This window comes from Carcharhinus amblyrhynchos, chromosome 2, assembly GCF_965287045.1.
Source record: "Carcharhinus amblyrhynchos chromosome 2, sCarAmb.v2.hapA, whole genome shotgun sequence".
Classification (NCBI taxonomy): domain Eukaryota; kingdom Metazoa; phylum Chordata; class Chondrichthyes; order Carcharhiniformes; family Carcharhinidae; genus Carcharhinus; species Carcharhinus amblyrhynchos.
In genome coordinates this window covers 38,092,238-38,164,326 of record NC_137325.1, presented here as the reverse complement: position 1 = coordinate 38,164,326, position 72,089 = coordinate 38,092,238, and the positions used below count along the sequence as shown (strand labels likewise).

Here is a 72,089-nt window from a genome sequence, read left to right as displayed (position 1 = left end):
AAATTATCCAATAATTTGAGTTTTGATGATGGGTTATCAACTTGAAAAGTTTCCCTTACCATGGATGCTACCTGACCTGCTGAGTATTTCTAAATATTTTCTGTTTGTAGTTAAGATTTCCAGTTGCTGTGCTATTTTTCTCTTGTATTAGATAATATGTTTTTAGTTGCATTAGTTCAGGTTAAAATTTAAGTACGGTGCAGGAATCGAAATAGAATCCTAACTTCTTTGTAAGTTGAGTGAAAGTTCAATGTTTGTTAATTTGGAATCATACCATGGATAGATAGATCCACTAAAATACACTAGATAAGTTTTCAGAATGTAAGGCTAATTCCCAGCACAGAGATTATATCAAGACTCTAGTGCTCATCAAGTAGGTCATTTCCATTGGAGCAGAGAAACTTAAAAGAAGACTGACAAAAATTTGTACGGAAGATTTTGGGCCTCAATAGGTGTGAACACTTAGGAATTTAAAACTGGTGCACGAGCCATTCCAGCTCATCTCAGCGGCATAAAGGCAGTGGTTTTAATAAGTTCACGACCAGCATAGGACCAGCCAGCCGGAGTGAGATTTCAGCCAGAGTGAGGGTATTAGGAATTTAGAGCTGAGTGGGAAGTCAGTGCTGAGAGGAAAGAGGTGCTCATCTTCGGGAGAAGCGGAGAGGCAGACCTGCGAGGGAGACTTGAGAGCAAGTGGGATATAGAAAGAAATCAAACCATGACACTACAGCCGTCAGCTAAGTGTTTGGCTGGTGACTGGTAAGTAGTTTTTCTTTTCCTTTTCTCTTGGCATTGTAGTTGTTTTTGTAAGTTAACTTAAGGGTTAATTCATGGTAGGAAATCGCAGACTCATGTCATGCTCCTTTTGTGTGATTTGGGAATTCAGGGACCCTTCCAGTGTCCCTGGCTCCTTCACATGCAAGACGTGTGTCCAACTGCAGCTCCTGTTAGACCACTTGATGGCTCTGGAGCTATGGATGGATTCACTTTGGAGCATCCACGATGCTGAGGTAGTCATGGATAGCACATTCGGTGAGTTTGTTATACCACAGTTAAAAATCACTGAGGGAGATCGGGAATGGGTGACCACCAGGCAGAGGGAGAGTAGGAAGGCAGTGCAGGGCTCCTGCGGTCATCGCCCTCCAAAACAGATATACTATTTTAGATACTGTTGGAGGAGATGCCTCACCAGGGGACGGTGGCAGCAGCCAGATTCACGGCACTGTGGCTGGCTCTGCTGCGCAGGAGGGCAGGAGAAAGAGGGCAGAGCTATAGCGATAGGGACCTCAATTGTAAGAGGAATAGACATGCAAACAAGACTCAAGGATGATATGTTGCCTCCCTGGTGCAAGGATCAAGGATGTCTCGGAACGGATGTAGGACATTCTGGAGGGGGAGGGTAAACAGCCAAGTGTTGTGATCCATACAGGCACCAATGATATAGGTAGAAAATGGGATGAAGTCCTGCCAGCTGAATTTAGGGAGTTGAGATGAAACTAAAAAGTAGGACCTGAAAGGTAGTAATCTCAGGATTGCTACCAGTGCCACATGCTAGTCAGAGTAGGAACACCAGGATAGCTAAGATGAATGTGTAGCTTGATAGATGGTGCAAGAGGGAGGGGTTCAAATTCCTGGGACAGTGGAACCAGTTTTGGGGAGGTGGGACCAGTACAAACCAGTCTGCACCTGATCAGGACTGGAACCAATATCTTAGGGGAGTGTTTGCTACTGCTGGAGGGAGGGTTCAAACTAATGTGGCAGGGGGATGGGAACTGATGCAGGAGGTCAGAGGGAAGTAAAGCGAGGACAGAAACAAAAAGGCAGTTAGGGGAAATGTGAAACCAAAGTCAAAAATCAAAGAGGGCTACAGCACAGAGAACATAGGGAACTCAGTGAATGGATCCAATAAGTCTAGAAGAAATAAAACACACAGAGAATGTACAAGCCATGACTGGACAGATGGTCTGAGAAAGCAGGGCAGAGAGCAAGGGAAGTCCAGATTGAACTGCATTTATTTCAATGCATGAAGCCTGACGGGCAAGTCAGCTGAACTCAGGGCATAGATGGGTACATGTGGCTGGGATATTTTAGCTATTACTGAAACATGGTTAAGGGAGGGGCAAGACTGGCAAATGTCCCAGGGTATAGATGCTATAGGAAATATAGAACAGGAGGTAAAAGAATGGGGAGTTGCACTTTTGATTAGGGAGGACATCATGGCATTACTGAGATGGAATATAACCGAGGGTTCGCGCACTGAGTCTATATGGGTACAACTGAAAAATAAGGGAGAGATCACTTTTGTAGGATCGTACCATAGGCCCCCAAATAGTCAGGGACAGCCACAGCATTAGGGGCTTGGGTGGAGAGAAATTTGTTGCATGTATTCAGGAGGAATTTCTCATTCAGTATGTGAATGGCCCAACTAGAGTATGGGCAAAACTTGGCCTCCACTTGGGAAATAAGGAAAGGGAGGGGACAGAAATATTAGTGAGGGATCACTTTGGGACCAGTGACCATAATTCCATTAGTTTTAAGATAGCCATGGAGAATGATAGGTCTGGTCGAAAAGTTCAATTTCTAAATTGGGGCAAGGCAAATCAAAAGTTGTTTGGAGGAGTCTGTTGGTAGGCAAAGGGATGGCTGGTAAGTGGGAGGTTTTAAAAGTGTGTTAACCAGGATTCACAGTAAGCACATTACTTTTAGAGTGAAGGGTAAGGCTGGTAGAAGTAGAGAATCCTGGATGACTTGGGATATTGAGGTCCTGGTCAAAAAGAAGGAGGAGGCATATGACATGCATAGGCAACTGGGATTCCTTGAAGAGTATAGATGTTGTCAGAGTAGGGTTAAGAGAGAAATCAGGAGGGCAAAAAGGGGACAAGAGATTGCTTTGGCAGATAATGCAAAGGAGAACCAAAGAGTTTCTACAAATACATAAAGGGCAAAAGAATAAATAGGGAGAGAGTAGGGCCTCTTAAGGATGACAAGGTAATCTATATGCGGATCCATAAGAGATGGGTGAGATCTTAAATGAATATTTCTCATCGGTATTTACTATTGAGAAAGGCGTGGGTGTTAGGGAGCTTGGGGAAATAAATAGTTGTGCAGTGTACATATTACAGAGGCAGTAGTAGAGGCAGGTACAATTTTGTTTTTTTTAAAAGCATTTAGACAGTTACATGGGTAAGATGGGATATGGGGTATAGAGGGATATAGGCCAAACGCAGGCAATTGGGACTAGCTTAATAGCAAAATCTGGGCAGCATGGACAGGTTGGGCCGAAGGGCCTGTTTTTATGTTGTAAACCTCTATAACTCTATTTTAACGTAATGGATAGAGGAACTGTTTCCTGTGTTTGGGATTCAGTGTTGGAAGGTCATCAAGTTAAAATAATCACTAAAGTGCTTCATTTTTTGGCAGATCACCTAGAAAAAAATGTTATTCTGTCCTTTCAGCAGTTAAGCTCCAGGTTGGAAAATTCTTTTCATTTATCTTAGACACACTCGTCCATTGATTTAGCAATGTCCTTTATTCCAACAATTTTGCATAAGACATATTTCCTATAAATCATTGCTCACTATTTCCTAAAATTCTGGGTGTGTTTTGGATACGTTTTACAAGAGCACTGCTAACATGATTTACAGTGCTCAGGAGAATGAACTGATGTTTGGGTAATTATCCAAAGCCTATAAGGGACCATTGACTAATTGCTAGAGAGAGAGAGACAGAGAGGACAGTTGAGGGCATTGGGCAAAGCAAGGAGGCAGACTTCTGTGAACTTCTACAGCCGGCAGGCGAATTGAACCCACAGCTCACAATATTAATATCATTCTGCACCATGTTTGTGTCATCTGGCCAACTGATCTAATCACCCACCCTGGTGTTTAATCATTTATAGTTGAAAAACTATGTACAGAAAAGGACAGGCTACAGCCTTAAATGAATATTGGACAGAGAGAAATGGGCTGCAGCTCCAGGCTACAGAATAGACATGACATAGGCCAACCTGAAGACTATTGCCACTCCCTGGTCAAACAGACTTGTTTACCAGACAAAGGGGTGCCTTAACCCTTCAGTTGGGAGGGAAGTATATGTCCAACGTGCCTCCAGACTTGTTAAATCAAAGTCATTGAACTTGAACTTTAGTAAAGTTTCTGTAAGGTAACTTATATTGACTGTGTGGTTAATTAGCATTATATGTGTGTATGAATAAATATTACTGTATTAACAAGGAGTCGACTCACAGTTCTTTGTCCATCGCATAAGAGTTAAAACACACTGTGTGGCAGGCACAACAGAAGGAAGCCAGAGCAGTTGGAGGAAACCCAACTTATCAATGTTATCAAGGGACAATTTACTTTCTATTGATATTATAATGCTCAAAAATTCAATTTCAAACTTCCCCTAGATCAGAAGCTTTGGGCAGAACCTGGAGTGGTAGGGGCAGGGGTGAATTTGGAAAGGTTTGTGATCACTTGGTGCCCCAGTCCATTCCGCCCTGTGTTTTGACCGGAGATAGGTTAAAAGCAGGAGCAGACAAGAGGTTAGGTAGGCTAATTCACCGGCCCTTGTGGCACCTCGCACCTCAATTTGATGATCTCCCCTATCTGCTGGCTGCCAGGCTGTGGCCTTCACTGGCCTCCACAGGACTGGCCTAGGGGTCAAGTCACCTCTGCTCCCATCAAAAATAGCTTGCTTCTGAGTTCCGACCAGCTAGCTGGCGCACCACCTCTCTCCCTCTTGGCGTTTTTTTGCCAATTCGCTGCTGCCTCTCTCCTTCCTAGTCACTTCAACATCCACCAGAGTTTCCCACTGTAAGAGGATTTGACCAGAGTCTGATGTCTTTCCACATTGCCTGTTGGTAGCTCTGTATCATTCTCGCAGACATTGACCAGAATGGGCCCCCTCATTTGTTGACACCCTGTGCCTAGGCACAGTGTGTTTCATTGCAAGTCCACCTCTGCATGAAGCCAATTCTTGTAACTACAATGTATGATCTTCTCAAATGACAACAAAAAGACCCTTCATTGAAAAATAATACTGAGTACAGAGGAGTACTAGTGTGTCGGGGTACATTTTGACTTTATGCAATGGTGCAAATGGATGCTGGTGAGTCAGCGAACAATTTTACATCTCACCTGATCTTTATTTCCATTGTCTTCATTAGAATATAGTAATAGTAATATCTCCTTCTTTGGTTCACCATTCACTTTGCTTGATTGCAGTAAAGTGTGAAGCCCTTGGAACAGTTTTCTAAAGATGCTACATAGATACAAGGCAATATTGTTGTTTGTTGCAGTTGTGGAGCATTTGCAGGTTTCAGTGGAAGGATAAATTAGATGGGCCAAAATAGCTGCCACCTCTGTATTTATCCGTGCGATCTTATTTAATTGAATCATGTATTCATGTTGAAATGTATCAACTGGTCAAAAAATGAAGAAAGCAATTAATCATAGATTCACCAGGATACTACTTGATGTGAGAAGGGCTAAGAAGATATAAAACATTTAGATTTTCTTCATTACAAAAACACAGATTGTGGGGTTGGTTTGAAGGAAGTATTTAAATAGAAAAATGGGACAACAACAAGGGTAGTAATTTAATAATAACTTAAAATAACAAATTGGATGAATACTTCTAGTAGAAATCAGTGAAGGGCTATGGGAAAGAAGTGGGATATAGAACTAGTTGTTTAGGTCTTTCAAAGAAACGGCACATGCACAATAGGACCAAAACCCGCCTTCTGTGTTGCATTATCTGCAATTCTCTGAAATGTGATTTGAACTCATCACATGCATAGAGGGTAAACAGCAGCATTGAATGCTGAGATGAGTGGCCTGTTCCTTGCCGTATTTCTATAAAAAAAAATCATCAGTGATCATTGTTTGATTTTGTATTTAATAGTGTACGGTAGGCATTTAAAGCTGAAGAAAATGCATGTTTAGAAGAAAGCAAGAATATTTTAGTGAGACATGCCAGCAAACATGTCATTCATCAGTAGGTAACTGGCACCATCTACTGATCAGAAACCAAATGACACTAGTATGCACTAAAAGTTAACACTGTTCATTATTTTACACTTGCTGATCTGGAGATGCACTGAGTTGCTGCTGCTGTGAGTTATACTAGCATAGAACATAGAACATAGAACATAGAACATTACAGCGCAGAACAGGCCCTTCGGCCCACGATGTTGCGCCGACCAGTTACAAAAACAATGACCCACTAGCCTATACCAATCCCTTTTCGTCCATAAACCTATCCAGAGATCTCTTAAACGCCCCCAAACTAGACGCATTTACAACTGCAGCAGGCAGGGCATTCCAATCCCTCACCACCCGCTGGGTAAAGAACCTACCCCTGACATCCGTCCTGTAGCTACCCCCCCTTAATTTAAAGCCATGCCCCCTCGTGCTAGCTTTCTCCATCCGAGGAAAAAGGCTATCACTATCCACCCTATCTAAACCTCTAATCATCTTATATGTTTCAATAAGATCCCCTCTTAGCCGCCTTCTTTCCAACGAAAACAACCCTAAATCCCTCAGTCTCTCCTCATAGGACCTCCCCACCATACCAGGCACCATCCTAGTAAACCTCCTCTGCACCCTCTCCAACGCCTCCACATCCTTCTTGTAATGCGGGGACCAGAACTGCACACAGTACTCCAAGTGCGGCCGCACTAGAGTAGTGTACAGTTGCAACATTACACTGCGACTCCTAAATTCAATCCCCCTACCAATAAACGCCAAGACACCGTACGCCTTCTTAACAACCTTATCTACTTGATTCCCAACTTTCAGGGATCTATGTACACACACACCTAGATCCCTCTGTTCATCCACACTATTCAAAGTCCTCCCGTTAGCCCTATACTCGACACATCTGTTGCTCCTACCAAAGTGAATTACCTCACACTTCTCCGCATTAAATTCCATCCGCCACCTCTCGGCCCAGCTCTGCAACCTATCTAAGTCTCCCTGCAGACTATGACACCCTTCCTCACAATCTACCACACCTCCAATTTTGGTGTCATCAGCAAATTTACTAATCCACCCAACTATACCCTCATCCAGATCATTAATAAAAATTACAAACAACAGTGGCCCCAAAACAGATCCCTGAGGCACACCACTCGTAACTGTACTCCATGATGAATATTTACCATCCACCACCACCCTCTGTCTCCTATCTGATAGCCAATTCCTGATCCAACTTCCTAGATTACCCACAATCCCATACATCTGCATTTTCTGCAGAAGCCTACCATGGTGAACCTTATCGAACGCCTTACTAAAATCCATGTATACCACGTCAACTGCCTTGCCCCCATCCACCTCTTTGGTCACCTTCTCAAAAAACTCAATAAGGTTAGTAAGGCACGACCTACCCGCTACAAAACCATGCTGACTATTTCTAATCAATTCATTACACTCCAAATAACTATAAATCCTATCCCTAATAATTTTTTCTAAAACCTTGCCCACAACAGAAGTAAGACTCACCGGTCTATAATTCCCGGCAAAGTCTCTGTTCCCCTTCTTAAACAATGGGACAACATTCGCTATCCTCCAATCCTCCGGGACTACACCAGAGACCAATGACGACCTGAAGATCTGAGCCAGAGGCTCTGCAATCACCTCCCTAGCCTCCCAGAGAATCCTAGGGTAGATCCCATCCGGACCAGGGGACTTATCTATTTTCAGCCCCTCAAGAATTTCCAGCACATCCCCTTTATCAACCGTAATACTGTCTATTTTACACCCCTGCAACCCAAAGTCCTCCTCAGCTATATTCATGTCCCCCTGCGTGAACACCGAAGAGAAATATTGGTTCAATACTTCTCCAATCTCCTCCGGTTCCACACACAACTTCCCCCTGCTGTCTGTAACTGGCCCTAATCTTGCCCTGACCAACCTTCTGTTCTTGACATACCTATAGAACGCCTTAGGATTCTCCTTAATCCTATCAGCCAAAGTCTTCTCATGTCCTCTTTTAGCCCTTCTCAACTCACTCTTCAACTCCCTCCTAGCCAATCTAAAGCTTTCTAGTGCACTATCTGAGCCCTCCAATCTCATCCGAACATAAGCCTCCTTTTTCTTTTTAACCATCGACTCAACTCTTTTAGTGCACCACGGTTCCCTAGATCTACCAAATCCACCATGCCTGACAGGGACATACCTATCAAGGACTCGCAGTAGCTGCTCCTTGAAAAAACTCCACATTTCAGACGTTCCCAGTCCCTGTAATCCCCTAATCCAATCCATGCTTCCTAATTCACTCCTGATAGCCTCATAATCGCCCTTACCCCAGCTAAAATTGCTGACCCGAGGTTCATGCCTATCTCTTCCCATCACTAAGGTGAACGTAACCGAATTGTGGTCACTATCACCAAAATGCACACCAACTTCCAAGTCTAGCACCTGGTCAGGCTCATTTCCCAGCACCAAATCCAATATAGCCTCACCTCTAGTTGGCCTGTCTACATACTGAGACAAAAAACCTTCCTGCACGCTTTGTACAAACACTGACCCCTCTAGCGAGCTAGAACTATAGCAACTCCAATCAATATTCGTAAAGTTAAAGTTAAAGCATGGTGGGTCACAAAGCTGATTCTTGTAAGTATAATGTGTGATTTTCTCAAGTGACAACAAAATAAACCCCCATTGAAAAATAATGCACTATTGAGGAAGCAGAGCAGAAAAGGACCAGTTCCTAGGTGTACAATTTACTTTAAGCAATAGTGCAAATGGATGCTGACAAGTCAGCAAACAATTTTATATCTCGCCTGAGCTCTATTTCCATTGACTTCATTAGGATTAAGGAAAATCCGAAGGCATTTTATTCCTATATTAGGAGCAAGAGAGTAGTTAGAGGGAAAATTGGTCCTCTTAGGGACAAAAGTGGGGAGATATGTATTGAGTCGGAGGGAATGGGGGAGCTCCTGAATGAATACTTTGCGTCGGTATTCACGAAGGAGAGGGGTTCGGAATCGTGCGGTCTGTTAGAGGGAGCTGAGGATCAGCTGCAGGAAATATCTATTACGAGGGAGGAAGTGCTCGGGCTTTTAGGTAGCGTAAGGACGGATAAAGCTCCGGGGCCTGATGGTATTTATCCCAGGCTGCTTAGGGAGGTGAAAGATGAAATTGCTGGGCCTCTGGCGCAAATCTTTGTCTCTTCTTTGGACACAGGTGAGGTCCCAGAAGCCTGGAGGGTAGCAAATGTGGTACCGCTGTTTAAAAAAGGTAGCAGGGATAACCCTGGAAATTATAGGCCGGTGAGTTTGACATCGGTGGTAGGGAAATTAATGGAAAAAGTACTTAGGGGTAGGATGTATGAGCATTTGGAGCGTTGCGATCTGATTAGGGATACGCAACATGGCTTTGTTAGAGGGAGGTCTTGCCTTACGAATCTGGTGGAATTCTTTGAGGAGGTGACAAAAACGGTTGACGATGGGAGAGCCGTTGATGTCATCTATATGGATTTCGGTAAGGCGTTTGACAAAGTCCCTCATGGTAGGCTGGTAGAAAAGGTTAAGGCGCATGGGATACGAGGTCAGGTAGCTAGGTGGATTGAGAACTGGCTGGGTAATAGGAGACAGAGGGTAGTAGTGGAGGGGACTTTGTCGGGCTGGAGGCCAGTGACCAGTGGTGTGCCGCAGGGCTCAGTACTGGGACCTCTCCTCTTTGTAGTCTACATAAATGACTTGGAAGAGAGCGTAGGTGGTGTGATCAGCAAGTTTGCTGATGACACCAAGATGGCAGGGTTGGCGGGTACCGAAGTGGATTGTGAGGTGATACAACAGGATATAGATAGGTTGGTGCATTGGGCAGATAGGTGGCAGATGGAATTTAATCCTGACAAATGCGAGGTGATGCATTTTGGAAGGAATAATGTAGAGAGGAGCTATGTGATTAAAGGTAGACAAATTAGGAGTATAGAAACACAGAGGGACCTGGGAGTGCAGGTTCACAAATCCATGAAGGTTGCGACACAAGTGGTGAATGTTGTCAGGAAGGCTTATGGAATGCTAGCCTTTATAGGAAGGGGTATAGAGTTTAAAAGCTGCCGTCTAATGCTTCAGTTGTATAGAACATTGGTTAGACCGCATTTGGAGTACTGCGTCCAGTTCTGGTCACCTTACTGCCGGAAGGATGTGGAGGCTCTGGAAAGGGTGCAGAGGAGGTTTACCAGGATGTTGCCTGGCATGGAGGGGCTGGGTTACGAGGAAAGGTTGGAGAAACTGGGACTGTTCTCCTTGGAAAGACGGAGATTGAGGGGGGACATGATAGAGGTATATAAGATACTGAAGGGAATAGACAGAGTCAATAGTGAGAGACTGCTCCCTAGATTGGTTACAAATACAAGAAAACATGATTTAAGGGTGAGGGGGGAGAGGTATAATTTGGATATGAGAGGAAGGTTCTTTACGCAGAGAGTTGTGGGGGTATGGAACGCGCTACCGAGTAGGGTGGTGGAGGCGGGAACATTGGACTCGTTTAAGGTTCAGTTAGATAGGCACATGAGTGAAATGAGGATGGAGGGTTATGGTAGGGGTTATTAAATAAGGGTTAGAACCTCGGGAGACACCGGAAAGGCAGGCTTGTGACTAACGTTTTTGTCTTTTATTCCGCAGGTGGCGGTCCACCTCGTTGTCAAACGAGGGGCATGCACACGGTGGGTTGTGCGTGGGCTACTCTTGGAGGTTCCGGGAGTGGCCTAGTACTTCGTGTCGGTGTGTGTGCTTGATCCTGGACCGGTAGACGGGCGCCGCAACAGCTCGGTGACTAGCACTGCTAGCTGTGCAGATACGTGGATTTGGGCCTGTGTCTGTGGGAGTTTGTACATTCTCCCTGTGGATGCGTGGGTTTCCTCCGGGCGCTCCGGTTTCCTCCCACACCCCAAAGATGTGCTTTTAGGCTGATTGGTTTTACCAAATTGACACTATTCTCCCCTGAATCTGGCTAAGTCAGGGGCTCTATTCGTAGACACGCAGGGTAGAATAGGTGTAGGGTGATGCGGCAGCGCGGGCTCGTTGGGCCGAAGGGCCTGTTTCCCGTGCTGGGTTGTTCTTTGTTCTTTGTTCTATTAGAATACAAAGATCCTAATTTCTCCTTCTTTGATTCACCATTCACTTTGCCTGATTGCAGTAAAGCGTGAAGCCCTTGGGTCATTATCTGCTCGCAATCTAAATACAAGATCAAATAATGCACAGTGATGATTTGTTTATTTACAGAAATACATAGAAGATACAACAAGGAAACAGGCCACTTGTCTCAGCACTCCAAGCTGCCATTTACTCTCTGTGCACATCAAGAGTTCAAGCCACATTTCAAAAATTGCAGATAATGCAACACAGAAGAAGCCATTTGCTCTATCGTGTATGATGGAGTTCTTTGAAAGACTTATCCAATTAATTCCATTCCCCAATCAGGGTAGTCAAACCACACAAAGTGAAGAATGCAGATCGGGAACTAGGTCCGAAATCTAAACAAGGAAAGTATAAAATTGGCTAAGAAAGTTTGAGAAACTTCATTAAAGGCAATGGCTAATATTTAAGGAATGCATACACTGCAACAGCTATACATTCACAAGCAAAGTGACCCAACCATGGTTATAAAAGAGTGTATGAGAGAAAACTTGCAAATAACAAAAGCATCTTTAAATAGGTACAAAGATTAGTGAAGAGAAATGTAGGTCCCTTAGAGCCTAAATTTAAGGGAACAAGGAAATGACAGAGCAATTAAACAATTTTTAGCTTTGGCTACACAGAGGAAGAAAGAAATAACTTCCTAGAAATGCTAGGGAACCAAGCCTCATGATCTAAAAAGTAGTAGTAGTACCTGTCCTCCTATGTGGTGCAGAGATGTGGACTATGTACAGAAGGCAGATACTTGGACTATGTACAACAGACACTTCAAAACCCTGGAGTAGTTCACCAGCACTGTATCCACTGGCAAGATAATTGCACCAATACCAGTATTCTTGCTCAGGCCAACATCTCCACTATCAAAACATTGACCATACTGGCCACCCCCACCCCCCCCCCCCCCCCACAGGGTTAACTGTCACATTCCTCAGGTTCTCCTCTGATAAGCTACTCCTTTGTTCTGCCATTCACACATTCCAATCTCTTAAATCAACATTCTTAGCACCTTGCTCATCATCATTTACATTCCCTTTGTCCAATTACAGCTCCCCCCGTCCAAACCCCCGATAGTATAAATCTTGTCTGATTTTCTTTGTTTTTGGCTCTGATAAAGGATCATCCAGATGTGAAACATTGGCTCTATTCTCTCTCTCTGCAGGTGCTGTCAGACTGGCTGAGTTTTTCTGTTTACGTTCCAGATTCCAGCAGCCGCAGTATTTTGTTTTTGTTTCTTGTTCCCTCAAAATTTGAAGTTACTTAGTTAACTTGCAGTACTTAAGATGCATTGCACTTTATTTTCCCTCATCTGTCTCAAGACTTTCCTTCTGAACTACATCATCAAGACCAGATACTCCCATCTGCATAAGTCACCCTGACTCAGCTCAGCTCAGCTGCTGTTGAAACCCTGATCCAGGTCTTTGCTACCTCTATACTTAACCATTCCAATGCACTGCTCCTGGCCTCCTAACTCACCCTCCATAAACTAGAGCTTGTCCAAATTTCTGCACTTCATTAAATTCCTTTCACTCATCACTTTGTGTTTATGACCCATATTGGCTCCCAGCTCAGAAATGCCTCAATCTGAGATTGTCAACCATATTTTCGAATCCCACCATGGCCTTGCCCCTACTTATCTCTCAAGTTTATTTATTAGTCACAAGTAGGCTTACATTAACACTGCAATGAAGTTACTGTGAAAATCCCTTCGTCACCACTCTTCAGCACCTGTTTGGCTCACTGAAGAAGAATTCAGCATTGCTAATGCACCTACACAGCAAGTCTTTTGGACTGTGGGAGAAAACCCATGCAGACATGGGAAGTACGTGCAAACTCCACACAGACAGTGACCCTAGCCGAGAATTGAACCCAGGTTCCTGGCGTTATGAGGAAGCAGTGCTAACCACTGCTTGGGGTTTATGATTTTTTTTTGCTTTACTGGCTGGTTTTCAGATTTCTAGGAAGTAAGGTCTGGCATTTCTTTCCTAAATCCCTTTTCCTCACTACCTCTCTCATTAAGTCCCTCCTTAAAACCGACATCTTTTGACACTATCCGTGTGGTTTGATCTCAAATTTGTTTAATAAAATACTCATGAAGCATCTTGGAAATTGTACTATGCCAAAAGGTGCTATATAAATGCAGGTAAGGGTTGGTTCAGCTCAGTTGGCTTCTGATGTGGATGATGCCAACAGCACAGGTTTATTTCCCGTACTGGCTGAGATTATTCATGAAGGTCCACTTTCAAAACCTTGTCCCTCACCTGAAGTGTGGTGATCCTCAGGTTAAATCACCACGAGTCATCTCTCCCCCTCAGGAGGGCAGTCTATAGTCACCTGGAACTATAGCGACTTATAAACGAGGAGTGTTTTTCTCAAATTAGTTCTGAGACAGTTCCCATTCTCTACATTTTCATGTCAGGAAGTTATCAGCTATGGCTCAGTTGGTAGCAGTCTTGTGCAAGTTAGATCACTGTGGTTCATCCACTGCATAGGCCAGATCATAAAAATCTAGGCTGATGTCACAACAGTGTTGCAGGAATGTTACGAAGTTTCAGATGCAATGTTAGAATGAGGTCATGTCAGTTCTCACAAGTGAACATAAAAGATTATGTGACACTATTTTGAAGAATAGCAGGGGACATATTTCTGATGTCTATGCCAATATTTATCTCTCAATATTAAAAAAAGAGCAAAATAATACACATGCTGGAAAAGTTCAACAGGAACTTGCTGAGTATGTAGAGAGAGAAAAGAGTTATTTGGTTCTTTATCTGGACTGAAAGGCACTAGATCATTTCGTATGTCCATAAAATACTGAGAAATAATTGAATTTTACTTTCTTCCTCCATCGACATCTCACAGCTGCATTCAAAATCAGAGATTGTGTGCTGGTAACTCGTTGATAAGTAGGATTCAGAATAGGGATAAATTGAATGTAATCATACAAGCAAACAAGTGGTCTACTGTTCTCTAATGCAAAAACAACATATTGCAGATACTGGAAATGCTCAGCAGGTGCGGCAGCATCTATGGAGAGTGAAATTGAGTTAACATTTCAGGTCAATGAAAAGAGAGGAAAGTTCTGTTTTTCTCTCTGTAAGACCTACTGGAAACTATTCTCTTATGGAAGTGGTCCCTTTAAATCTTTTTGCATGGCCACACATCCATAGACTTGCATATTTTCCAGGCTGCTATATGATTGTGAAGTTGACTGTAACATTGGTGCAGCACAACTTTAATCATTTACATATACATGAACAACACCCATCCTGATTAACTTCACATTAAAGCTGAAAATTGAAGTAAGCCAAGTCAAAATAGTTCACTGCAAAACTTTATTCTCCAAGTAATTATGTACAATACAGGGCTGTACGTAAATAGGGAAATAAAAATGATTGCTTATAAAAGAAATTAAAAACTATAATTTACATTATTTACAGTTTTAATCATACAGTAATCAAACTCGATTCTAGAGTCCAATGCACCTGAAATCACTGGGGTGATGACAAAAGAGGTAAAATGCTAAGTGAATGTGCTACACATACATAACCATGTACTTGAAGCCAAAATTCTTTTGTTGGCAAAATATAAATGAGCCACTCCATTTTGCACTTTAAGGAACATGAAGAAACGGCAAACTTGTAGCAACTTCTGAGCATCTCCGACCTGACAAGAGTTCATTTTGAAGAGGCCAATAAACAAAAGGTGTAAAAGGATGCTTCTTTTCATTCAGACTAATCATGTTGGGTAATTCTCCACTGCAGCAAGCCATAATGTTGCCAACAAATGCATGTTGCACACAATATTTACACATGGACTGAAACGCTAACATTGAATTAGTTTAATTTAATCCCAACTAATGCAATTTTCCACCTATAAACAGTAACCAAACTTTTCTATTCCATTTAGATACTAGTAAACAAGAAACTAGATCTTGCCTTTCATTGACATTTACAGGTAAAGAGTGTAGAATAAAAGTTTCATTTAAATACCCAAAACTGATTACAAAAATTCTAATAACTGGACCTTTTTGGTTTCCTGGCCTCAAATTGTTCAATTAGCAATACATGTGAGCTTTCAGATTGAAGCCCCATTCAGTTCCAGGCACCCTTATTTAACTTCCTGCAAAGATTTTATACATCTTTTTTAAAATTGCCTTTGTAAAAACTTCAAGTGTATAATAAAAACACGTTGGGTACTAACAACATAGTTTGGCTCCCACAGTTGGGCAAAAATCAAGGAGATTCTAACACTAAACAGACCGTTGAAAACTTTCAAATGCAAGGCAACATTTTGAAATGTTCTGAAAGCCGCCTAATATTAGTGCAGATTTCTGATATTTGATTAAGAACCTCAAACTCAAAAACACTGCAGTTGTGAAAGGTTCCCAAGTGCTACACAAGATGGCTAACAATACAGCTTTTTTTTCATATTTAAAAGTATGTTTAAAGCAGGATTAGGTGAAGCAGTTCCATTCTGTTCAAAGTGAAATATAATTCTGACTGCAGGAAACAGCTGAACACTGGTGCAAAAAAGGAGGCAATCATCTCCTTCAGTTGGAGAATGCCATGTCACACTTGGGCAATGGCTAAACATTCATCCCTCTGGTAATTCACGCAATTAATTATTCTTCCTTTTAGTTACCAGAACCAGAAGTACTGGCTGACCTCACCCAGGCAAAGGCTTAATCATCCACTTTGGGGAATGCAGGAAAAATAAACTGAAAATATGACACCTTCAAACATTTGGTCCATTTGGTTATGGTCCACTTCCACTGCTGAATAGACACTAGTCTCTGAAGGGATTGCAATGCGAAAGTATTTGCAAGCAAGAAGCAGACTGTTGCCACTTCCCAGGACATGATAACAGTATAAGAGGGCATCAAGCCTGGGATGATTTTGATCATTATGGCACAAAGAAATTGGGCAGCCTCTTTTAAAAGAAAAACTCCAAATTACCTGGAATTCATGAGAAATAAGAATGAGAAAAGCTGCATCATCTTTCCACATTTTCCCACTCCTCCTAAAAGGGTACATAACTGAACTATGCTGAAAGATTACAACGTCTGAAAGTTACCTGATATTAGTACACATATCTGGTATTTGATGCAGAACTTTTTCAGGCTCACTTTTCTTTAAGATACCTGTATTATATATGTAACCAAATCTGACTGACTACAAAAATGTTCACATCGTTGTTCCCCATCACCCTCCTTGCCATGTATTCAGAAAGACAAATAACTGGAATGGCCACCCAATCCCTATATAAAAAGAGGAAGCAAGAGCTTTTTATCATCTATGTTAATAATTGGTGATCAGAGGCCTTGCAGATGACAAAATTAAGATGTATGGAGGTTACAAAGAAACATAAAAAAACTAAGCCAAATCAAAAATGACAGGAGTTCATTGTGGGCAATGAGTTCGTCTATTTTCATTAGGAGAAAGCAAATTGGTATATTTTCATGGGGAAAGGTTATGCTGTTGGAACAAAGGGACTCAGGTATCAACATGTACAAATGTTAGCGCAAAATATAATGAAGGATTGTGGGACGTCAGTCACCTGAGTCCCAAGATATTGCTGCGGAGTTTCACAGGGTGGTATCCCAGGTCTAACTAACTATCTTCAGCTGTTTCAACAATGACCTTTCCTCTAACAGAGGCTGGAACTGGGATGTTCTCTGATGATTGCATACTATTTATGACCATTTTCAACTCCTCAGATACTGAAGCAGTCTGTGCTCAAATGCAGCAAGACCTAGAGAACATTCAGGCTTGGGATGTTGTGTGGTGCAAATTCATTTGCCAAGTGCCAGGTGCTGATCATCCCCAAGAAAAAATCTAGCCCTCTCCCTTGATACCACCGTATTACCAACACTGTATCCCCCATCATCTGTATCTTGGGGTTGCAACTGACCTTTAACTGAAATAGCTATGTAAACACTGTGGCTAAAGTCAAGGAGTTCTACACTGATTAACTTGCTTTCTGACTCCTCAAAGTCTACCAACTACAATGCACAAGACAGGAGTATGATGGCATATTTTCTAATTGTCATCAACAACATTAAACAACATTCAAGGCAAATCAATCCACATGATCAGCACCAGAGCCTCCACTGACAAAACACAGTGACAGCAGTGTGTATGATCTACAAAAATGGTCCTCTGTAACGCATCAAGGCTCATTTGTAGCACTTTCTAAACCCACAGTTGCTACCACCTAGAAGCACAAGGGCAGCATGGAAAGACCAACACCTGCAAGGTCACACCCCATCCTGATTTCAAATTACATTGTATTTCCTCACTGATGCTGGGTCAAAATCCTGGAACTCCCTCCTTGAACAGAACTATGGGTGTATATCTTCTTACACTACATGGACTGCAGTGACAATAAGTACTGACCTTACCAGCAATACTCACATCCCAAGAAAGTGAAAAGTAAAAAAAACCCTCATTATGTGTTGTCCATTATCCCAAGATGACTGAAATTCACGTGTGAGGAATTTATGCCTTGGTTGTACAGAGCCTTGATTGGACCCCAAGCAGAGCACTACATTCAATTATGTGTACAACATTTCAAGGACAATTTATTGGCCTTGGATGGGGTATATTAGCAACTTTTGTTTTAAAAAAGGTAGCTTTATCACAATGGAGACATTTTTGGAATATATAAAAAACTGTCAGTTTGCATTATTTCTGTACAATTCTTATAACAGGTTATCTTCTTTTGCAGAGACCCTTTCCATGCACTTAACTAGCCAATCGCTCGACTGGAATCACTGCAGCTCAGTGTTTAGTTTTTGTTCCGTGGAAAAGGTTTTTAGGGAATTATTTAGCAATCAAGTTTCCTCCCCTCCCCAGATGTAATAAGAAAGCTTGGCAGAAAGAAAAACATTCCATGCAAGTCAACAAAAATAATATGCAATTGCATCAAATCACAAGTACTGATAATACCTGGCATTCAGAGCTTGTTGTTCATGCAGGTTAAACTTGCTTTGAATATATTTCAAGAATTAAATGTGGAACAATATAGACTTCGTGGGAGTATTCACAATTAACACTTGTAAAACAGCGATGCTTGATATTTTAAAGGCTAAAAACTAACTGAAGAATTGTCAGGAAGATGGAAATAGAATGAATTGACAATTTTCTTTAAATAGATATTTAAATAAAAAGTAAGGGTTCAGCACCTGTCTCATCCACATGCCTGCTGTGATTCCTACAGCTCATTTCACCATCTTTTCAGGTGACTAAGGGCAATGAAGTAACCAAACAAATGAAAAGTGATAATCATAACCAGTAAAATTTTTAACAAAAAAAGGGTAGAAAGAGGTAAATAATTAAGCATCAAAACAAAAATTCACGGCAAGTTTGTTAGCTTTAAAGAAAAGTTAATTAACATTTCAGATGCAATTCTTTATCAGAACCAAACATTCCTCCCACTTAGCTTGAGTTACCTTCCAGTTTTCATTCCTGGCAGAGCTTTAGACTTGAAATGTTGAGCTGCCTTTTTCCTTTGCAGCTATTGTATAGTTTATGTTTCTGATTTTCAGTAATTACAATTAAGAGACCTTAAATAATTCAGCATACTTTTCACAAAATTAAATCAAATCTTAAATAAAAATTGAAATGTGTGCAATGTAACAATTACCCCTTCACAGTGACCAAGATGTCTGATAATAAAAAGTTTATTGACTAGGTGTCCCTCCTAAGGATTCCAAAACAAAGGAAGAACATTAGACTGAAAAATCTAGTCAATGCAGGTATTAGATAGGCACATGGAGCACACCGTGATAGGGCGTGGGATAGCTTGATCTTGGTTTCGGACATAGCTCGGCACAACATCGAGGGCCAAAAGGGCCTGTACTGTGCTGTACTATTCCATGTTCTAATGCAGATTCTTTAAAATGAAGGACATACTGTCAGTGCAACAATCAGAACATCTAGGCCTTTTACACAGGTAAAATTCACCCCCCCCCCCACCCCAAGGTCAAGTAATGACATATAAAGACCTGCAACCCAATCTACTGCCAAAGATCCAATTTCTCATTGTGCAGTATCTCAAAGATGAGTTTGTTCAAACTAATGATGGTTATGGAGGCATTGTTAGGAAAATTAATGGTTCAGACAAAGGCTACTCAAATTCATGAACTCAAAACTTAGGGTGGCATGATGGCAGAATGATCAGCACTGATGACTCACAGCGCCAGGGACCTGGGTTTGATTCCCAGCTTAGGTCACCGTCTATGTAGAATCTGTACACTCTCCCAGGGTCTGTGTGGGTTTCTTCGGGTGCCCCAGTTTCCTTCCACAGTCTGAAAGACATGCTGATTAAGTGCAACGGCTATGCTAAATTCTCCTTCAGTGTACCCAAACAGGTGCTGGAGTATGGCAACTAGGGGATTTTCACAGCAACTTAATTGCAGTGTTATCGTAGGCCTACTTGTGACACTAACAAATAAACTAAATATTTAAACTGGAGGTCTTTGAAGGAGATCTGGGCCTAAGATCATCATAAGCCTTGACATATCATAAACTGTTCTGTGCAACTTTTTTTTTATACTTTATTCCAATCCAATCAAGTCAAATTAAAGCCCAGAGTCCCAATAAGTTGGGACATTCCTGATCCAAGCTGACAAGACAGGGCTCTCACCTCCTGTCTTGGGCTTGATCTACATGATCCAAGCTGATTGGAGCAGGTGTAGCTCCTCCTTGATCTTATTTGCATCTTAGCCAAAAGGCTGATATGCCACTTTAAAAAATTGCTTCAAATGAAGCTGAAATATAACCTAATGACTTCAACCAAGCGCAGCATATCGATACTACACTTGATCTTACACTAAACAGTAATCTGCTTGGCTCAGATCTACATTGATTCACCAGGGAAGCTCCAAGGCTGTCATTTGAAGAACAGCCTTGGTAAATTGGTTATAGCTTCATCACCAATGGTGTAGCTACGTTATCCAAACTGTACCAGTCTACAGTGGCAAAGGAGTGGTGGCTAATATTTGAGGGCAGCAAATTCCATTGATGCTATTCTACAATTTCCATTACGCATATTAATTCACATTTTAGTGTACAGTACACCGTGCTTAATACATCTTTCTACTTTTTTTTTCCTAATTTGAGATTCAAGACAGCTTAGAGCTGGTTTGAATTCAGCCTTTGTCATCCAAGTCTATATAGACAGCAGAAAAGATGTGAAACACACCCAAGTGTATTCAATAAACTTCTGCTTCATATTGGCAACAAATGCATGATATGTCGAAACCCAGCAACACCAAGAACCACCAATAAATTTACAGGAGCAACACTGCATCCTACTACCTAGCAAGAGAAAACAGCGCTGGACAAAAATAAAACCCAAACATTCAGGCATTTCATGAGATCCAAATAAATATTGATCTTGAAATATAAAAATAATGGTTACACTTTGTTCTGACAGATTAATTTTTGGATCAATAATAGAAGTAAAACATTCACAAGAAATTTAATAGTTGAAGGTGATGTTAATCAGGGCATTGATATTTATCTGTAGAACTCCACTTTGGAATTCTAGCAGACATCATTTGAGTACTCCTAGCATGAGAAGTGTCAAATAAAGTCAAAAGGAATGTGAAACGATGCTATATTGATATTTTAATCACTCATATCTATACAACTATTAAAGCCTAGATTTACCATGCGGGTGAATTCATATCAAATCCCAGAATTAAACAGCATTAATGGCAGTGCTTTGGAAGCAGATATATTTTGAAGAGGATCTAAAGGACGCTTTCATTTCATCCAAAGGTTCAATGGCTGTGGTAGGACATTAAGAAAGAAAATATGGAATTTCAGAGCCTGAGATTTTTGAGTCTACCTGAACACTGTCAAACTGTAGATGCTCATTGTTCATGGCAATAGTGAGATTAGAATATGTACAATGAAATGGAACTTACTGAAACATGATGTACAGAACAAAGGTATGGGCATCATCTCCATAGATGAATTTATGCTATATTTGCAATCAGGCACCACGATTTTTTTTTTAAATCCTAGTTCTCTCTCCAGAAAATATATTTCCAAACATGTGGAGAACACTAAACCAAGCATTTAAGGAAATGGGGTTGAAGAGAAGATTTAAAAAGTCCAGTCTAGCTTTCAGATGTTCCTTTGCCTTCTTAGTTCCTACTAATATTTTGTTCACAGTTTGAAGACAAGGTTGCCATTTCTAGATTTAATAAGAGGTTTACTTAGTGGCTGAGACCAAAAGGAGGACAAAACATAGGAGGCTAATTAACTCAATACAGTACATGCCTGTCACTTATTTCTGGTATTACATAGATATTTTTAACAGCATAGCTCTTTAACTACAAGGCATTCCCCTTATACAAGTGCATTCTCTAGGATGGTGCATGGAGGATAACCAGAAGTCAGTCATCTCTTTGTGATAAACCATTAGAATTGTTTCTACATCAGATGTGTCGGTCTGGTCTGTGGTTTCCATGAAAGCAAAGCATGACAGAGAGGGCAGATTACCATCAAATGCCAGAGATAAATTTTAAATCTTCCATTGTACACACTTCTTCAAATTGAAATCAATATTGATCCTCTTTGGAGGCAGCTTGAAATTGACTTGGTATAAATGCAGAACACCCATGAACATAATACTGAAACAGAAGTCGTGACCTTAAAAGCAGAACCACAATCTCTAGCAATGTAGACTTCAAGCTGTAGCCAAAGCTTAAAAATGGGTTACGAAAAGGAATTAACTAAATAAAAGAAAGTGAACAACTAGCAGCACATCAATGGGCAACATCCCAATGATCAGAAATTGCAAATGGATGTACAATTTTACAAATCTTTGGTTCCAGTCCTAGTTTCAATGTTACAAATCAATCAAAATGTCCAATACTTTGCACCATCAAAACACAGGAGAATCCTACGGGCTCCGAAACTCTCTCTCTAACAGAAAACTGCCCTGATATAATTTTACTATAGCCATGTAGTTGACAGTAGACATGCTTCAGTACACCAAGGTTCACATTGCCAGTATTTCCCACTTCCACTTAATGGTCAAGAGACAGTTGATCTATGTAATGCGATTGGGATAACTCGGAGGAGCATGCAAACCTAAAACCTTGAATGTAGTCTGCCTAGGAGAGCAGTTTGGAAACTACTGCACAGCAATTTTTGCCTGGAAGGCTGACTCTGTAAACTATTTCATAGCCATCTGAATTATCGAAAGAAAAAGCTCTGTAAGGCAAGGGTTGGGTTAGGAAGTTGTAGAAATTTTTGAATTTTACGATCAGAAATATTCAATCATATTTTCACTATAAATTGTAAACGGAGTGAATAATGGATCTTGAAGTTTTTGCTGCTGGCATGCACCTTGCTAAAAGCTAGCTTGTGCACAACCATATTGGCTAAAAGTGACATGCTCCATAAGCAATAGTGAGAATCCCAATCAAGTAATTTGTTTGAGTAGCAGGAGGCTTAATGTGCACTTTGAGGCTGCAGTAATGAACAAAACCAAGGTTGGTCATTAGGAAAGTTGAAACAGTAAAGCAGCACGTCATTGTATTTAAACCTATTCACCTTGGTGGGGCTTTTTGATCTGCACAATACAAACACAGTATTCTCGGGTTTACAGGAGAAAGGGAGGGGGATCAGGGAATACCATGTCCAATTGTTATAATGCTTGTACTTATTTACGTACAGGAGTAAACATCTCCCCAGAGTCCACTTTTTACCTGGATACCACAGTTCACATTTTCAAAATAATGTTTAAAAACTTCCAAGTTTGGCACATATAATACTGACACTCTCCCTGCAGTTTGTACTAGAGTGCATTTACAGTTGTGTGCATCAGTCACCACGAATGGTCAATATGACTGGTAACTACAAAATCCTTCGCTTTTGAGGCTTCGCCGACTCATTAGTCACCTTCATGCCCTCCTTTCTGGAAAAAGCACATATGGTGCTGTAGTGCAGAGATCCAAACAGCAGACTTACTTCCCCCAACTTGCCTGGAGATCACAAAACTTTGCATCTTTCACACAACTTCCTGACTTTGCAGGTTAGCATTCAATTCTGGTGTCTTTCAGCAGGTTTTTCCTCAAACTTTCATTTTCTTTCCCCATTTTAAGAGTTCCAACAGTACTTGTTCAGTTTGTTGAAATCTTCCCTCATAGGGTGGCTAGAATCCTTGAGAATGAGATGACAACTGTGAGCACTGTCTGTCCAGCACCAAATACCAATGCCTCAAGTGGAGCCATAGTCTTCCCTGCTACCCTGTACACACCAGCCACTGCTGCACCTACACAAAAACAGAAAGGACAATTACATAAGTAATAAATCAAATATTAAACAATTAATATTTTAATAAGTAAACTAAGCATTTTCTAGCAAAATAAATTATATATACACAGTTGCAAAAATAGTATCTGTATCAAAGTTGATAAAGTCACCAGATGGGATGCACCCCAGGGTGCAAATTGCAGAAGTACTGGCTATAATCTTCCAATTATCTTTAAATACAGGTTGATGCCAGATGACTGGGATAATGCAAGGGTAAACCCAGAAATTGCAGGCCAGTCAGTTTAACTATATTGGTGGGCAAGTTTGGGGCGGCACGGTAGCACAGTGGTTAGCACTGCTGCTTCACAGCTCCAGGGACCTCAGTTTGATTCCTGGCTTGGGTCACTGTGTGTGGAGTTTGCACATTCTCCTCGTGTCTGCGTGGGTTTCCTCCGGGTGCTCCAATTTCCTCCCACAGTCCAAAGATGTGCGGGTTAGGTTGATTGGTCATGCTAAAATTGCCCTTAGTGTCCTGAGATGTGTAGGTTAGAGGGATTAGTGGGTAAATATGTAGGGATATGGGGGTAGGGCCTGGGTGGGATTGTGGTCAGTGCAGAGTTGATGGGCCAAATGGCCTCTCTGTGTTCTGTGGGGTTTCTATGTTTTTTTTTACAAATGATAATCACGTACAAAATTAACAGTCACCTAGACAAGAGTGGATTCATTAAGGAAAGTCAGTACAGTCTGGTAAAGGCAAATTGTGTTTATCTAACTTGAGTGTTTTAATGCGCAAGAGGGTTGATGAGGTTAAAATTGGTTGATGTTGGGTGTCTGGATTTCCAAAAGACATTTGAAATACCACACGATAGCCTGGAAAAAAAATTGAGCAACAATCTAAAATACCAGTTAAGATTAATTGAATATGGTCAATGCAGATTTATTAAAGGAAGATTCTGCCTTACCAATTTGAATGAAATTTCTGAGGGGACAATGAGTTTGATGTAGTCTACATGGATTTCAGTCAGGCTTTTAACAAGACAAAAGGTAAACCACAAGGGAAGATGGCAACTTGGATTCACAATTGGCTCTGTGCAGGAAGCAAAGGATAATAGACAGCAAGTTTGTGTGACTGGCTGTCTGTTTCCAATGAATTCTACAGGTTTCAGTCTCAAGTCCCTTATTTTTTGTAGTATATATAACTCAGATTTAAACATTGAGGCAAGACTAAGAGGTCTGCCATACCTGGAGTACTGCGTACAGTTCTGGTCACCCTATTTATAAGAACATAAGAACATAAGAAATAGGAGCAGGAGTAGGCCATCTAGCCCTTCGAGCCTGCCCCGCCATTCAATAAGATCATGGCTGATCTGTTGTGGCTCAGTTCCACTTTCCCGCCCTCTCCCCATAACCCTTAATCCCCTCTCTTATCAAAAACCCATCAACCCGCTTCTTAAAAATATTTAGCGAGGCAGCCTCCACCACTTCAACGGGCAGAGAATTCCAGAGATTCACCACCCTTTGAGTGAAGAAGTTCCTCCTCAACTCCGTTCTAAACCACCTCCCCTTTATCTTGAGGCTGTGCCCCCTAGTCCTACTGTCTTTTTTGAGCGGGAAGAGTCTCTCCACCTCTATCCTATCCATCCCATTCATCATCTTATACGTCTCAATGAGATCTCCCCTCATTCTTCTAAACTCTAGCGAGTACAAGCCTAGTTTATTCAGCCTCTCCTCATAGCTCAACCCCCTCAACTCCGGTATCAGCCTAGTAAACCTCCTCTGCACTCCCTCCAGGGCCAAAATATCCTTGCACAGGTGCAAGGAAACGATATTATTATAGAACGATATTTTATAGAAACGATATTATTAAACTAGAAAGAGTGCAGAAGAGATTTACTAGGATGTTACCGGGACTTGATGGTTTGAGCTATAAAGAGGCCGGATAGACTGGCACTTTTTTCTCTGGAGCGTAGGAGGTCTATAAAATAATGAGGGGCATAGATCATTTGGATAGTCAACATCTTTTCCCAATGGTAGGGGAATCTAAAACTAGAGGTTTAAGGTGAGAAGGGAGAGATACAAAAAAGTCCAGAGGGGCAATTTTTTCACAGAGGGTGGTGAATGTTTAGAACAAGCTACAGAGGTAGTAGTAGAGGTGAATACAATTTTGTCTTTTAAAAAGCATTTAGACAGTTACATGGGTAAGATGGGTAAAGAGATATATGGGCCAAATGTGGACAGTTGGGATTAGCTTAATGGTAAAAACTGGGCAGCATGGACAAGTTGGGCCAAAGGGCTGTTTCCATGCTGTAAACCTCTGACTCAATATAGCAAAAAAATTGAGCATATGGAAAAATGTAGACTGCTGGAAGGTATTAGTTGTCATTGTACAGAAATGCAGCAATTCAATCTGGAGAAATGCATGGTAAGGTAATGCATTCAGGAAAGGGAAACAAAGCAAAAACATGCACAAAAAAAAAAGGCAAGATACAGAAATATGAAAGAACAGGGGGCTGTTGATGTGCATTTCCACAGGTCCCTGAAGGTAGGATAGGTAGACAAGATACTTAATATGGCATGTGCACATAGAATACAAGAGCTAGAATTATATAAAAACAACAGGCTGCAATTAAGTACTTTGTACAGGTCACCAGAGAAAGGATGTGATTGCATTAGAGAGGGTGTATATAGGAGATTTATGAGGATGTTGCTAGGATTGGAGAATTTGAGCTATGGGAAAGTTGGATAAGCTTTGGTCATTCTTTAGAGTGCAGGGGTCTAAAGGCAAATTTAAATGAGGTGTATAAAAGTAAAAGGGAACAAAAAAAAACAGTGGATAGGAAGGATCTATTTTCTTAGCAGAAAGGTCAATTACCAGGGGAATATACTTAAGGTAATTGCTGGAAGCATTAGAGGGGGGTTGAGGAGAAATGATTTCATCTAGGTGGTGGAGGAGTTATGGCACTCACTGTTTGAAAGGGTAGCAGTAGAAACCCTAACCAAATACGCAATTGGAAACACCGTCAGGCCAAGAGCTTATCTGGATTGTGCTGCATAACCATTTCTCATTCTACATGGAACATGAATGGCATCTTTCTAGGATTCACTCTTCCCAATGTTAAGGCTGTGCATCAATTATCATTACTCACATCTTGGCTGGTCCTCCTTCTAGTCCTTTAAGCAGCTCATCTTGTTCCAACCTCACGCCTCACATTTAAAATCTTTATTCTCTGTCACCTATCCATGTCCCATACCAGGTTGTCATTGAAATACCTTCACTCCTTTCCTTCCTCTGCACCAAGTGACTCTTAATGCTCGATATCTTGAACCTCCATCTCAACACATTAAACGCTCATTCCGAGTTATTATTCTTCCTTAATCTCTATACAAATTACCCTACCCATATTTTCTACCACTACCTTGACTTTTTCAGGGAAACAGACATTTCCATGTAGCCAGGGATGAGAGTCTCGAAGGCTGTGTTGTCTGCTTGGTGCAAGGGTTCGGGATATCTGCTCTGGCCTGCAGAGTAACCTGCAGTGGGAGGAGGGTCCCGCTGTTGTGGCTCACATAGGTAACGATGACATAGGTAGAACAAGGAAGGAGGTTCTGTGTAGTCAGTTTGAAGAGCTAGGCACTAAATTAAAGAACATAATCTCCAAGATTATAATCTGCGGTTACCTGAGCTGTGTGTAAATTGGTCTAGGGTACATAAAATTAGAGTCTGCACTGATAATAAATAGCTACCACTAAAATCAGGCAAATCCCACTTTTCAGTTATATTTCAAATGCTCATCCAAAAAGATTGCAAGATTTCCAGCCTCCACTACCTTTCCAGGCAGTGCATTCTTACCACCTTGTGATTTTTTCCCCCCTCTCAAATCCCCTCTGAATCTCCTGCCCCTCACTCTAAAACAATGCCCCCTCATGATTGACCCCTCAAACAAGGGGAACAGTTGTTTCCTATTCACCCTGTCCAAACCCCTCAATCATGTCCCCATCTCCATGTAAGGAGATATCCAGGCAGAAAGAGAAAGAAGCTAGATAGGTTAATTGAAAGTATTTAGGAAAGAAGGAAAATATAAAAACTGTTTTCATTAACAAAAAATATCATTTGATGTTAAGGCGTTAAGGAAAAGATTTTTAAAATATGCACAGTATTCTGGTAGCAGTCATGGTTTTGATTACAGTAGCAACAAATAATCTACTTGTTAAATTTTCCGGTATTGTTGTTCGTTGTTTTCTGGAAAATTATATACCAGATACCATTTATATTTCAATGTTTCAGTGGGGAGGGAGTGTAGTATATTGCAAGATCTGAACATTTTGTTCTTGGCCTCCCTCTGCTGGGAGGTGTAAGTAAATGTCTAACCAGCAATGCCCACAAAAGGATAAGTAAAAGGTTTTGCTGGTAGCTTCAAAATTATTAGTCTTCGTGTGACTATCATTTTGTAGTCTGAATTAATATGTTTTTAAGCATTTTCTGCTATAATTGATGGAAGCCGTATTAATCAAAACTAAACCAGAGTCATTGGAAACCAGTTAGATTAGTTTAGACATCTTTAATTGTAAGATAATTAAAGAATAAATAATTCATTAATAGATGTGTTATAAAGGCTGGAAATGTAATTTGGATTACAAATATTTATAACTTTTATAATTCTAAACATATTAACACTTGATTATTAATATAGACAGGGCTGTGGGAATAAAGATTACTGTGTATTTCTCAGTCCACAGAATAAAGAGATAACTTGAATGTTAACCTTGACGGAACAAGCCCTTCTCTAAGAGACCTCAATCCCAATGACAGATAGCTATGTTGACCAATTGTTGGTCGAGACCCCGTCTATATCAGGAGATTATAGTTTGAAAAGAAGCATTGTCTTAAAACTGACAGAACATGCGTAATTAGCTAAAAACCATTGGGCTAATTCTTATTTCATTAGATGTGTTATAGACCAAAAGGTTATTTTTCCAACTGTTGGCTAAGATGGGTTTCTACTATTTTAAAGTATAAAAAAAGGATCTCAAGTAGCTATTTTGTGGTAAGGATGGGCAGAGGCAGAGACAGAGACAGATGTGGACAGAGATAAAAAGAGAAAGATGTGGGTGGGGGGGGGGGAAGAGGAGCGCAAGATGTTGATGGGAGGCAGATGCAAAGAGAGATGGGAATCATCGAATCCCTACAGTACGGCCCATCGAGCCTGTATCAACAACAGGCCCCATTTCATAATCCCACGTATTTACCCTACTAATACCCCTGAGATCAAGGGGCAATTTAGCAGGGTGAATCCACTTAATCCACACATCTTTGGGAGGAAATTGGAACACTCGGAGGAAACCTATCCAAACACGGGGAGCACAGTCGCTCAAGACTGGATTTGAACCTGGGTCCCTTGAGCTGTGAGGCAGCAGTGTTAATCACTGTTTTGCCCTAAGAAAGTGATATTTATGGAGAGGTGGCGAGAGCCATTTTCGGTGTCACCTCATGACTTGGTCTGAGAAGAACGATGAAAAGTCTGTTCGATTGTCAAGTTAGGCTCTCTCCTCACTGTTGATTATTACTAACTGACACTACTTTTCATCTTTCTGGCTTGTTAGTTGGTTATTAAAGTTTCTGAATTCACCATTTCAAGTGTTCTTTCTTGCATTATGGTCAAGTCTCCATAACCCAACTGGGGGCAGGGTGCAACAGTTATGGCAAACAAGTGAATGAATGCCATTACTGTTACTCAAGATAAAAATTATAGGTTTTTTCCATTAATGATTGCTGGCTGAGAGTTTATAGGTTAATCGGCCCTCAGTACAATACACAACAGATCACAGGAAGCAGAAAGAAAACTTTACGGAAATTAATTGCATGTAAAAATCTGTATTTGTTAAACAGAACTTGCAAGGATGTGGTGGTGTTCTGAGTATTTCCGGAGTGTTTCCCTTTTACTAGAGCAAAGCCATTAGTCATACAGAATGGTTGAACAGCTTTGGACGTGCACCTCTTCGAATTGGCCATTTCCATCGCATTTTAGCGAAAATGCATTTTGCATATCACTATGCATAATATTTAAATTAAAAGTTCAAACTTTTCATCTATTGTGCTTATGCTAACTATATTTCATAAACAAAAAAATACAGTTATCTGCACGGCCATATTGCCTGGCTTCTAAGAATTAACAGATCACATCACTTCAAGTGTGAAATAAAATGCACTGAAAACACCAAGTAGGCATTTCCATAAGAGTAGCCAAAGTAGCACATGGGCACAATGATCCAAAATTTCTTTAATTCCACATGTGTATCCAAAAGGTAGAGAAGTTCTTCTGATGTCAAGCCAACATTTATCACTTAACTTTGCATTAAAGCAATGATGAGCCATCAGGACTCACCATCATTTCCAGCAAACTAATGAGTGATTCCATATGGAAATCACAGGATCATTCAAATACATAGAAGGGCTTGAAGTTGGGAGTCCTTGTTTGATAGGTACATATTAAAACATCAAAGCAAATTTTAAATAGTGACTTAATTATTCCTAAACAGCAAAGCTATTCCTCTCCCAATGTCCAGTGTTGTGGCAATACCACCCCCTCCCTACTCCCAACCCAATAGTGCACAGTAATGGGGCATTTTCCCAACCCAAGTATCAGAGACATTAGTGCATCCCTCCCAACAGAAGTATTGGGGTAAAGCCCCCTCCCAATCCAAGTACTGAGGTATTACCCCAACCCCTCCCACCCACAACCATGCAAGTATACAAATCATACCCCAACAACACCACACAAGCACCAGATTGCCTGGATCCATTATGGTTCACCTACAGCTACAACAAGTCCACATCTCCCTGGCCATACACTCAATTCTGGAACAGCTAGATAAAAAGATACGCACGTAGGACTCCTATTTATTGACTACAGCTCAGCCTTCAACATCATTATTCCTACAAAACTCATCTCCGAACTCTGTGGCTTGGGCCTCGGCACCTTCCTCTGCAACTCACAGACCACAAATCAATAAGGATAAGCAACAACACCTTCTCCACGATCTTTCTCAACACCAAAGCCCCACAAGGCTGTGTCCTCAGCCCCTTACACACCTTTGACTGCGTGGCCAAATTCCCCTCCAACTCGATTTTCATGTTTGCTGATGACACCTCTGTAATGGATCAGATCTCAAACAATAACGAGATGTAATATAGGAAAGCAATAGAGAATCTGGTGAGCTGGTGCGATGACAATAATCTGTCCTCCACTGTCAACAAAATGAAGGAAATAGTTATTGACTTCAGGAAGCATAGTGGAGGACATGCCTCCGTCTACATCCATTGGGACAAAGTAGAAATGGTCAAGAGCTTCAAGTTTTTAGGTGTCCAGATCACCAACAACCTGTCCTGGTCCCTCCATGCCAACGCTACAGTTAAGAAAGTCCACCAATGCCTCTACTTTCTCAGGAGACTTAGACAATTGGCATGTCTGCTATGACCCTCACCAACTTTTACAGGTGCACCAAAGAAAGCATTTTTTCCTGGTTGTATCACACTAACAGAGCTCCTGCTCTGTCCAAGAATGCAATAAACTACAAAGAGTCATAGACAAAGCTCAGTCCATCACTCAAGCCAGCCTCCCATCCATTGACACTGTCCACACTTCCTGCTGCCTCAGAAAAGCAGCCAGCATAATTAAGGACCCCTCACACCCCGGCCACGTTCTCTTTCACCTTCATCAGGAAAAAGATACAAAAGTCTGAGAACATGCACCAACTGACTCAACAACTACTCCCTCCCTGCTGCCATCAAACTTTTGAATGGACCTACCTTGCTTTAGGTTGATCTTTCTCTACACCCCGGCTACAACTTTAACACTACATTCTGCGTATCTACTTTCTATATATGGTATGCTTTTTCTGAATAGCACACAACAGCCAATACCTTTCACCATGTATCAATACATATGACAATAATAAATCAAATTTCTGAACTGTATGATACATGTAAAAGCTCACAGATTGTCAAGAAGCAAAAGCGCAAGTGCTGTGCAAACACAGCCTATATTCTACTAACTGTAAAATCTGAGCTAATATCTGGATATCTCTCTCATTACCTAGCGTTCATAGGATATTTTTGGCCATGACAAATTATTGTCATGCTTCCCTGTCTTACAACTTCAAAATGGATAGAAGATTGGCCAAGCATAAGGTCAGTAATTTTCCAGTTGGCAAAATATAACTAGTGGGGTGCCACACAGAAGTCAGTGCAGCAGCCTGTATACTAATGATTTGGAGGAAGCTACCATGCAGAAACAGGTTGCAATTAGGAAGGCAAATGGCAAGGAATAAGAATGCCTTGTTACAACTTGCAGGCATTGGTGAGATTGTTTCTAGCATACGGTGTACACTTTCTGAGAGGAGCAATATACTTAACAGGCTTTTCTTTTTCTTTACTTTTCTTAACAGAAAAGGTTTGCTTGGTTGATTAAGGGGGTATCTTATAAGGAGAGTATGAGCAGGCAGAGCCTGTACACGTTTCAAAATAAATGAGAGTTGATCTGTAACATTCTGAGGACGAAAGTCATGATTTGCTCATGACATTCCTTCCACATTTAATTGTTAGATGCACAGCGGTTTGGGCGTCATGGTAGCACAGTGGTTAACACTGCTGCTTCACAGCTCCAGGGTCCTGGGTTCGATTCCCGACTCGGGTCACTGTCTATGTATAGTTTGCACATTCTCCTCGTGTCTGCGTGGGTTTCCTCTGGGTACTCGGTTTCCTCCCACGTCCAAAGATGTGCAGGTTAGGTTGATTGGCCATGCTAAGAAATTGCCCCTTAGGTGTCTAGGGATGCGTAGGTTAGAGGGATTAGTGGGTATAATATGTAGGGATATGGGGGTAGGGCCTGGGTGGGATTGTGTTCGGTGCAGACTCGATGGGCCGAAGGGCCTCTTTCTGCACTGTAGGGTTCTATGATCTATGTTTTACTGATGCTACAAGATGAATCAGTGATCGGACAATAGAGCCTCCAGGCTTTGACCTCCATCAAAAGCAATGGTCTACAGAACAAAATAGAGTTGAGGACGACCCAGCATGTGACTGCAGTCACCCAGATCAGTCTTGAATACAACATACAAAAATTTTGTCAAAGGATTCACACAACTGCATAGTGGTGTAACACGGTTCCCTAATTTAGACTTGCAAAGCTGCAAGATATCACACACATCGATATAACAAAAAGGTAGATGCTGTGGGGATGTTTCACCTCATGGGGAAATCAATTTAAAAGTAAAGAGGTCTTCCACTTAAGACAGAGATGAAGAATTTATTCTCAGTGTTATTTGTCTTTGGAATTCTCTTACCCAGGTGGAGACTGGGTCATTTAATATAATTCAAGGCTGTGTTAGACAGATTTCTGATCTATAAAGGAGTTAATGATTATGGCAAGGCATACAGGAAAGTGGTGTTTGGGGCCAAAATCATTTTATCTATGATCTTGCTGTATGGCAGAACAGGCTCAAAGGGCTGAATGGCCTCCTCCTAGATCTTCTGCTTTTGAGCCATCTCTGATTAACCTGATAAGAATAAAGAAGGTGAGCAAAAGTATACTATAGATCTATACAGGCAGGGGCTGCCATTTTTATTAGATTCATAGAATTTAGTGGGAAATTTGATATCATACAGTAAAAGCAGCAAAGAAATACAACACAATGTAGCAATTGAGGGTTTTTTTTAAATATGTCATTTAGAAGTAACTGCTTTTATTTATAATTTTAGAGGATTCTATAATGGGAGCCATTTTAAGACAGACAATCCCTCAATACTAGTTAAAAAAAGACAATTTTAATTACATCAAGATGTGAAGTACCAGTAAAATTTCTAAATACAAGGTAGTTTAAAATTTTTATTCAGTTCTTTAGCTATAACCATTCTTATTCACTTCATAAGGCTATCCAAAATGAATTGCAAGTCACTGGCAAAAAAATTGAACTGAATCTTCCAAAAGCAGCAAGGCTGAGCATAAAGATTACTCCAAGCTGACACCACTGCACATTTCTTCTGGAATCTTTTGATCCCAACTGTCATAGAAACACATAGCGTTGCATCATACAGGAAACTCCATCAGAAAAGATTAGAGTTGGGGACAAGAGATAATGCACTCCTTTTGTATAGCATTAGCTGGCATATTTGTATTCTTATTTAAAGATCCAGTCTTTTTGTGGTACAGCATGAGTGAAACTGAATCTGCGAGTGGCAGGTGGTGTGTTGGTTTGGTTTAAAGCTGTTAGACCAGGTTTTAAATAGTAATATTTCCTGGGTTGTTATCAAGGGAAGTCTTGCAAGTCCCAAAAAAGAATTTGATGTATTTATTGAAGACAATGTGTGAATAAACTTGGAATCTCCTAAAATACCAAAAAGGTGTTGAAAACAGCATGTCATAAATCTGCTTCAATGCAAGGAGTGTAACGGTCAAAACAGATGAACTTAGAGCCTTAACGCATGCATGGAACTTGGATGGGGTTGCAATGACAGAGACTTGGTTAAAAGGACAGGACTGGCAGCTGAATATTCCGGGGTATAGGTGTTTTAAACGAGACAGAGGAGAGGCTAGAAGAGGCGGGGGAAGTAGCAATACTGGTTAGGGAGCATATTACAGCGGTACAGAGGGTGGGCAATTTGGAACGATCATGTAATGAGACACTGTGGGTAGAGCTCAGAAACAGGAAGGGCACAGTCATTATGCTGGGGGCATAGTGCAGGCCTCCCAACAGCCTATGCGAAGTTGAGGAACGGATATGTAAGGAGATTCCGGACAGGTGTAAAAAAAAGTGTTGTTGTAGTGGGAGACTTTAATTTCCCTCGTATAGAGTGGAAATCCCTTAGGGCTGGGGATCGGGACAGGGAGGAATTTATAAAACGTGTCCAGGAAGGTTATTTGGAACAATATGTTGATAGTCCAACTCGAGAGGGGGCTATACTGGACCTAGTACTGGGGAATGAGCCGGTCAGGTCATCAAAGTTTCAGTAGGGGAACATATGGCAAACAGTGACCACAATTCTGTAAACTTTCAAATAGCTATGGAAAAGGATGAGTGTTGCCCTATGGGTAGGTGCTGAATTGTAGGAAGGCTAACTACAGCCGGATTAGGTGGCTGTTGATTGGGAGGGCCTGTTTGAGGGTAAATCCACATCTGGCATGTGGGAGTCTTTTAAGGAGCAGCTGATAGGAGTGCAGGACAGGCATGTGCTTATAAAAAAGGATAGGAAAGGTAGGATTCGAGAGCTGTGAATAACCAGGAAAATTGTGGGTCTAATCAAAAGGTCCAGACAGCTCAAAACAGATTAAGCAATGGAGGGATAGAGAGAGAGAGTAGAAAAGGACTCAAACAGGGAGTTAGAAAGGCAAAAAGGGTCACAAAATGTCCTTGGCAGACAGGATTAAAGAGAATCCCAAGGCATTTTATACCTCTCAAGAACAAAGGAGGGAAATTGTGCTTAGAACCCAAGGAAGTATGTGAGATTCTAAATGAATACTTTGTATCAGTATTCACAAAAGGAGGGACATGTTGATTGCTATTGTCTCAGAGGGATGTGTAGACCCATTAGAACAAATTGCAATTACAAGGGAGGAAGTGTTAGATGTTTTAGGAAGATTAAGGATAATGATTTGAAAAAGATGTAGCTGGTCTGATTATTAATTTTGCAGATGACACAAAGATTGCTGGAGAGGCAGATAGTGATGAACGTTGTCAGAGAATACAGTGGGATATCGATAGGCTGGAAAATTGGGTGGAGAAATGGCAGATGGAATTTAATCCAGATAAATGCGAAGTGATGCATTTTGGCAGGCCTAATGCAGGGGGAGCTACACAATAAACGGCAGAACCATATGAACATATACACAGAGGAATCTGGGTGTGCAAGTCCACAGATCCTTAAAAAGGTGGCAGCACAGGTGGAAAAGGTGGTGAAGAAGGCATATGGTATGCTTGCCTTTATTGGACAGGGCATAGAGTATAAAAGTTGGCATGTGATGTTGCAGTTATATAGAACGTTGGTTAGGCCACACCTGGAATACTGCGTCCAGTTGTGGTCGCCACACTACCGGAAGGACGTGGAGGCTTTGGAGAGAGTGCAGAAAAGGTTTACTAGGATGTTGCCTGGTATGAAGGGTATTAGCTACGAGGAGAGGTTGTTCTCCCTGGAAAGACGGAGGATGAGGGGCGACCTAATAGAAGTTTATAAAATTATGAAGGGCATAAATAGGGTGAATAGTTGGAAGCTTTTTCCCCAGGTCAAAAATGACAAACACAAGGGGTCACAAGTTCAAGGTAAGGAGGGCAAGGTTCAATACGGGTATGCAGGGGACGTATTTTACACGGAGGGTAGTGGGGGCCTGGAATGCACTACCAAGCAAGGTGGTTGAGGCAGACACGTTAGGATCATTTAAGACTTATTTAGATAGTCACATGAACAGACTGGGAATAGAGGGATACAAACGGATGGTCTAGGTTAGGAACACATGATCGGTGCAGGCTAGGAGGGCCGAAGGGCCTGTTCCTGTGCTGTATTGTTCGTTATAAATAGTTGGGTGGTGAACTGTCCATTTACACAAAGATGAAAAGAATTTGTGGTCAAGAGTAGCTCATCTGCATTTTTACTCATGAAATGTTAACATGTTTCATGTTGCCATGAGGAAAAGGGTAGAGAAAGCCAATTTTGGGAGCAGGTTACAGGCTTCCCTACAATTCAATAAATATCACAGAAAGCCAGTTTATGTGGTCAGCAGACAACAGGCAGGCGACGGTGCAGAGGGACCTCGGGGTCCTTGTGCATTAGTCGCAAAAACCCAGCTTGCAGGTGCAGCAGGTGGTCAGGAAGGCGAATGGGATGCTGGCCTTCATAGCGAGGGGGATTAAATATAAAAGTAGGGAGGTCTTGCTGCGGCTGTATAGGGCATTGGTGAGGCCGCAGCTGGAGTACTGTGTGCAGTTTTGGGCGCCGTACTTACGCAAGGATACTTTGGCCTTGGAGGGAGTGCAGAGAAGGTTTACTAGGCTGATGCCGGAGTTGAGGGGGTTGAGCTATGAGGAGGGGCTGAATAAACTAGGCTTGTACTCGTTAAAGTTTAGAAGAATGAGGGGAGATCTCATTGAGACGTATAAGATGACGAATGGGATGGATAGGATAGAGGTGGAGAGACTCTTCCCGCTCAGAAAGGACAGTAGGACTAGGGGACACAGCCTCAAGATAAAGGGGGGGGGGGGCGGTTTAGAACGGAGTTGAGGAAGAACTTCTTCACTCAAAGGGTGGTGAATCTCTGGAATTCTCTGCCCGTTGAAGTGGTGGAGGCTGCCTCGCTAAATATTTTTAAGATGCGGGTTGATGGGTTTTTGATAAGAGAGGGGATTAAGGGTTATGGGGAGAGGGCGGGAATGTGGAACTGAGCCACGACAAATCAGCCATGATCTTATTGAATGGCGGGGCAGGCTCGAAGGGCTAGATGGCCTACTCCTGCTCCTATTTCTTATGTTCTTATGTTCTTGGTTTTCTGTGCTGCCACAGCTAGATGGTGTCTAATCAAAGAGATGCAGCCTTCTGTAGAGTTCAGGAGATTTGTTTTTATGTAACCAGAGAGAAAAATCAACAGAACAAGTCATACTGCTGTTGGTGGATTTAAGAAACCCCAAAAACTGAGAAAAGTACCTGGGGATACCACTCGATGAACAGGGAATACAGGAACCCATAGAAAGCTGGGCTGTTTACCGCAAGGACCATAATTCCATGGAGATTGCAATATGCAATAAGTATAAAAAAGGAACATTTCCCCCTGTAGTTCAAAGTATAACTTTAGTATTTAAAGAAGTGTTCAGTCAATAGTGCCTTCAGTCATTTGCAACATTTGAAAGTTTGATTCTCTTTTTTAAAAGCATCATTCTTGACAAAGTCTGTAACACCATTCAGCCTCCCTTAGTTGACAATAATAATGATTCTCTCCCCTCAGGTTCTGTACTCCTTTTCTTAAAATCTGCTGTCATTACCTCTTCTAGAACAGAAACAACCACCTTTGATTCCTCTGACTATGCAAGCTATCTTCCCAACTCTAACCTTCACTTCTCCAGGTCCTCAAATATCTCGTTTTCTCTCAATTTTGTGCCCATCTTTCCTGGAAGTCCATGTCTGAATTTTTCCAATTAGGTTACAGCCCCAGCACCAGAACAATCTGCATCAAAATGACAAACAAAGAACATCTTGAGACAGTAACAAAGGTAAACTATCCCTCCCATCCTTCTCAACGTGCCTGCAACAAGACTGTATTCGGGCGATTCTATTCTTACCCATTTTGTTGCAGCCAGGAAATCACCCAAAATGGTTTCTCATCTGACTCTCATAAAGTCACCTCTCCACCACACCACCCCCACCCAAGGATCCATCGTTAGCACCTTATATTTCTCATCTACATGCTACCTCTCAACAACATCAACCACATGCACATTAGTTTATACATCTGTGCTGATGACACTCAGCTCTATCTCATCACCATCTCACTTGACCCCTTCACTTTATTTCTAAATTGTCATAATGAGCACATTTCTTCTGTTTAAATACTAAGATGATTAAATCCATTGTCTTCAGGCCTCACCACAAACTCTCTTGCCTCGTCACCAAGTCCGACTTTATCTGAGGCAACTGAGAGGCTGAGCCAGACTATTTGCAACATTGGTATCATTTTACCCAAAGATGAGCTTCTAGTTACATCTCTGCCACAATGTGATGAAACTGTGCTATTGATATATTTTAATTTTTTTGTAGAATGTTTAAAATTCAGCATTATTCTGCAGATAGTCAGTGTGTCAGGAGAACATTCAGCTCAAATGCTGGGAAAACAGGACAATTACTCATTTTAACCATAGGGAGGAATGTTCCTTTTTTATACTTACTGCACATTGCATTGTCCATGGAATTATGGTCCTTGTAGTAAATAGGCCAGCTTTCTATGGGTTCCCATACTCTTGCGGTTTTTAATTAAAGAAATGGAATGTGGGTTTTTGATTATGTTGATTGACAGGGCCAAGTGATAATGTGGTTAATGAGAGGAGCTAGGTTTGTATCAGCAAAACAGCTTTCAGTTCTGGTTGGGGTTTGTTTAAAAACAAAAGTCTGCAAGCTGCTCTGAAAGCTGTTAATTTACAGCAAGTATGCTGGATTTGCTAATGTTATTTGAAGTGGCATTTGAGTTAAGCTGCTTCACATTGTTAGAGTTATACTTAAAACTGTGTTATGAATAAAGCTTGTTCTGATAAAAAGATCCCTATTTTGTCAATGGAATTACTCCTGGAGTGAAACATCCTATCATCACATTTATGCCAAAATAGAAAAATTCTTGATGTCTAGTTTGGCTTCATAACATACTTTGGGGTTAGGGTCCCCGCCCCTAACAACAAAGGCCATCCATTTCCAACTTCATAACCCCACGCAATTCCTCTGCACCACAGCTCATCTGCTGTTGCAATCCTCATCCACGTCTTCTTTACTTCATTCTAATACATTCCTGGTTAGTCTTCTATCTACCCTCAGCAATCCAAAATTCTGCTTTCCCGTAATCCTGTCTGCTCACTGATCTTGTGGCTCCTGGTTAAGCAACATGGAGTTAAATTTTCACCCTAGCTTTCAAATCCTTACATAGCCTTCCCCTTGCCTAATCTCTTCCAGGTCCACAACCCACAAGTCTCTCTATTTCTTGCCTGTTGAGCATCCTTATGTTAGTCCACCACCCGGTGATTATTTAGGTCCTAAGCTCTGTAATTCCTTTCTTAAACTCCTCAGCCTCTCATTTCATCTTGCCTCTCACACCGCCAATCTTTTAGTCATCTGCTTACGTGGCAATCATTTAATATTTTGTTTTCCAAAATCCCTGGGAAGTGTGTTAAGACACTTCCATAAAAGTTGAACTTAAAAAATACTCTAAATGTTTGATGTGAACAACATTTGAAACATTCAGTGCCAAAACAGCCTGAGAATTATCAAAAGATCACCAATGTTTAAAAGCAACCCAATCGCCTTGACCTATATATTTTGTAGTGGGAAACCCAAAGAGAACTCCAATATTGCAATCACTACTTTAGATTTTGCTCAATTAATTACTGCTTAAAACATTTTCTAGTTGAAATAAACACATCCAAATGCAAGAAAAAGAACAAAATGAAATAGCACCTTTCACATCCTCAGAATAGCCCAAAGTACTGCACAGCAAACGTAAAAATGTCCTCACTGCATTGGTTAGCATAGGAGCCAATTGGGACAATAACTGACCAGATAGGTTAAATGATGTTGGTTTTTAATCATGTTGGTTGAGGGATAAATGTTACTCAGGATAGCAGAAGAACTCCTCTTTTTGAGAAGTGCCTTGGAATCATTTACATCCTCCCATGGGACAGAGACAGCCTTGGTTTAAACTCCCAGAAAGACAACACCTCAGCAGTGCACTCCATTGAAGTGTAAATGAAGTGGATCTTACATCCACAGGCTACTGATGAAAAGTCAAGAATTCCACCATTTAGTTAAGATCCACAGTGTAGTCTTTATGAGAGACCATGGCGAATGTCAAGCTAGACACAATCTATTGCAAGTGGCATTGCTCTTAGTGAGTCTGCACACTATTATCTAACAGGAGCTTTATAGCGTTATAGTAACGTAATAGAACAAACGCTGGAGCTAAAATGAATTTTCTTTGCCAGGGCTAACAGGCAATAATGAATACACCACCTGTGAAAATTTCTGCTTCATCCACTTTTGCCCATTTTAAAGTTGGAGTTTATTACTATGGATTTAGTGGAAGTTCCATAAAACTGTTCAAATTGCAAAACTAAGTACCCATTTAAAGTCAACTGATATAAATCCATTAGTGCAGCTCCTGCAATGGTTTTGTTCTATTACTTTTGATTCAATAGATTTTCCAGTCGCTTAATTGGCTGGCAGCTCCCAGCAGGTGGGACTTCCTTGATCCCAGGTAACAGACCCTAACAGGTTGTCAAGTGCTCTAGTGGTACAAGATGCAATGCAAGGTTCCTGCCAGCTTTCCAGCTGGAGCCAAGACAAGATCCCCATTGCCTCCACAAGATTCCATTCCACCTCAAGTCTACATGACTCAAATAGGCTCAAAATAAGGGGAAGCAGATTTAGGAGTTGAGGAGGATTGTGAATCTGTAGAATTCCCTTCCCAGTGAAACAGTCAAGGCTACCTCACTGAATGTTTTTAAGGCAAGGATAGATACATTTTTGAACAGTAAAGGAATTAAGGGTTATGGTGAGTAGCAGGTAAGTGGAGCTGAGTCCACAAAAAGATCAAGGAAGGATTAACGGGAGGAAAAAGTGGGGGCGGGGGGGGGTGCGGGTTGCTGCGCTGATTAAGGATAGTATCAGGGTGGTAGTAAGGGAAGATATAGGTGCCAAAGAGCAGAACGTGGAATCGTTGTGGGTGGAGATTAGGAACAGCAAGGGGAGGAAGACGCTGGTGGGTGTCATCTATAGGCCCCCAAATAATGACCTGGAGGTGGGGCAGGCTATAAACGCGCAAATAAATGCTGCATGCAGGAATGGAACGGCGATAATTATGGGGGATTTCAATCTACATATTGATTGGTCGACCCATGTTGGACGCGGTGGGCTTGAGGAAGAGTTCTTGGAATGATGCCGAGATAGTTTCCTTGAACAGTGTGTGTTGGAGCCAACGAGGGAGCGAGCTATCTTAGATCTGGTGTTATGTAATGAGGCAGGTAGAATTAGGGACCTTGTTGTGAAGGATCCTCTTGGGAAGAGTGATCATTGTATGGTGGAGTTTCTGATGCAGATGCAGGAGGAGAAAGTAGGATCCCAGACCTGTGTCCTTTGTTTGAACAGAGGGGAGTACGATAGGATGAGAGAGGAATTGGCGAATGTTGATTGGGGGAGCACATTGGAAGGTAGGTCTGCTGAGGAACAGTGGAGGATCTTTAAGGAGATCTTTCTAGGTGCTCAGAAGAAATTTATTCCGATGGTAAAGAAGGATCATAGGGGAAGAGATAATCAGCCGTGGATAACGAAGGAGATAAAAAGGAGAGTATTAAATTAAAAGCTGAGGCGTTTAGAGTGGCTAAGGGTAGTGGACGAGAAGAGGATTGGGAGAGGTTTAAATATCAACAAAGAATGACGAAGAAGTTGATAAAGAAAGGAAAGATACACTATGAATCGAGGCTAGCGCTAAATATAAAAAAGGATAGTAAGAGTTTTTATGAATATATAAAAAAGGAGGCTGGCTAGGCTGAATGTTGGACCCTTAGAGGATGAGGGGGGATTTAGTGGTGGGGGATGAGGAAATGGCTGAGGCCTTGAATAAGTTTTTTGCTTCGGTCTTCACAGAGGAGGACGTGAATAGTTTGCCGGGTTTAACGATGGAAAGATGGTAGGAGTGGAGGGTCTGAATGAGATCATTGTTACTAGAGAGGCAGTGCTCGACAGACTAGCAGGACTGATGGTGGACAAGTCCCCAGAACCGGATGGAATGCATCCTAGGGTTCTGAAGGAAATGGCTGAGGTGATAGTGGATGCCTTGGTGACTGTTTTCCAAACCTCGCTGGATTCCGGAGAAGTTCTGGAAGATTGGAAAACGGCTAATGTTACGCCACTGTTTAAAAAGGGTAGCAGGCAAAAGGCAGGGAATTATAGGCCGGTTAGTTTAACGTTTGTTGTAGGAAAAATGCTTGAATCCATAATCAAAGAGAAAATAGCAAGGCATCTTGAGAAGAATTGTTTAATAGAGCAGATGCAGCACGGATTCGTTAAGGGGAAGTCGTGTCTGACGAATTTATTGGAATTCTATGAGGATGTGTCTAGTGCGGTGGATAGAGGGGAACCGGTGGATGTGGTGTTTCTCGATTTTCAGAAGGCATTTGATAAGGTGCCGCACAAAAGGTTGTTACAGAAGGTTAGGGGGCATGGAGTTGGGGGTAAGGCGTTAGCATGGATAGGGGATTGGCTGTCAAATAGGAGGCAGAGAGTGGGTGTCAATGGGTGCTATTCAGATTGGCGGTTGGTGACTAGTGGTGCTGGGGCCTCAGCTATTTACCATTTATATAGATGATCTGGAGGAGGGAGCCGAGTGTAAGGTGTCGAAATTTGCCGATGACACAAAGATAAGTGGAACAGAAATTGTGCGGAGGGTGTGGAAAGTCTGCAGAGGGATCTAGATAGACTGAGCGAGTGGGCGAGGACCTGGCAGATGGAATACAATGTTGGCAAGTGTGAGGTTATCCACTTTGGTAGGAATAATGTAGGAAGGACTACTACTTACAGGGCGAAAAGCTGCAGCATGCTACGGTACAGAGGGACCTGGGGGTCCTTGTGCAGGAGTCGCAAAAACCCAGCCTACAGGTGCAGCAGGTGGTCACGAAGGCAAATGGGATGCTGGCCTTCATAGCGAGGGGGGTTGAATATAACAGTAGGGAGGTCTTGCTGCAACTGTACAGGGCACTGGTGAGGCCGCAGCTGGAGTACTGTGTGCAGTTTTGGTCGCCGTACTTGCGCAAGGATATTTTGGCCTTGGAGGGAGTACAGAAGAAGTTCACTAGGCTGATACCAGAGTTGAGGGGGTTGAGCTATTAGGAGAGGCTGAATAGACTGGGCTTGTACTTGTTAGAGTTTAGAAGGATGAGGGGGGGATCTCATTGAGACATATAAGATGATGAAGGGGATGGGTAGGGTAGAGGTGGAGAGGTTCTTCCCGCTCAGAAAGGACAGCAGGACTAGAAGGCACAGCCTCGGGGGGGGGGCGGGGGGGGGGGGGGGCAGTTTAGAACAGAGTTGAGGAGGAACTTCTTCATTCAAAGGGTGGTGAATCTCTGGAATTCTCTGCCCGTTGAAGTGGTGGAGGCTACCTCGCTAAATATATTTAAAACGCGGGTAGATAGGTTTTTGGTAGGCAAGGGGATTAAGGGTTATGGGGAGAAAGCGGGAAAGTGGAACTGATCCACTTCAGGTCAGCCATGATCTTATTGAATGGTGGGGCAGGCTCGAGGGGCTAGATGGCCTACTCCTGCTCCTAGCTCTTATGTTGTAATGCAGGATCTGTTGTAGCAGTGCCATGCATTCGGAGCCATTCTATGTAGAGGCATCCTGTATTGTTGCTGCAGAAACATAACTGCCTCTAATGGCTAGAATGTTGGTTTTAATCTGAAATAATGCTATTCTGCTGTTTTCCCCTCGGATTTTGCAGAATCTGGCTTGATTGGGATGATTGGCAGGCATGGTCATGTGATGGGGAATCTGGGCTTATACAGAATAATCCATTTTAAACGCTGCTTTTGGAGTTGAGAGAGAGAGAGCAATTTCTCTTTCCTCCTCTCTGAAGTTGGGGACTGGAATCTGCCAGGAAATAAGTCTCTTCTTTTGGAGATTCCTCTATGAGAGTGGATCTGAGAGTTGTTAAGAACAAAGAAAATTACTGCATGGTCGGTGCAGGCTTTGGTCTGCCAAGCCTGCACCGACCATGCTGCCCGACTGAAAATCCCCCCCTACCCTTTCGGGGACCATGTCCCCCAACTCCCAAGTGCACCATTCCTGGAGGCACTGCAAAACCAGGCCGATGCACAGGGTGGAAGGAGCAAGCCCCTTTCCCACTGCCCTGGCCCCCAGGTAGCAGGCATATCAGATACTCATAAGAACAGATTTCTTTTTGTTTATATCCAATTCAATCCAATCAAAATCCAATTCAAAGTCTCAACAAGTGAGACATTCCAGATCTAAGCTAACAAGACACTCCCTGTCTTGGGCTTGATTTACAGTTCGCCAGCTGATTGGAGCAGGCATTGCACCTCCTCCGAGGCTTGGTCTCATTTACATCTTAGCCAAAAGGTCTAGATGCCACTTTAAAAATATTGCTTCAAATGAAGTTGCTGTTTTGGAAGAGAGAGAGGTAGCCCTTTGCCGTTTTGAGGATGTGCCCTTCTCTGGATTCTGTCCAGAAGTATTAAAAGGCTGAAAATCCAGCATCACGAATGCATATTTGTTTTTATGCTAAGTAATTCTGAAGGTGAGTGTATACCTATGGGGTATTGCTTTAAATTGGAACAGCAAAAGATTGCTAGCTGTTAAAGGTTATACTTTGCCATGTCCAAGTATTTTGAATGGTAAAAGTTACACAAATTCTTTTTGTTATTCTAACTATATTTTTAAATAAATTTTGTTTTGGTCAAAGCTTCCCAGTGGGTCACCTGAATCATACCTGGAATGAAGCATCTTATGCTCACCAAAATGACAAAAATCAAATGCAGAAGTTGAGGTCTGGACTAATTGCATTTCTGGGTTTTCATGTGCAGTTACTGGGTTTTTAAATGGCAATGAGGAATAAATAACTCCAATAAGCTGCCAATAAGGCCAGAAAAAAATTAAATAATAAAAGAGTAATTACATTTTTTAAAATAATTAATTTTCCAATTCATTAATATTTAAGCTTCTATCATAATCCATCCACATGATCCAAACTTTGAATAAATAAATCGCTTTTATTTTAGAGTTTTGTTTTTTGTTTGTGAAATACTGTGCAATTGGCCACTCAGACTGCAGTTCAATAGTGGTAATCCCACGATGATCAACTGTGTGGCAAGAGAGTGAAGATTTTGCCACAGAGATCTCAGCAAGGCTTTCTTCTTCAGCAGGAAATCAGTCATTCCACCACTATTTGCAAGTTGCCATTGCTATGTCAAGTGTTTCATGATTTTTAATTTCACATTAGATGAGCTTCTTCATGCTATAACCCTATTATTCCATCCCCACCAACATCACTCACTGTCCCAAAAATAGAAAAGGATTATCAATAATTCCTGCAATTGACAATATTTCTTTCTAAAGGAAGGGCACCCAGTTATAAGAATCCCCAAGTGTTTTCAGAAAGTGTTACATGTCTATTCTATGAGCAGCATCTTGCAGTATGCAAATACCACCAACAATCACATCACCATATTCCAAAAAGTTGGGACTTCCAGTTTTTTTTGAAAACCTTGACAAAACAAAGCAGATAAATATGCAATTTAAAAGACCAGTTTGACACAATGCTTACAGTTTGGGCCCTGAGTTTAGGAACGCAAGAAAAATTTGGCCCCACAGACCTGCTCTGCCATTCAACTAAATCATGGCTCATCCTGTATCTGTATCTAACTTTATCCAACACTTACCAAACTAGCAAAATGTCACATACACGTTTGTTGCTCAAGTTCAAGTACTTACTGGTGATCATTCCTCCAGTTATGGATGCCAGGAAGCCCACAACAATGGCTATCACTGATATCACTCTGCCTTGTTTGTGTCTTTGAAGCATTACAAACATCAGCAGGCCCACAGCACCATGGAGAAAGAGAGAGGAGAAGAGAGCCCAGAGGAAAACCCAGTACCACATTTCTACAGGAAAAAAAAACAATAATTAGGAGGTATAAAACACTAAAACAAAATCTTAGAAAAACCTTCACATTGCTGACATTTATGAAAAGACACAGCATTAGGCAAATACAGAACAGTTCATTGAAAGAAATGAAACAAGCTCCCAGAATTGATAGATTTCTCTTCTGAACATTTTCCCACTTACTGGGTGATTACAGCGTCTGCTACCTAGTTGTTCACTTTCGAGATCAAATCGTAAATATGTGAACTGTTCATTTTAAGTTAATTGAAAGTGCTGAGGATATTTACAGCATTAAGGATTGATTACTTCTGGCTCTTCGCCAATCACTTTTAAAAATGTTGGTTTTCTAACAAATGCAACACCGAAATGTAACGCTCAGACTGCACAGTAAAACTGACCTCAAAACAAAAGCATGTGCAGAAGACAACTTTCTATTACATTGCTGGCATTAAAGCAAGGTTTTACAAGGACGGGATTGTTATGTAACGGCACAGTGCATTATCCTGCAGGTGACCAGTCCTTCCCCTTACAAAAACACATTTTCAAATTGTCTGTGCGGACAAAGAAAAGCACGTCTGTTGGAATCACGAATCTTATGAGTAGGTGCACTTGAAAAAAGGGAGCTTTGCTGATTTTACCTCAAGAGAATAAAATTCAAAGCACCAGGAACCAAAAACTGAAATGTGAACATAGCACGGGTGGGCAGAGGCCCACAACAGTATTCCCGCACTTAACGGATTCGACGCAGGACCAAAGGTTTTATTTTGAACTTATCCATGGGATGTGAATGTTGCTGGCAAAGTGGCCTGCCCCCAATTGCCCTGGAGAAGGTGGTGGTGAGCCACCTTCTTTCAATACTGCTGTGCGATGTGGATACATTCACAGTATTATTAGAGTGAGAGTACCAGGATTTTTACCCAGCGGGAGTGAAAAAATGGCAATATGTTTCCACATCAGGACTGTGCAACTTGAGGAGAACTTGCATACATTGGTGTTTCCATGACAGTGCTGCCCTTGTCTTTCTTGGTGATAGGGGGCCAGAGATTTGGAAGGTGTTGTCAAAGAAGGATGGACGAATTGCTGCAGTACATGTTGAAGATGGAATACATTGCAGCCAAGTTGTGCCTGTGAAGGAGAGAGCAAATATTCAAGCTGAAGAATGGGTTGCCAATCAAGCAGGCTACTTCATCCTTGATAGTGATATTGACATAGATTGAGATATTAATAATGAAAAAGGGAAGAATTTCTGAAATGCATTCAGGAGACTTCTCTTCATCAGTGCATTTCCAGCCCAATAAGGAAGGAGGCATTGTTGGATTTCATTCTGGGGAATGAAGGAGGGGGTCAAAATTATCTTGCGTCAGTCAGAGAATATTTAGGGAACGCTGATAATTGTATCATAGGGATTAGGACTGCTATGGAAAAAAAGCAATTCAGAGTACAAATAGGATATTAGAGGAGAACTAATTTCAATGGAGTGAGAATACAGTAAACTGCAGTCAAAGATTGATAGGTAAAAGTCAACATTAATTCAATGTAGCTGCTGATTAAATCTTTTACAACTTGCAGGAATTGGATGCCTTTGAAGAATTAAAATTTTTAGTTCCCTGGTTTAAGGGCAAGGATTGTTAAGATCCCAGTTGATCTTATAACTAGACAGGAAACATCCCAGAATAGAAGCCTGGCTCAGAAGGCCATAACCTGTATTTTTTTTCTTAGAAAACGTGGAAGAACAGAGTAACAGGAATGACAATTTGCTTATAACAACAAAAAAATTAAAATATGAAAAGTTTGACTATAATGCAATACATCTTCACCTGCCCCCCACTCCTTGTCATCACAAATGTACACAATATAACTTATGCTATAATTGTCTCAATAAACACGGTCCCTTTAAGCCACAGGCTAACTGTGGTAACACACACAACTCTTAAAACCAAGTGACAAATGCTACTCGATTGATCTTCTGTGGATTTCCCCTCAAATTCCCCAGATCATTGTCATGAGTGTCTCAAAATTCCACTCTCAAAAAGACACGTTTTAAAACAATGCTTTCCATCAGCTGTTTTAGTCAAAGAGCCGCCTCCAGGTTTTCCAACTATCCTTTCAAACAAGGCTTCCTCTCCATTGTTTAAACAAGGATTCGCCACCTCCAGGTTTTTCAACTCTTTCAAGATTCTATTGTCCCAAATGCTTTTAAGCTTTTTTTACAAATTCTCAGAGATCCAGCCACTTGTTTCAAGTACTGCTTCACAAACTGTAATGTGGTATTACAAGCATTAAAATCACTTCACATTTTTCTGGCTTTTCAGTACTTCCTTCTCAGCTTTGTTTGTAACTGTTCTAGCTCCCTTTTCCTCTGTTCTTTTAACTTCAGATTTCATTTCTTTAGTGCAGGCATGGCCAAGGGGGATTGTCAATAGATCTCCCCACCCCCCCCCCATGGGCCTCATGGAGTTTAAGCAATTTGAGGTTCATCCAATAGGGAAGGAGCAGCTGGATGAAGCTGGGGGGGGGGGGGAGCGGTGTTATTTAACAAACATAGATCACTTAAACTACCTCGCGTTATCTGACAACACCAATTGCATTAGAGACCAGAGCAAGAGACCGACAGAGGGATAAAGCTTTTGATGTATACTGTTTTTCCCTGATCCAAAAAGAGAGCTCTTTGGGGAATTAGAGAACCCAAGTTAATAGGAGTTCAGAGGATCAGCAAATCACCAAAGTTGAGAGAGAAAAAATTAAATAGCTATGCTAAGAAAGATTCTGGTTTCGTTCAAGGCAACTAAAGAGGATTAAAACAAAAAAAATGTGTCAATAGAGTTTTATAAGGAATAAAATTGTGACCATGAAACCATGTCAATCAACAGAACTTAAAATGATGGATTAATTGAGGGATAATAGATTCATTCATCAATAAAAAGGGATTAGTGTGGGAGATTTAAGGATAAAAAAGATTGCCATCAGGAATAGGGTCAATATAAGTGAACATTTGTACGAAAAAGGAAAAAAAAATGGGACAGTGAGTAAGAGATTAAAATGAAGTGGGGGTGAGGAGAAAAAACAAACAATTGACAGTAGGACCTCATATGACAAAAAGGGGAGAATTGCAGAATAAAAATTTTTGAAAATCACTATGGAATACTTGGGAGCGGAATTTTACCAGCACACCCACCTGAGATTCATACGATTCTACCCGAGGCCAACAGAGAATGCTTTACCGAGTCTCCGGTAAAATTCTGGCCCTGGTGTCTAAACTAAGATGTTGAACATTAGTTACTTCACTGCCTCAGAAAAACAAAAGCAGCAGTCAAGTATGAAAAGTCTGCAAATTCTCAAAGTCAGCACTACATAGCCAAGTTAAAGTTGTCAAGTAGGTTAAAAGTAGCTTAGTGTGATTATTATGATGTATTCGGCAAAAACCAGATATGATAGTGGTCCAAAATGTAGTATTAGATTCAAAGAAGAAACATAGAAATTGGCAAGAAAAAGCAATAGGCCCAAGGATTGGGAGCAGTTTAACAATTAGCAAAAGGGGATCATGGGATTGATAAGGAAGCAGAAAACAGTATGAAAGTAAGCTAGTGAAGGGCATAAAAATTGACTGTAGAGAGAAAAAAAAAATCGACAAAAGTGAACATAGGTCAGAAATGGGAGAATTCATAACAGGGAAGAAAGAAATGGCTGAGAAACTAAATTCATACTTTGCTTCTGGTCTTCATAAAGGAAGACAAGAACAATGTAGCAGAATCCTTAGAAAAACAAGTTTTAGTGAGGGGCTGAAGGTAACCAGTATTAATAGAGAAATAGTTTTGGGGAAATTGATGGACTTAAGGTGGATAAATCTCCACAGCCTGATAATCTTCATCCCAGCACACTTAACGAAGTAGTCCTGGAAATAGTAGATCCATTGGTGGTCGTTTTCCAAAATTCTTTGGACTCTGAACTGGTTCCTACAGATCAGACGGTAGCTAATGCAAAAATGGAGGTAGAGAGAAAGTAGGTAACTATGGACCACTGAGTTTAACGTCAGCACTGGAAAATTTGCTATAATCCAGTAGTGAGTTTCAGTAGTGATAATGGATTATTAGTTAATAATTGATCAGAAAAATGTGCAGTGCGAGACAAGGAGATAGCTAAAGCAATTCCTGTATTTATATAAGGGTACAGAAAAGGGATTGTAAACCAATCAACTTATCGGTGGTAGAAAAGAAATAAAGGAATCTTTGCAGGAGCGAATAGATGAGCATCTTCACATGAAAACTATAAGGAACAATCAGCATAGAGGAAAATCTTGGTTCACCAATCTTACTGAATTTCCAGAAGGTAACAGTGGTTATGCAGTAGTTGCAATTTACTTGAATTTTCACAAAGACCTTCAAAAAAAAAGTGCCACATAACAGGTGACATGGTGGTTAGCACTGCTTCCTCACAGCACCAGAGACCCAGATTCAATTCCAGCCTTGGGTGACTATGTGGAGTTTACACATTCTTCCTGCCTCTTTATGGGTTTCCTCCAGATGTTCTGGTTTTCTCCCACATTCAAGATGTGTAGGTTAGTTGATTGACACTGAGGGTCAATTTAACATGGCCAAAGGGACTAGCACGGTAAATATGTGGGGTTATGGGGATAGGGCCTGGATGGGATTGTGGTTGGTGCAGGCTCAATGGGCCAAACAGTCTCCTTCTGCACTGTAGGATTTCTGTGGTAATGAACTACTGAAGACAACCAGAGAATGTGGAGATAGGAGACGAGTGGCAAAACGGCTCCAACATGGAAAGCAAAGAATGGGAATAAAGGGTAGTTATTCAGAGTGTCAGAAGATGGAATTTGATTTCCATAAGCAGTCAATACTGTAACAGAACTACAAAAAAAAACAGGGTGACATTATTTACCAATTAATTGCCCATTTGCAAGTTTATTAAAGTTCAACTCAGATTAGCGTTGGGTACTACTTTCTGGTAGACGGCACTACAATCTTAGAGGGACAAGTAAACTTTAAAAAAAAGTTACAGAAACTCAAAATCTTATTTATTTACTGAAAGAATAAAGCCACAAAATTCCAGTTTAAAACAAAAAAACTATACAAGAGTCAAAAGTCAAAGAAAGCAAGCACTAAAAACCATCTTGTGTGAACATCTATAATTTTAAAACCCAAAATCAACAGCAGTTAAATATAAACTAACAGTCAAATTGCAGTCGATTATAAACAATAAATTACATGTTAAATGGCAGATACAACAAAGACCAGTCTTATCACCTGGTTCAGCAGCCAACTCAGCACAGTCTTTTTTTGTGAAGAGTTTCAGCTCCTCATTTTCAAGGATTTAACCTGATCCTCAGCTGACAGTAGTGTACAACCAAGCAGAGTTCCCAAATCACAGTCTACATCCAAAAATTACATGCCTGCCCAACCTGCTCGCAAGGGTCTTGCTGCATTAGATCCACCAATGTTATCTCCAGGTAACAGAAACAGCCGAAGATTTATCCATTCTCAGCTTCTGGAACAGGCGTCTATTTGCTTCAGCCTATCATCTCCTTATAACTTTTAGTTTCCAACCTCAGTTCCAGTCCTAAATCCCCTTAGAAACCCAGAAAGTTAAGCTTCTTTTCTCAGTTTCTTTTTTCAGTTAGGGTATGTCTCAAAAAAAATACAAGCTTTGAAAGCATAGTTTCCATCATTTACAGTTTGGAAGGTTCAAGTCCCAGTGGGGTAGAGGAACAAAATCATTTCAGAGTAACCAAGACACCAATAACTAAAAGGTTAAGACCCTAAAACAACAAACCAAACATCAGGTTTATTTCTGGAGGGATTGAATTGAAAAGTAGGGAAATATTGAGCCTTTGTTGGACCACACTGAAAAAGTACTGTGTGCAGTTTTGGTCACTACAATATAGCAACAATAGAGGCACTGGCACTGGAGTGGGTGCAGATAAGATTTACAAGGATGATGTCAGAAACATACAGGAAAGGATCGACAAGTTGGGTCTCTTTTCTCTTGAGCAAAAAGCTGAAGTGTGATCCAATAGAAGTCTTTTAAAACTAATATTTTGACGAGAGTGGATACAGAAGGAATGTTTCCTCTTGTGCAGAATATCACAAGTAGAGGCCATCAATTCAAATTTAGAAGAAATTCCTTCACTCAAAAAATAGCAAGAATGTTGAAGTGAATAGTATAACATTCAAGGGAAATCTAGACACCAAATGAGACAGAAGAAAATGGAATAAATGGTTAATACAATATTCAAGGGGAGCATAAACACGAGCACTGGATTGACTTGACCAAATAGCCTGTTTCTGTGCCATATATCTTATTTTTAAAAAATTATAAGGATTGAGAAACATACAGAAATGCTTGAGCATATTTCCAGTGCCACACAAGGAGAAAAAGGTGATAGCACTGCAAAAAAGCAAGTTAAAAATATGATTAATAATGCAAAAGAAACTCACAAATAGCTATAATTCTCTGGGGTATAAAAAAAAAACCATGAACAGAAATAATGGCTGCACCCAAATTGGACAGGCACTGCAGTATTTGTTCAGCACCATTTAAGAAAAATTGGTGAAGGCTGTGGGGTTTTGTATGCTTCAGCTGAGAGAGCTTGATAAAATAGGATTAGGAAATTGCCAAAAATGCATCATTTCACAACTTCCACACAGCAAAAGCTAACAAAACATGATAGGGTATTTAAAGAGATAAAGAGCAAAACAATCTATATTTTCTCTACTTCTGCTATTCATGCATTAAAAAAAAGGTTTTATTGATAGCTAACTAAAAACAGAAAATATTGGAAAAACTCAGTTAGTGGGGCAACATCTAGAGAGAAATAGAGTTAACAATTCAGATCAATAACCTTTCAATGGAATAAAGGAAAAAAATGAGAAATGCAAAAGGTTTTAATCAAATGAAATGGGAAAGTTTAAAAATAAACAGCAAAAGGGATGGTTACTGACCGGTTAGAAAGTAGGAAACATTAAGTGATGGGGCGGAGTCAAAGGGTGTGATAACAAGAAACTATGTCTGGGTGAAATGCAATTCGTAGGGTGATGAGGTAACAAGAGAAAATCTAAGGCCAAAAGAAATGGAAAAAATTAAGGACAAAGATTATGGTCTGAAATTGCTAATCACAACATTGAGTATGGAGAGCTGCAAACTGTCTATTCAAAACAGGAGATGCTGTTCCTCAAGCTTGCATTGAGCTTTATTGGAATATTGGAGGAGAGGTCAGCATGCGAGCAAAATGGAGAATTAAAACAACAGGCCAACAAGTTTGGGGTCACACTTGCAGTCAACAGAAGTGCTTTGCAAAGCAGTCACCCAATCTGCAACTGGTGTCCCTAATGTGGAACAGTCTGCAATGTGAGCGGTGAGTACCAAACTAAATTGCAAGTATATAAAAAAAAGTTACATCTGGAAGGGGTGAAAGGAAGGAGCTGCACTTGCTTGGAAAAGTTCTGTCGAAATGTGACACAGTAGTTGGTAAAATTGAAATGCACTTAATTCTCAAATGCAAACTGGTAATGGTGATCATGAAACTATATCATCATAACAGTCCATCTGGTTCACTGATGTCTGGCCAGTTGGTCTATCATGGATCTGGAGTCAGATGGAATTCAGATGGAGTCAGATGTGGTTGATTCTTAATTGCTCTCTGAAATCACCTAACAAGCCACTCAAAGGGAGAAAGGGATGGATAACAAATGCTGGCCTTGCTAGTGATCCTCACACCCCAAAAGAATAAAGAAAAACAAAACATTAACAGGAAATGCCCAACTAAAAGAGAATTAAATGGCTACAAGAATCTAGGTTTCAGCAGGGCATGTAGAAACTCTTAATACAATCAGGTAGATTCAACATGGCTTTGTAAAAATCATGCTCAAGTAATTTAAATTTCTTTGAGGAAGTTGCAAATAATTGAGATAAAGAGAAACTATAGATGGGTATACTTGGATTTCCAGAGCACTTGATAGTGAGCTACATTAATTGTTACCACACAAAACAAGGGTTCACAGTAAAAGGGGAAATAACATACTGACATGGAAAGAAGATTAATTAGCTAATAAGAAGCAGAGAATTTTTCAAAAATTCCTTCATGGGATGTGGGCATCACTGGTTGGGTGAGCATTTGTTGCCTTTCCCTAATTGCCCTGAACTAGATGGGGTTTTACAATCGTTTCATGGTCATCAGACTTCTAATTCCAGATTTTTATTAAATTCAAATTTCAACATCTGCCAAACTGGGATTTGAACCCAGGTCCCCAGAGAAATACCCTAGGTCTCTGGATTACTAGTCCAGTGACAATTCCTATGCCATTGCCCCCCCCTAGGAATAAATCAGTCATTTTTGAGTAGGCAGCTGAAACTAATGGGTTGCCACAGGGATTAGAGCTGGGGCCTCAACAACTTACAATCTATCTCAATGACTTGGGTGAAGAGACCAAACGCATGTGGTTGTTAAATTTTCTGAAGATAGGCAAGAGGGTAAGTTGTGATTGGACATGAGCAGTCTGTGAAGAGATATAGACAGGCTAAGGGAGTGGGCAAAAATTTGGCAGTTGGTTGCAGGAAAATATCAACTTACTTTGGTCATAGCGTCATAGAGATTTACAGCATGGAAACAGGCCCTTTGGCCCAACTTGTCCATGCTGCCCTTTTTAAACCTCTTAACTGCCTGTATTTGGCCCCTATCCTTCTATACACGTTGCACCCATATAACTTTCTAAATGCTTTTAAAAAGATAAAATTGTACCCGCCTCTACTACTACCTCTGGCAGCTTGTTCCAGATATTCACTACCTTCTGTGTGAAAAAATTGCCCCTCTGGACACTTTTGTATCTCTCCCCTCTCATCTTAAACCTATGCCCTCTTGTTTTAGACTCCCCTACCTTTGGGAAAAGATATTGACTGTCTACCTTGTCTATGCCTCTCATTATCTTACGGACCTCTATAAGGTCACCCCTCAGCCTCCTACGCTCCAGAGAAAAAAGTCCCAGTCTATTCAGCCTCTCCTTATAACTCAATCCATCAAGTCCCGGTAGCATCCTAGTAAATCTTTTCTGCACTCTTTCTAGTTTAATAATATCCTTTCTATAATAGGGTGACCAGAATTGCACACAGTATTCCAAGTGTGGTCTTACCAATGTCTTGTACAACTTCAACAAGATGTCCCAACTCCTGTAGTCAATGTTCTGACCGATGAAACCAAGCATGCCGAATGCCTTCTTCAGCACTCTGTCCACCTGTGACTCCACTTTCAAGGGGCTATGAACATGTAGCCCTAGATCTCTTTGTTCTGTAACTCTCCCCAGTGCTCTACCATTAACTGAGTAAGTCCTTCCCTGGTTCAATCTACCAAAATGCATTACCTTGCATTTGTCTGATTTAAACACCATCTGCCATTCGTCAGCCCACTGGCCCAATTGATCAAGATCCTGCTGCAATTGGAGATAACCTTCCTCACTGTCCACCATGCCACCAATCTTGGTGTCATCTACAAACTTACTAACCATGCCCCCTATATTCTTATCCAAATCATTAATATAAATGACAAGTAACAGTGGCCCAACACTTTTTTGGTAGAAAGAATAGAAAAGCAGCATACTATTTAAGCAGAGATTGAAGAAAACAGACAGTGGGATCTGGATGTCCTAGTATGTGAAGCACAAAGAAAGGATGGTAAGCAGGTACAGCAAAACGATTAAGGTGGCTAATGAAAAGTTGTAATTATTGCAAAGGGAATTAAATATAAAAGCAGAAATTTTTTTTGTAACAGTTATACCGGGCATTGGCAAGAAAACAACTGGAGAAGTGTACACAGTTTTGGTCTCCTTACTTAAAGGATATCATTAAGCAACATTGGAAAGACAGTTTAAAAATATCAGGAATCTGATGGGGATGTGGGATCGGAAAAGGAGCAGAAGAATGCAGCGGGACCCAGGGTAAACAAACCTGCATTACGTATTTGCAGCTCCAGCTCAGAGTCTTCAAATCAGGCACAGGATGGTGTGACTGCAAGCGAGGCAGGTAAGGTGACTCACGTGGGCAGGAGTGCAGGAGCCACGATTTGTTTAGTGGAGAGTGGGATCTGCAGAGAGGATCAGCAAACGGACCTTGACACTATGGTAGAGGAACAGTCAAGTGGCAGGAATGAAAAAAACAACGTAATGGTAGAAGAGAGTAGTGAAGGGGATTCACTGTTCTCTGTAGCGTTAAGAGAGAACCTAGTATTTTAAACATAAATGAGGGAAATTATGAGGGTAAAAGGGATTGGTCAGTAGTGGTGCAATGGCAGACATTTAAGGGGATATTTCAGAATACAATATATAAATTCCAACAAGAAAAATCCTAGGGGGGAAATTCAATATCTAGTGTTAACTGAAAAGATAGCGTAAACTTAAAAGAAAAAGCACATAATTGCATAAGGACAAGTGGCAGGCTGGAAGACTGGACAGAATATCAAAAAGAAATAGTGACCAAAAGATTGATAAGGTAAAGAAAAAGAAAGTACAGATAGGAGGAGTTTCTGTAGATATTTAAAACAAAATGAAATCAAAGTGAGTAAGTCTGTGGAATAGATAATGGAAAAGAAGATGGTAGAATGGTAGATGTACTGAAATTTTGTACCAGTCTTCACTATAGTGGAAACAAGTAACATCCCAGAAATAGTTATCAATCAGAAAATGGAAAGGGGGGCAAAACTCAGGAAAATTATAATCACCAGGGAAGTGGTACTGAGAAAATTGCAGGAGCTGCGAGCAGAAAAGTCCCCAGGGTCTTGATGGACTTCACAAGTGGTTAGTGAGATAGTGGATGCTTGGTTTTAACTTTAACATCCCCTAGATTCAGGGAAATACCAAGAGATTGGAAAATAGCAAATGTAACTGCTTTATTCAAAAAAAGGAGACAAATAAGCAAACAACAAATAAGCACCATGTCAAAGAAAATGTTAGAAGCTATTAAAAAGAGATTATAACAGGGCACTTGGAAAAATGTAGGGCAGAGTCAACAATTTTATGAAAGGGAAATCATGTTTAACCAATTAATTGGAGTTCTTTGAAGTAGTTACATGTACGTGGGCAAAGGGGAAATTGGTAGATGTAATATACTTACATTTTCAGACTATATTTGATAAAATGCCACAACAAAGATTGTAAAAAATTAAAGCTAATGGGAGTAACATATTGGCATGGATAGAAGTTTAGCTGGTGAACAGGAAGCTTAGAGTAGGTATCAATGGGTCTTTTGCTGATTGGCAAGATGCAATGAATGGTGTGCCATGGGGATCTGTGCTGGGGCCTGAACTTTTTACAATTCATACAAATGATTTGTATGAAGCAACCACTGAAATGGTACAAATTTAAGATAGTAAGTTGTGAAGAAGACACAACCTAGCTATATTTCCTTTGTAACCTTATTGTGTGGGCAAAGAAATAGAGTATAATGAGGAAAAGTGTGAATTTGCCCACTTTTGCAGAGAGAACAAAAACAGATTATCTAAATGGCTAGAGACTGCAGAGCTGAGATGCAGAAGGATCTGGGCGTCCTGGTGCATGAATCATAAAAAGCTAGAATGTAGGTATAGCAAGTAGTTAAAAAAGCTAATCAAATTTATTGCGAGGAGAATAGAGTACAAAAGTAGGCAGGTCATGCTTCAGTTGTGCAGGACATTGGTGGGACCATATCTGGAGTACTGTTCTCATTATTGAAGGAAGGATGCAAAAGCATTAGAAACAGTTTAAAGAAAGCTTACTAAACTAGTATCTGGATTGGGTGGGTCATTTTATGTGGAAAGTTGCACACTTGAGTTTAGAAGAGGAAGAAGCGACTTGATTTAAACAAGATCCTGAGGGACCTTGACAGGATGGATGTGGAAAGAATGCTTCCTCTCATGGGAGAATCTACTACTAAAGCCCAATAAAGGGATCTATTTAGGACAGAGATGAGATTGTTTTTTTCTCTGAAGGTTGTGTCTCAAGGGAACGCTTCTTCAAAAAGGCAAAGGAGGCAGACGGAGGTAAATTCTCAATAAGGGGTGCAAGGTTATCAGGGTTAGGTGGGAACATGGAGCTAAGGATTACAATTAGGTCAGCCATCATCTCAACGAATGGCACAGCAAGCTGGAAGAGCCAGGTGGCCTACTCCTTTTCTTAATTCACATGTTCAGATGGCCAAGTCAAATGAATTAAGAAGCCCGGAAAGAACAGTGGTCTCCTAAATAAGATGCTTGAGAGTCACTAATCATGAACCAAACCAATAAGAACAATGAGTGAACAATTTGCAGGAATATCAAGAGAGGAAATACAATAGGCACAAGCAGGACACCAAACTATTCTTCCATTATAACAGAGGAGGAAGTTAAAACACCCAAGGGATTTGCACAAGCTTAAAACAAGCATGCACAGGAGACGGTAAACACATTAAATAATTACTCCTAGGAGATGGTAACAGTGAAAATACCAAACAAACATTTGCTGAGACTTCAATATTGGGATGTTGAGCTTTTTCTTAGGAAATGTCTGACACAGGTGAAATCCATCTCACTTGAATGAATCTCCCAAACAAGTTACTGAGAAATCTAAGACTTCGTTTGTCTGACCACAGGGGGATAGGACACACCACGTTTAGACACAGGACTGCTTTCCCATCAGAACATATGATGTGTTACTAAAATTTAATCAACTGAATCCTGCATGGCTTAGCAACAGAACATTGGTAAGCTTCCTCCTGCTCAATAAAGAGCAAGAGAGTGGGAAAGAATAATTTAGTTTCCAATTAACATACTGCATAAAAATAAATTTCATCCACCTAGATAATTATGATTTGACAATGAAGACAAGTGAAGAGAACAGAAGAAAACAATAAGTGAACAGTCAAACTGCTTTACAGTCAAGGAAATACTTTTGAAGTCTAGTTACTGTTTCAATTTAGGAAGCACAGTTTACAGCACCATCCTACAAAGAGCAATAAGTTTATGGAAGCACGTGGTTAGCATTGCTGCCTCACAGCACCAGGGTCCAGAGTTCAATTCCAGCTTTTGGCGACTGTGTGGCTTTTGTACATTCTCCCTGTGTCCGAGTGGGTTTTCTCCCAAAGTCCAAAGATGTGCAGATTAAGTGAATAAGTCATGCTAACTTGCCCCTTAAACGTAATGACCAGATAAAAGGAATCTTCCAGCCATTCACACCTCACCACCACTGCACGTGAGGATGGAGAATTTGATGCTCAGCCAAATCTCTGTTCATTACAGTAGGACCAGAGAATCCACCAGCATGAATGCCTGGAAAATTCCAGCCAATGTGTTTTAATGATGTTGGTTAAGGGATAATTACTGTTCAGAATAGTGCTGTGGGATCTTTCACATTCAGAGAGGGCAGATGGTTTAAATGTTACATTTGAAAGACCTGTAATATGGGATTTTCTGGCCATGCTCGCTGCAAAACTGGAAGATCATGTCTATGGTCAACGGACCTCTGCACTCCCCCCCACCCCACCCCACCGACTATGATTCCTGTAGAGGGCGAGATGGAAAATTTACGCCCATAGGCACAGTGCAACCGTCATTCAGTACTGCACAGGTGTATTATTCAAGGTTTCGTACTAAATGTTTCCAGAACAGGACTTGAACCTTCTCACTCAAACAAAAGTACCACCCTCCAACCATTTGGGTCAGAGCTGAAATAAAAGATGGCATGAGGAAAAAATGGAAGAGAAATGAATCAAAAGGAGCAGAATGTAAACAGGAACAAATAAAATGAGAGGAATGACCAGAAAGAGAAACAGCTAGAAATACAGGAGATGCTACAATCTTTGTAGGAACAAGATAAAGAGAACACATAAAAACAAGTGTGGTTTTCAATGACTTAGATGTCACTCCAGGTTGGGAATCTTGTATGTTATTTACAACATCAATGAAGGGATGAAGTGAATTGCATTGCAAGCGAAGTGTGAGCATCATTGTTACTCCCATTTCCAAACAAATGCATGACAAAGTTAGTCATTCTGAACAGACATGTTATGCTGGATCTTCACTTGTTAAACTGGCAGTTCGTGAAAACGTGGTGAGATGGCTGTGCCATGTAACCATCTACTATATAAAAGCAAGTTGTTGTTGAGGTGTTGTGCCATTTCCAGAACACTGAAGGAGCCTTTGGTTCCTGGTGCCTTTCGACCAGCTTAAGGCATGCAGATGCAAAAAATTAGTTCACTGCTGGTTTGCACAAAAGAATGGTGCAACAGGCTACAGGAACTGAATGGCCTGCTTTCAAAACAGGGCAAGGTGCACTTAAGTGCAATACGCCCAAAATGAATGATTTGACTTTATTATATCTCCCACAGGTAATCTCAATGCACCTTGCACGTGAGCAAACAGAGAAGTCATTCTGCACACAGCAAGATCTCACAAACAGCAATGAATGAATAATCCACTTTTGATAGCACTGAGTGAATGGCTGCCATGACATCTGGATGCAGCCAATTTTGATTGCTATTCTACTTTGTTAAAGGTTATCAGCATAAAAAAAAGACTAATAGCAATTTCTGGGCTGTAGTGATCTAATGTTTTAGGCACAGTTTGTTGCTCATTTTCTCATTACTTGAGCTACATGTAGATTTGGGCAAAAATGTTCAATTTCAGAGAGGAATTTCCAGAGATCAACAATCAAAACATGAGTATCAACAGAGTAGAAAGGCAACAAGGACCTTTACCAGTTGTGAATTACATGTGACAACAAGCTAAAACTTCTTGGAAAGTATTAAATGCAAATAAAATCCAGGAATTTTTGAAATAAAATATGCTAGGAATTATGATTCTCTACATATTGTTAGATGACTTCTACCAACTGTAAATAGCTTCAACAAAGCTGATAAAAGTTTACTGTCAGTGCAAGCTTCCCTTTGAACTCAGTGCTGAATGCTATCACACATTATTCCTGCTGCAGCCACTTAGATTTGATAATTAGTTACATTAGATATCCACACAATGATCAGTCTCTGACATCTCACTATAACAGGTTGTGAATTGTTGGTAAATTTTTGAGAAGTTCTTTTCAAATTGGTCTTGGCAATATTTTTGTGGAATTCTTGACATTCATATTCCTGTTGTAGCAGGAAGGCAATAATTTTCAGCATACAAAGACTTAGAAAAGTGCCCATCATTCAAATATAAATTAGAATTCCGGCAGAAAATAAAGTTTCGGGACACAGTATGCAAGTGATGCATGACATGACATGACATGTTAAGTGTAGCATAACAACTTTAGAGCTATGGTTCTCAAACCATGGAGTTTTTCATCAAATCGGGGCCTGTAGTAGGCAGCTTCATAGAAATCATAGCACAGAAAGAGATCTTTTAGCCACTCATGCCTCTGCCAGTTCTTTGAAAGAACAGCGATGCTTAATCTCTCATTCCCTGCTGTTTGTAAATAACTCTTAAATTAGTTATCATCTAGTAAGGATCAGGGTAGCCAGGGGTTAAACCAAAGCTTCACCAGATGCAATTTTTCAAAACCATCTCAGCCTTGTGGCTAAGATGAAGCACTAGAATCGGGAAGAGGTGCAATGTTTTGCCTTGTCAGCTTGGATCTAGTTTGTCCTTCAGGTGAGGACCATAATCTGACTTAATTTGAATTGGCTTTTTTGATTAAGAATAAAAGTACCAAAAAAGGTAAAAGGAACGTACTTGTCCAATTGAATCAACTTCCATTATTTTTGAGGTAGAATGCACCATATCCCAACATACAAATTAGGAGCAGGAATAGGCCACTCAGTCCCGAGCTTACCCTGTCATTAAAGCTCATGGGCGATCTGTAACTTCAACCCCACATTCCTGTTCAAAAAAATAATCGCCCCACTCTAAATTTTTTACCAATGGTTTTGAATCTATAAACTACCTCACCCGACCCAGACAGTGTTTTCTATCTACTGTAGCAAAATCTCCACGTCTTCTGTGTTCCAAAGAGAACAGCCTTATTTTTCCCCATCCTTTCTAACATCTTAACAAGTGTCCTCTGTATCTTGTTCAAGATTTACATCTTTCCTAAAGTGTGGTGCCTAGAATTGTCCACGATACTGAGTATGAGATGTAATGGCATGGCATGATTTAGTGTTCTGGTATATCGCTGCTTTTATTTATATTCTATTTCTCTATAAATGAAAGTTAAATAAAGATTGCATTTATACAGTCTTTCACAACCACCAGATGTCCCAAAGTACTAAGTCTATTTTTAAACATACTCAGAAAACACAGTTAATTTACACACAGCAAGTTCTCATTAACAACAATGTGATAATGACTAAATAACCTATGATGCTGAATGAGGGTTAAATATTGGCTTGGATACCATGGACAACTCCCCTGCTCTTCTTCAAAAAAAAAGAGTGCCATCGGATCTTTTGTGTCTATCTGAAGTTTAACATCTCACTCAAAACGACAACAACCAGCAGTGCAGCATTCTTGTGGATGCAGAATGCAAGTCCAGAACCTTCTGGCTCAGGGAGACTGCGACCACCTGAGCTACAGCTGACTCATTTTAAGAACCACTTCATCATTTTACCTTACCACCTTTAAGGATTTGTGTACAAGGACTCGAAGATCTCTCAGTTCTTTTTTCACTTTTCTAAATGATGACATTTATAATATGCTGTCTTTCCATATTAGTTATCCTCATCACGGTCTACTGCTTTTGCCAAGTTCATAGCACAAATAAATTCTATAATGTTGCTCCCTACATAAAGTCCTCATCATTTATAAAAATTGAAAAAAAAGCAGTGGACCCAAAACTGACAGCAAACCACCTCCCAGTCTGAAAAAAAAAATCTATTCACCATGCTTTGAATCCTGCCATTGAGCCCATTCTGTATTTACATTGACACTTCCTCTCTAACTCCATGGGCTTCCCCCGTCTTCCAAACAAGTCTATGTTGCATTTTGTTAAATGCTTTCCAAACGTTCATACATATATACATCTTCTGCACGATTTTAATGAAGGAATTCTGTCATGTTAGTCAGGCAAACCTGTCTTTAACAAATACACACTGACTCTCTTTATTAATCTGTATCTTCCCATTGATAGTTTATTTCATTCTGAAGAACACGATTGCCACGATTAGTCATTATATTCTGTGACTACTGGAGTGATGTTAGGCAAACTGAATGAAAGTTTTTTTCATTTAAAAAGTCCCATGTTCCTCTGAAGATAGTGAAATCCAATGAACCTGACAATGGATATGGAAACTGGTTCTAGACATCATGTATAACTACCCTGACATTCACTCGGGACCAATGCAACAATTTACAAACACAGCTGGGTTACAATGTTCCCTTCTCTACTTTTTTTTTAAATAAAACCGAATACTTTTCTCTCGACCATTTTGTCTCCAATTTATCTAATCCAATCTATTGCCTTCTCCACCTTTTGCTTTACTTTTGACTAAGAAAAGCATAATGACACAGATAATTGGGCACAGCATTCATGACAACATTGACCACACAGTACTCTTAGTGGATTAAACATCTCAGTCGTCAGTATAATGTTGATTGTGAACAAAAAAGCCCAATTAAAACGGATTGTCAACAGAACTGTCATTGCACCAATTTCTAGCCCCACATCTACCATTTTTGGATATAATATGAAGTACTTGATGATCTTTTAATGGCGGGGGGGGGGGGGGGGGGGAAGCAGGGGTGGTTACATGATGGACGATGCACACGAGTTTTATTGACAGGAACATTATTATGGAGATATAATTAAATCCAAAGTATTGGTTTATTTAGACACATTGAAATGTACAATGACTATTTTCTTGAACCTCAATTACTGTTGAAGAAACTTTTCCTGGTGTCCTTCCCTAACTAACAATCCCATTTCAATATAATAAATAATCGCGAAAGAAAAAAATACAGGGATATAGGAAAAGAGCGGGGAGTGGGGTTAACTGGATTGCTTTTCAAAAAAGAGACTCTTTGTGCATGTGATTCTATGATTCCATGAATAATTCCCAGGAAATGCATACATTTTAGATATCCGTTGAAAAGTTGGATTATTTTAATTTTACTTTTCCCACACAGCAACCACTTCCAAATGAGATTGGATACTGGCATCAGGTCTCTGTAGATAACTATCTGGATGGGTGCAAAGTCAACCTTAGTTGATTAACTATTACTTTTTTTTATTTTAAAGAAACTCATTTTAGCTACTTACAAAAAAAAGTAAAAGAAATTAATTAAGCCATGATCAAGTCTCACAACTTGTCTCACACGATTCTGACACAAATTCTAATCACAACTAAAAAGGAACCCATTATGTCTTTTTTTTTGGCTCCATGACCATTTTATTGGATGACGCTTTGGAAAAGCATGCCAATGCACTTCACGATGTTAAAAAGTACTGTATAAATGCAAGTTGGAGATTTAAATTCGGTCTATACAAGATGGGCAATCTAGGAGACGAGTGGTCCTCTGCTTCAGGGGGCCCCAAGATTGAAATTGGCATGTTTAATAATTATAGTCTCACAAATAATATTGAATACATGTCAAGTGTTTCATAACAAGTTATAGAGAATGCTTAATCTTATAAACTTTACATGGCAAACAAAAGAAATATCTGCACCTTAATTGGATGCAGTGGGAGCACATGTGTGCAATCGGCACGTACCTCACTTCATATGCCCTTGCTTTTTGTGCACATCACTTCAGTCATACCTGCAGGGAAAATAAACTACACCTGATAGAAACCAGTGAAATCTGGTAATGCTGTGCATGACAACTAAATGCCTTGTGTGTTGCACTCAGATGGGCCACATGTGGTCCCCGGGCTGTAGGTTGACCACCGCTAGCCTACAATCTATACCAGCTTGACAGCAAAGTGTTCTTCGGAGAATACAAGGACAGTGAACTACAGATCTTTAGTTCTCGTAATCCCAAATAATCCACTGTATGGCATGTTACAAAGAAATATTAAAATGACTGATGACACATTGTAGTGACGAAATAAATGCAGCTCCTCAAATGGCTGAAAATTTGCACCACTGTACATGATAAATTGCAACTCATTAAGTAAAGCCAACCTGTCTAGAAAACCCATGGACATTTACCTTGAAGGAGTGTAAATGGGATCATGTCCTAACCCATTCTCAGAACATCCTAACAATCATCTAAGTAGGGACTACGCATTAGATGCAATTAACTCTATCTCAATAGCTTCCACATCCTCACTACAAGAAGGATGCGGAAGTTATTGGGAGGGTGCAGAGGAGATTTACAAGGATGTTGACTGGATTGGGAGGCATGCCTTATAAAGATAGGTTGAGGGAGCTAGGTCTCTTTTCCCTGGGGAGACAAAGATTGAGAGGCAACCTGATAGAGGTTTATAAAATGTTGAGAGGTATAGATAGGGTGGATTCACGGAGGCTATTTCCCAGGGCTGAAATGGTCGCTATGAGAGGACACAAGTTTAAGGTCCTGGGGAGCAGGTACAGAGGAGATGTCAGGGGTAAGTTTTTCACTCAGAGGGTGGTGAGTGAGTGGAATCACCTGCCGTCAATGGTGGTAGAGGTGAACTCGCTGGGGTCTTTTAAGAGACTTCTGGATGAGTACATGGGATTTGATGGGATTGAGAGTTATAGATAGGCCTGGTAGGTATGGATATGATCGGTGCAACTTGTGGGCCGAAGGGCCTGTTTGTGCTGTAGTGTTCTATGTTCTATCTCATACAATGAGCTCTGGCTAAGGAAAGAGTCTGTCAAACAATAATACAATAAAGTTGAAGCCATCCACCTGGAATTCACTACATATGACCATATTTAGGTCCCTGGTCAGTTGTATGGAGAATTGAAAGGTCGTGAATGTAGCCCAATCCATCACGCAAACCAGCCTCCCATCCATTGACTCTGTCTACACTTTCCGCTGCCTCAGCAAAGCGGCTAGCATAATCAAGGACCCCATGCACACCAGACATTCTCTCTTCCATCTTCTTCCGTCAGAAAAAAGATACAAAAGTCTGAGATCACATACCAACTGACTCAAGAACAGGTTCTTCCCTGCTGCCATCAGAGTTCCAAATGGACCTACCTCACTCCAGTTGATCTTTCTCGACATCCCAGCTAAGACTACTACATTCTGCACTCTCTCCTTTCCTTCTTTATGTATCGTATGCTCTACACTTTTCACTGTACACTAATACATGGGACAATAATAAATCATAAAAAAATTACATGGTGGGAAGGTTAAATATGTATGGACCCGAGAACGAGCACATTTTTATTATTTCTTTTAGGCTGGATATTCCCCCCCCACCCCCCCAAAGAGGATTGATCAAGGAAACCTGTCCGTTTATGTCCCTTACACTCACAGCAAATAAACAGTTTAACACTCAATGAATTGGTAAACATATACCTTGACATCAAACTGGGGAAAGAGGGGGGCCATTCAGCCCTTCCTCACCTGATAGCATTACTTGTTACAATCTCAAAGGGACTGTTGCCATTTGAAAAGGGGAGCTGGGGAAAACTATCAAGGCCACCATGGCATTTTTCTTGGTTCTACATTTGGTCTGCAGAAAACAATTTCTTCAATACAGAAAGAGTTGGCTTGTTTATCACATGATCCTGTATCCAACACTCTTGCTTTTAATGACCTAATCTAACGAGATATCGTCACTAAGACTGTGAACAGCTTTATTGTACATGGCAAAGCACAATGCTGTGATGGTCCTTTCAAGCCATTGTGTGGAAACAAAACAAGTTGCAATTCATCAAATGAAATCCTGCAAGATAAAGCTGCTGCAGGCCAGTATTAGAACTGGGATTAAGCTGCTTTAAAACAACCGGGATTCCACTGTATCTTTTCATCAGTTAAAAAAAACTATTTAGTTCAACCCCTCCCCCACAATGAAGCAGTTGTGTGTTTTTGCCAACGTTTATTCTATTTATAATATTGAAGGTGCAGTAAAATAAATCTCTATGATTGGTTATGTCCCATGTGGTTAGGCCAGAAGTAGAGACTAAATGCAGCATGCTCATACACAACATAAATAATAAAGAGATGCTGAATAAATTCTGCAATACCTTACAAAAGATCCCAAAGTGCATTGCTGCTTAGATAATAAGACCCTAATCTTTTTATTTTGTAACGAATTCTCAATCTTGAAAGCTTGTACTTGGGATGTTTTATTAAATTAAATATATCCTACAAGGTGCTTCACAGGAATGTTATCAAACAAAGGTTTACATTCACAGAAGGGGACATATTAAGATAGGTGATGGCTAAATCTTAGAGGAAGAGATATTTGAAGGGAGAGAGAGACAGACAGACAGAGAAGTAAAAAAAAAATGGTCAAGTGGGGAATTCTGGAGCTTAAAACCCAGGCTACTTAAGGCATGGCTGCCAATGTGGCAATTGCATATCATACACAAAGCTGTCCATTGCTCTATTAGGTGTTCGCCAATAAAAATCGTTGACTAACCACAATGTTTCACCACACATTCAATATTTAGTGGAATGAACAATGTATGTCTTCACAATACGGGAAAATGTACTTCGCTTGCATATTAACATAAACTTCCATTGCCAACCAGTAATGAAGGAATTGAAACTGTCAAAATGATCAAGAACACTCTGTTTTTTATTTTTCTGAACAAAATATTTGAGTGCACATGCATATATCATATAGATAAGTAGAGATCACATGCACAATGAAGGTGTCAATTGCTCATTTTTTATTTATCATAAATAGCCACATCTGGATTCCCATTTAGCCACGTGAATGGAATGTACGAATGGACAACAGATTCGATTCTACCAATGCAACACAGCTCAAAGTAAACGTACAATTAAAATTTTGAATTTGTAAAACACAATAGAAATAATTACTTCTCAGGTCTTGAGCAGATCTACCACTTTGTCGGGCCCATTTCATAAACACTTTGTATAGTACAAGTGATTGTTAAATGGCATTTGATTATAGTAGTCAATCTTGCATGTGATACTGTCATTTGCCAGGGACAAAGAACAATCCCACTGGCAGATTGGCAGCTTGATCTATAATTCATGTTGCAGTGTCTTATTTCCTTACCCTTTACTCTGTGGATAATGTAATAAACTCTTTATTCAGTATTGCCCAACACATTACCATTTTTTTACACGGGAAGGGGGAAAAAAGTTATATTGAAAAAAATTCTGTCCCTGCCCTCCATTTAATGTAGTAGTGTGTAGACCAACAAGGATCATTTTCCCCAACTGATCTGAACATCTTCAAAAAAAATATGGATTTTAATCAGGTTAATTCTGCCCACTTAATCGGTAATGTTGGTTTGAATGCATCAGAAGGGTTGTTTCTCCTCTAGGTTTTATCCACTGCGGCCCTAAGCTTTCCAAGTCACAACTGGAAACAATTGTGACATCCAATAGCTACATATTTGTAACCTCGAGAGAAGAGCTGGCAGTTCCCCTGGCTGTGCTGTAACTCTTGCTGCTTTCAATGAGCCAGACATTGAGGAGACTGGCCAGCCTTCCCCTCACTGCTCTCTGCCTTCACTTGAATTCGCGGCCTGGAGCTGGAGCAAGCTCAGCAATCCCACCACCCCGCTCTGCAGCCGCGGAAATCACTTCACTTCACTTCAGTATCCTTGTCTGCACCCCTCCCCTCTCCCCATAGCCCAGGAGCAGCTTTCCCGTGCCTTTACCTGTGAAGTGCCGCAGGGTACCGTGTGCCCACAGGCTCAGGACTTGCTGCACCGTCAGATTGATGGAATAGTCGCCGGCGGCCATGGCTGAACGGCCCGCTCGTTGTTGTTGTTGCTGCTGCTGCTGCTGGGGGACGTTTTTACTCGAGGCGGCCGGCATTGGGATGCAGGGTGTGGGGGAGAGACCAGCACTGCTGCCGCGGCGCCCAGCCAGCACTGAGGCGAGGCGGTGGACTGCACGGATGGAGGAGGCAGCACCCTTAAACGCTGGCAGCTTTATGTCAGCCAGCGTCGCGAAATGGGCGCTGAAGGCATTGCAGTGTCACATCAGACGGCCTGTTCGAGGTAACTCCCTATTCCTCAAACAGCAAAGATACGCCTTTAAGAGAGAACTAAGACTTAAAGAGGGTTTGCAATCTCACCCAGCAAAAATACCGGACCGCCACTTTCACAAGCCCTTATAGTCCATCGCTTTTTAAACGAGACTTTGAAAAAATACAGGGTAAAATATTAGAATATGTGACATGAGAAAACCTGTTCAATATACTTTATCAGGCAGTGCAATCAATATCCTCTTAGAAAGGTAGGAAAATACGAGGGGAACATAGACAAAAAGACACCCTATAACCCATCTGTCTATTCCTTAAACAATCATCTGTCACAATCATCTCTAATTCTGCCTTACTCCTGTTTGGGAAGACCATTCCTCATCACTCTTATGGAGTTAAATCTAGACTCTGTACACCTTCCATTTTCTTATCTTCAACTTATTTCCCCAACTCAGTCTCAGCAATCTCAAATCAATTATCAGAGTTCAATTTGTCCACTTTGTTAAGGATCTTGAATGTTACTTCCTCTCACATTTCTATTCCCCAGATAAATAATTCCAGGCACTTTAACCTCTCCACACAGTTCAGATAGTCAGTTAGACAGCAGCTCAGTTGTCCTTTCCAGCCTGGATATCTTTTGCTGTCTCACAACAACCAGAATTTCACAAGGTACTCTTGATGTTATCGTTTGCTTATCAGTCTTTCCCAAGGTACTTCCAATTGTCCAAACATGCTATGCTGTTATTTCAATAAGACAATGTCATAAATCCCCATCCTCTGTTGTGTCCTGCAGCAAATATGTAGTTAGTTTTTAATTCTTCCTTCTTTCCTCATGTGATTAATACTCAAAACTGTAATATTCCACTCACCCTTTACAAGTTAGATCATCACAGACCACTGGTTTACCTCTGTCCTAATTTCTCTGTCCCTTCCAACCTGCTCAGGTTTTCCAAGTAGCAGGTTATGATTATTATTAGGCAACCACCATTCTTTCTTTGCTTCCCAAAATGCACAAGAGACTTTCAATGAATTGTCTTCAATTTGAGGTGCCTGTCACTAACCATAGAATCGTAGAATCTGTACGGTGCAGAAGGAGACCTTTTGGCCCTTTGAGTCTGAATGACCGTTATCCCACCCAGACCCTATTTCTGTAACCCCACATATTTACCCTGCTAATCTGCTGACACTAGGGTCAATTTAGCATGGCCAGTCAACCTAATCTGCACATCTTTGGACTGTGGGAGGAAACCAGAGTACCGAAGGAACCCCCCGTCTCTCCTCCTCCCCACACACACACACGGGGAGAATGTGCAAATTCCACACAGACAGTAACCCGAGGCCGTAGTTGAACCCTGCCACTGTGAGGCAGCAGCCTTAACCATTGTGCCACCTTGCTGCCCCTTAAATTAACGTCTTCCTTAAGAGCAGAGTCAAGTTCATCGAGACATTTTGCTTTCTGCTGCTGCTGTTCTGAGTTCCACATTGATAAGTAAGTGAGGCTCATTTCTAACATGTTTATTTCTTAGCATGAAACATGGAACATTCATCAGTAATATTCTTGCTTTCTAATCATGGATTGCTAAGAATAATTCCACATTTCCACTTTCGAACAACTTAATTAAATGCTAATAACAGCAGAATTTTCCATGTTGGCTATGTGTTGGTTTGGATGAGAAAAGCAGAGAGTAGCTCACTGGTGGCATGACATCTTGCCATATTTTCAGACACTCGGGAAAAAAATATTTACATAGGTTTCACGACACATCTCATTCACACGCATGTTGACTCTGATTCATCTGCTCTGGTATCACTTGAGCATTTCAATCGGGGGCACTCCATTTAAACGCCTCCCCAGCACTTGTTCCAAATCCAGTCAGGAGAATGGCTGCCAGGAGACAGCACCAAGGTTTTCAGAGAGAGCACTGATTAGAATTCTGGGTGGGGTGGAGCAGAAAGTGGACACACTGTACTCTCAGATGGGCAGAAGACCAACAAGCAAGGTCACCAAGCCTGCTTGGCAGTGACAGCACTGATAAGCGCAAGTTCACTTCATAAGGCCAGTGAGCCTTACATCAGTGGTAGGGAAATTATTGGAGAGTTTCTTCAAGACAGGATTTATTCCCACTTTGAAATAAGTGGACGTGTTAGTGAGAGGCAACATGGTTTTGTGTCTCACAAAGTTGATCGAGGTTTTCAAGGAAGTGACAAAATGATTGATGAGGGTAGGGCAGTGAATATTGTCTACATGAACTTCAGTAAGGCCTTTGACAAGGTCCCTCACAGCAGACTGGTGCAGAAGTTGAAGTCACATGGGATCAGAGGTGAGCTGGCAAGGTGGATACAAAATTGGCACAGTCAAAGAAGACAGAGGGTAGTTGTGGAAGCGTGCATTTCTGAATGGAAGGCTGTGACAAGTGGTTTCCTCAGGGATCAGTGCTGGGATCTTTGCTGTGAGATTAACGTTTTTGTCTTTTTATTCCGCAGGTGGAGGTCCACCTCGTTGTCAAACGAGGGGCATGCACACGGTGGGTCGTGCGTGGGCTGCTCTTGGAGGTTCCGGGAGTGGCCTAGTACTTCGTGTCGGTGTGTGTGCTTGATCCTGGACCGGTAGACGGGCGCCGCAACAGCTCGGTGACTAGCACTGCTAGCTGTGCAGATACATGGATTTGGGCCTGTGTCTGTGGGAGTTTGTGCATTCTCCCTGTGGTTGCGTGGGTTTCCTCCAGGCGCTCCGGTTTCCTCCCACACCCCAAAGATGTGCTCTTAGGCTGATTGGTTTTACCAAATTGACACTATTCTCCCCTGAATCTGGCTAAGTTAGGGGTTCCATTTGTAGACACACAGGGTAGAATAGGTGCAGGGTGATGTGGCGGCGTGGGCTCGTTGGGCCGAAGGGCCTGTTTCCCGTGCTGGATTGTTCTTTGTTTGTTTGTTCTTTGTTTATAATATATAAATGATTTGGAGGAAAATGTAACTGGATTATTTAGTAAGTTTGCGGACAACACAAAGGTTGGTGGATTTGCTGATAGCGATGAGGACCATCTGAGGATACAGTAGGATATAGATCAGTTGGAGACTTGGGTGGAGAAGTGGCAGATGGAGTTTAATCCGGACAAATGTGAGGTAATGCATTTTGGAAGGTCTAATATACAGTAAATGGCAGAACCCTTAGGAGTATTGATAGGCAAAGGGATCTGGGTGTACAGGTACACAAGTCACTGAAAGTGGCAATGCGGATGGAGAAGGT

At 41.0% G+C, this 72,089-nt stretch overlaps 1 protein-coding gene across 1 annotated transcript; it reads right to left on the bottom strand.

The window, feature by feature from the left end:
* Nucleotides 1-14,464: 14,464 nt before the first annotated feature.
* tmem170b (transmembrane protein 170B) lies at nt 14,465-68,846 on the bottom strand. The gene is made up of 3 exons (XM_080204710.1): nt 68,514-68,846; nt 45,662-45,832; nt 14,465-23,440 (listed from the first exon to the last, which is right to left on the bottom strand). Exons 1-3 carry the CDS (start codon nt 68,671-68,673, stop codon nt 23,310-23,312), a joined length of 462 nt encoding a protein of 153 aa, XP_080060836.1. The 5' UTR covers nt 68,674-68,846; the 3' UTR covers nt 14,465-23,309.
* Nucleotides 68,847-72,089: the final 3,243 nt, after the last annotated feature.

Bases quoted from the DNA above. Each gene is read 5' to 3' on its own strand.
- tmem170b (XM_080204710.1), bottom strand. From the start codon at position 68,673: ATGCCGGCCGCCTCGAGTAAAAACGTCCCCCAGCAGCAGCAGCAGCAA. The intron at 45,833-68,513 runs GTAAAGGCACGG...TTTTTCCTGTAG, and splicing joins TACCCTGCGGCACTTCACAG to AAATGTGGTACTGGGTTTTC. The intron at 23,441-45,661 runs GTAAGTACTTGA...GTTTTTGTGTAG, and splicing joins AACTGGAGGAATGATCACCA to GTGCAGCAGTGGCTGGTGTG.